Source organism: Bos indicus x Bos taurus, chromosome 24, assembly GCF_003369695.1.
Source record: "Bos indicus x Bos taurus breed Angus x Brahman F1 hybrid chromosome 24, Bos_hybrid_MaternalHap_v2.0, whole genome shotgun sequence".
Taxonomy (NCBI): Eukaryota; Metazoa; Chordata; class Mammalia; order Artiodactyla; family Bovidae; genus Bos; species Bos indicus x Bos taurus.
This window is the reverse complement of record NC_040099.1, coordinates 50,531,604-50,595,109: the sequence shown is the minus strand read 5'-3', so window position 1 is coordinate 50,595,109 and position 63,506 is coordinate 50,531,604. Positions and strand designations below refer to the sequence as shown.

General features: G+C 38.4%; 1 protein-coding gene across 2 annotated transcripts; it reads right to left on the bottom strand.

The window, feature by feature from the left end:
* Positions 1-3,979: 3,979 nt before the first annotated feature.
* On the bottom strand, positions 3,980-62,585 carry ME2 (malic enzyme 2). Of its 2 annotated transcripts, none has more exons than XM_027526123.1 (16): positions 62,334-62,585; positions 51,886-52,001; positions 44,948-45,081; positions 42,198-42,347; positions 39,735-39,810; positions 37,948-38,109; positions 37,546-37,649; positions 34,836-34,945; positions 34,641-34,738; positions 34,230-34,343; positions 31,747-31,861; positions 29,084-29,226; positions 20,391-20,493; positions 11,672-11,742; positions 11,027-11,125; positions 3,980-5,893 (listed from the first exon to the last, which is right to left on the bottom strand). In XM_027526123.1, the coding sequence occupies exons 2-16, from the start codon at positions 51,991-51,993 to the stop codon at positions 5,726-5,728; spliced, it is 1,755 nt and encodes a 584-aa protein (XP_027381924.1). In that variant the 5' UTR covers positions 51,994-52,001; positions 62,334-62,585; the 3' UTR covers positions 3,980-5,725. The 2 variants fall into 2 exon arrangements, with proteins under 2 accessions (XP_027381924.1, XP_027381923.1); XM_027526122.1 differs by having other exon boundaries at positions 5,465-5,893; positions 51,886-52,005; positions 62,336-62,585.
* Between the last annotated feature and the right edge of the window lie 921 nt (positions 62,586-63,506).

Below are 63,506 nucleotides of genomic sequence, written 5' to 3'. Positions count from 1 at the left end.
CAAAATTTTATTAAGAAAATACACACATCTCAGAGTTTTAGATTAACGTATACACACTGCTATATGTAAAATAGATAACCAAAAAGGCCCTACTGTATAGCACAGGGAACTATATTCAGTATCTTGTCATAACCTCTAAGGGAAAAGAATCTGAAAAAGAATATATATATGTAACTGAATCATTGTGCTGTACACCTGAAACTAACACAATGTTGTAATGAACTATATACTTCCATTAAAAAAAGAAAATACACACATTTCAGTAGAACTTATATATCACAAATGAGAAAAAATAGTTCATACCATTAGGAAGTTTTTAGACTGACTCTTGGAAGCATCTGGAATATGTCAATCTGGTATAATACACTCTACACAAGGCTTTCCCCTTAAACTGGTATTTCCATAGGCTATTTCCACAACACTGCTTATTCCAAATACAAAGGTGAGAAAGGGTAATGACTTTTGCTACATGCAACTCCCTTCAAGTCAATAATGAATGCTTCACATGTTACCAAAGGAAATACAATATCAATTGCAAAAAGTTTTAATTTCAGTTAATTTTAAAGGTGATTAGACAAAGTTTAATAAAACATTAGGCAGAAATGTTATTGTGTCAAATACTTAACTAAAATAGGCTTCAGAAATTCCTAAATTCCTTATTCTGCATACATTTGATGCTACTATCAATATTTTCCATTATGACATTTTAATGGAAGAAGTTATAGACATGCATATAATAGATATCATTAAAAATACATCTTACAATTCCCAATTCACGTTGACATTGGCAGATGTCAAGATACAAAATGTAATACAGCAGAAACCAACACAACATTGTTAAGCAACTATAATTTAAAAAAGAAAGTTAAAACAAAATACAAAGTGTTTAAGTGCTCCTGAAACAGTGATAGCGGTTGGTGGTTTTTTGAAGATTGGCAGCTGAAAATGTGAGTGAAAATGAGTCACTCAGTCCTGTCCGACTCTTTGCAACCCCATGAGCTATACAGTCCATGGAATTCTCCAGGCCAGAAAACTGGAGCCATTCCCTTCTCCAGGGGATCTTCCCAACCCAGGGATCAAACCCAGGTCTCCTGCATAGAGGGCAGATTTCTTTAACAGCTGAGCTTCAAAGGAAGCCCTTTTGTGGTAATTTTTGAAGATTACCAAATCAAAAGATATTAGTGATCTGGAAGTTTTAGTGTAATTTACTAAATTCAAAACCAGATCTATTGTTTACATTCAGTACTTAAAATGCTTAAGACTAATGGATTAAATAGGTTTATACTGTATTTGAATTATAAATGGGAACAAAGTAAAAAAAAAAAATCACATGAACCAGTAAACAACATGAAAAAGGACCTAAGACTAATCTTACGAGAACAAGTGAAAAATTTTCACTTGAAATAACAGTTCCTAAAAGTAAGGTATTTAAGATCTAGATAAAATCGCCTGTCACAGAGGCCCCTCTTCCCCACTAAGGGCTGAGGTGAGGCATAGCTCTGCCTCTTACCAGCAGAGAACTTGGGCAAATCTTTTAATCTCTCTGTGCATCTGTGTCCTTCTCTGAGAGAGGCTAGTGACAGAAGGTGGTCATGAGGATTAAGTATGCTGCCTCATGTAAGATGCTTAGAACAATGACCAGCAGACTAGGTGCTATCCATAAAATTTAGTTTATCATCATCTGCTAACTGAACATACCTGATGTGTTGGTGATAATTCAGTGACTATGTAGGAATCAACGATTTGCTAGAATGACACTTAAAATTAGGAAAGTCAAGGAGAACAGTTCTCCCAGAACATAAAAGGACATACTGAAAACTGGGGAATAAATACCCATTAATTTCCCCTTTGTCTTAAAACTTTTAAGTGTGCTGATTGTAGGGGTAATTTCCCATAAAGCAAAGTAGCAAATACATCTTTATTTGGGAAAAACAGGCTTGATTAAATAGCCACATCAAAGAAAGAGTCAGTTTACTGGCAAAAAGCTGTTACAGAAAGATGCAAAGCATCCAAGTCACGTGACTTAAATTTGTGTATTTTATGTCACTGAACTATGCACACATTTCCAGACCTTTTTCTCCTTGAGAGGCACTGTCTTCCGTATCCATGTAAGGAAAATAATTATTGTTTTAAAATCTAATCACTGGTTTATCTGAGTAACTCCTGGCAAGGATTAAGGGAATTATGCAATAAGAATCGTGTCCTAATTAGGCCCAGTTGAATTTATAAAATTCGGAACAAAGCATTGAGCTTTTTCTCCACTTCTAATCTTGATTTCAGATGAGGGGTAAGGTTTCTGTAGTAAAACTGTCTTGATCATTTTAAATATTATGTATGTTACTCTTATTTAGCTTGTCTGTGGAGGACTGATATTTTTAAAATCTGGATGAACATCGAAATGCCAGTCATACATCGGTTGAGAGCCGAAGTAGACAAGGAGTATCTCTGCCGTTTTCTATAAAGTCAGCAATACACGTGTACCTACCTTGGCTGGAAATATGATATTGGTGCTACTTCACTAGGACAGTCCCTTTAAGTGGAATCCCAGTAGAGAGCTTTGAGCTTTATATTAATGTTCTCCAGTATTGTGTATGCTCAGCAGAGCTGATTCTGATTCGGTCAATTTAACAGAACCCTGGAGCTGTTCTGGGCTTGAAGAGGTTATTTTTGAGGGATACTGAATGGGCTTGGGAAAAGCAACAGCAGCGTCCAGATGAAATGCTTTTCCTAAGGCAAGAGTTTTCCCACTACCCTGCCATCCCCCTTGGGCTTTTTCAGTAATCTGAGAGTAAATAATGCTCCATGCCCCTCAATAACTATTATGCTTTGGTCTTAATTCATTAGCAACTCCTTTGCAAAGGAAAATGTGGAATCTTATTTCTCCAGAGGCTGATAATTTAGAGAAAGAAAAGACAAAAGATAGGGTAAGTTATATCATAAAACAAATAATAATAGAACAAATATCTACTTGATAATCTTTTATAAGTGAAAAACTAGTTGCTAGGTTTTACTTAACAAAGTATATTAATCTAACTAAGAACTGAACAATGTTCTAATGACGTATTTTCAGAAGCAGCTGTTTAAAAGTTTTTTATTTTTGTTCTTATGAACATCCTATATAGGTTATACATAACAAAAGCAGATGAAACAAATTTGGTCTAAGAACAGAATTTCAGTTTTCTTTTCCAGAGACAGCATATACTATCTGAGCACTTAAACACACACTACACTCAGGACTCAGGAGCAGTGTCACACACATGTCCTCTGCACAGCAGCATGGGCACCCCTAGGAGATTATCTGAAGTGCAGAATCTCAGGCCCCATCTCAGGCCCGCTGCGTCAGCAGGAGGGTCGGTTAGCTCCCCGCGACCACCCAGCTCCTGGTGCTGGTGCTGTAGGGCCCTTAGAGGAGGGGCCAGAGGCATCTGCATTGTAAAACTTCACAGTAATTTGGTGGCCACTCCTGGTTAAGAATCCATCCCTTAAAATTTTTTTTAACTAAAATCTTTGACATTTTCCCATTATAGTCAATAAACCTTTACCCTCACTCGCTATCCAATTTGTTTCACAGTACAGGTGATAGGTCATTCCAGATTCGAAAAACATGCATTCTCACTTTTCCCTACTAAATAATTTGACAGCCTGATCTACAGAATTTCTTCAAAAGAACGAAAATAACTGTCCGTTCCTATTAGGTTCAAATGGTTCTTTTCCAATTTGTTGCCATGATGCCACCCCTCCCCCTACCACCATGATGATAGTTCCTGCCTGTATTCTTGGCTTAAATAATAGAACATTTTAATTTACATCCAAAAATTGTTATGTGTTGAAATTCTGGTTCGTAAATAACACATAATGAGAGTAGGCAGCTTTTATTCTGTCTTATTTGAATAAGCAGGCTATATGCCATTTAGCCTTGCTTTCTCCTTAAAATATTTCCATGTATACTGTATTAGACACATTTGAATAAGCAAACATCTGAGTAAAATTACTTTAATTTTGCATTTTCCTGTCTTCAAGAAGAATTGATTGAAAAAACAGGTCTGTAATTATTTTACTTGTAATGTTAAACTAAAATCAAGATTTCACAGAGAGTATTTTTGTGGATGATTTTGACAAAGGTAACATGATAACCATAAGCCTTTCATCTTTAATTGAGGAAAACAGTGATCTGTTTATTTTACCAAACAGATAAAACATACCTGATTTTACTCATCTGTTAAGTATATTTAACCAACTGCATTTTTCCATACTCAAAATGGCAATGCCGCATTCTTAAAACATTGAATTACATTCACAATTACTATGACTCAATTAATCTCTACCTATCAGGTAAAAGGAAACAGGAACATAAAAATGAAGCCCTTCTATCCCCCTCCAGAATATTACATCTAACGTATCAAGGACTGTGGAGGGAAACTTCAAACAATGTGCACATTGATATGCAGCCATGAATAATTTTTTATAGTTTATCTTGTAAAATGGGCATTTTAAAGTTTTGTTTGTTGCCCCAAAGCAACTATGTTAGGGTTATATATAGCAAGACTACTTCTCAAAATGTTTGGGATTTTCCTTTAGAACTCTCCAATGTATAAGCCACATAAGAAAATTGATTTGACTAGGTAGTTATTACCCATGTCACTGGGACTAAAAATGACATTTACTGGTCTAAACACCTATTCACTCCCACTTAGCTCTAAATTAATTTTGGTGACTTCAAAAAATTAAATCCATCTTCAATGGAGAAGGAGTTAGTTATTACTACTAATGATATTTAAAGGAACATATCATAGGAACATTCCAAAATTATCTCAATAAAGACCATCACTACTGGAATAAGGGTATAGATTCACATAGATGAGTCTAAATGTGACTCATTCAGATGGGAAACACATGGTCAGTTTGTTAAAAATCACTTGTCAAAAATCATAATTTATGAAGTCTACCTATACCCTGTTCTTTAGAATCAGGAGAAAATGAAAATGTGTTCTTCATAATAAGCAAACCTAAATTTCTAGTTATGCAATAAAAATATCATAATTAAAGCAATTAAATTTAAGATATTACCTTTATTTTACAAAATTACACTGTGATTTTCACACACTGTTGAAAACAATGACTATTTAATTTGTCGAAAGGCAGCAATAGTTCCTGTTTCACTTTATAATTAAGCTTCAGTTTAGTCCCAGAAAATAAATAATAGGGTAGATTTTTCTGTATCTGTCTACTGGAAAGGCATTTCAGAGGATGAAGGTCAAATAAAGCAGATATAAAAAGATATTTTTAGATGCTGACAACTTGTCCTTAGAATTTGGTTAAATTTGGCTTCTTCTCAAAATTCTGTACTCATATCCACAGAAGTAAATTTCTATTTTAGTAGCCCTACAAGAACTGGACAAGGGATTTTTAGCTGTAGTAGTAACTAGCAAATATTTTGCTAAGAGTGAACAAGAGCACAAGTGAAGACATTCACAAGAACATTTTTAATATCTCTGATATGACGTGAGCTACAAACGAGAGTAAAAGCATTATGGTCATTTGATTGCAGGGTGCAGGTGGGCAGAGTAGTCAACACATCCACCCTGGTACAGAAGTGTGGATTCATGGGCAAAAATAAAGTGGAGGGGGGAGTTAAACAGAAAAAAGCATGAATTTAAGAACATTCTCTCTTTCTGTCTGAAAAAAAGGAGCTCCCTGATGCATGGAAAGTATCAGTGGTGTGCTTCTATTCTGTTATGGGGGGAGGGTGCGCCGCAGCCTCTGGCCACTCATACACATCGGGCAGCAGGGAATCGTACTCGCTTCGCCATATTCTTTCTCTAATGTATTTGGCCTTGTCCTCAGGTTCTGGGTATCGGAAAGCCATTTTATTAGCATACAGGTATTCTGTAACCTGAAAAATAATAAGATTACTGTATGGCTCTGAGTATTAACCTATTTAAAAGAAAAGGTATTATTAAATCACAAAGTAATGAATTTGGAAGGATGGTGTTTTTTTCAAAAGAAAAAATAACATTACTTGGACTCACTTCAAAACATTCAGAAACTATTAGAAGATTAAAAATATCTGCACTCTTACCATAAGTTTGATATGCTTTAAAGTGACTTTAAAGTTCCCCTTGCCCTGAAATATCAACATTTCCTTGACACTGCAGTAACCTTCCGCTTATCGTGTACGGGTCCAGCAGACCTGCTTGGGTAGCCTGCCCTGCCTATGTCCTTTCCCACAGCCCTGCTGAGATGTGTGTGGGAGACTCGACTTCCTGGTCACAGCTGACGGGGCTAGGGTGAAAATCTAACCCAAGTGAGCCAGGTGTTTTTGCTCTACAATTTCGATGAAAGGACACAGAAATTATTACAAACCAGGTGTTGGACACTAGAACTATAAGGTCAAGTAAAGTAAGGACTGGAACCTGTACATGGTAATAACTCAGCACCACCATCACTGAGTGTCAGGCATGTTTTTATGTGCTTTCCATGGGTATCTCATTTAACCCTCCCAAGAACTCTATCAGTTCAGTTCAGTTCAGTCGCTCAGTCGTGTCCGACTCTTTGTGACCCCATGAATCACAGCACACCAGGCCTCCCTGTCCATCACCAACTCCCGGAGTTCACCCCAGACTCACGTCTATCGAGTCAGTGATGCCATCCAGCCATCTCCTCCTCTGTCGTCCCTTTCTCCTCCTGCCCCCAATCCCTCCCAGCATCAGAGTCTTTTCCAATGAGTCAACTCTTCGCATGAGGTGGCCAAAGTACTGGAGTTTCAGCTTTAGCATCATTCCTTGCAAAGAAATGCCAGGGCTGATCTCCTTCAGAATGGACTGGTTGGATCTCCTTGCAGTCCAAGGGACTCTCAAGAGTCTTCTCCAACACCACAGTTCAAAAGCATCAATTCTTCGGTGCTCAGCCTTCTTCGCAATACAACTCTCACATCCATACATGACCACAGGAAAAACCATAGCCTTGACTAGACGGACCTTTGTTGGCAAAGTAATGTCTCTGCTTTTGAATATGCTGTCTAGGTTGGTCATGACTTTCCTTCCAAGGAGTAAGCATCTTTTAATTTCATGGCTGCAATCACCATCTGCAGTGATTTTGGAGCCCAAAAAAATAAAGTCTGATACTGTTTCCACTGTTATTATTATTCTCATTTTATACATGAGAACAACAAAGTCTGAGGAGTTTAAGTAACTTGCCCAAGGTATTTAAAGTGAGAAATATGTTTCAAGCCCACAGCATTCTGAGACTAGACCGCAGACCACCCTAAAAAGTTAAGTTAGGTACTTCATACCTAAACTGGCTTGAATGAATTTCTGATCTTTGTAGCAAGCCACACACCATGACTGGTGGTAAAGATAAACCCTCTGAGTCTTAGTTATGTTGTAAAATGAGGCAGAATGAAAAAGCTTCCTCACAGGGTAGCACAGTGTCTATCATATAGATAAGTTCTGAAGTTATGGTCTAACTTTAAAAAGAACGTAGTGATACATGATAGAAAAAAATTTATTTTTTCAAACAATTATGTCTCCTCCTCTAATTTTCATTCTAAATGATGATTACTATTAGTTCTTTCAGTTTTCTAAAAGAAATATTTAAGGAAAAATGATGGTTATTAAAGGTAATCCTTGGTCTTAGGATGATGCTTAAGAATTGATGCTTTTGAACTGTGGTGTTAGAGAAGACTCTTGAGAGTCCCTTGGACTGCAAAGAGATCCAACCAGTCCATTCTGAAGGAGATCAGCCCTGGCATTTCTTTGGAAGGAATGATGCTGAAGCTGAAACTCCAGTACTTTGGCCACCTCATGTGAAGAGTTGACTCATTGGAAAAGACTCTGATGCTGGGAGGGATTGGGGGGATTGGGGGCAGGAGGAAAAGGGGACGACAGAGGAGGAGATGGCTGGATGGCATCACTGACTCGATGGACGTGAGTCTGGGTGAACTCTGGGAGTTGGTGATGGACAGGGAGGCCTGGCATGCTGCGATTCATGGGGTCGCAAAGAGTCGAACACAACTGAGCGACTGAACTGAACTGAACTGAACTTGGTCTTAGGAGCTCACTCTCATGATATTTTGTGATGGAAAATGTGTCAAATTCCGCTGACCCTCGAACAACAAGGGTTTGAACTGCACAGGTCCACTTATATGTGAATTTCTTTTACTAAATATATACCACGGGATTCCCAGTTGGTTGAATTTGTGGATGCAGAACCTCAGACCCTGAGGACCAACAGTAAGGTAATATGTAGATTTTCAGCTGCGCAGAGAGTCAGCAGCTAACTTTCACATTGTTCAAGGGTCACCTGTATTGTCTAGTCTTTTGTAGGAAACACGTCTGTATTCACAGGAAAGACTAGGGGCAGGGCCAAGGAGGTTGCACAGATATCCAGCAGGTGACCAGTGGCTATGTGGAGCTGCCCGGTGGCCTTGGGTAGCATTGGGGGATAGACACAAAGCACTGTCTACTCTCCTGATCCCCTGGCTCCATAAAAGGAAAACCTTAGGACACAGAAGGAGGAAGAGGGGGAAGAGACACAATCCTGGGGGCTCTGCTCCCATACCACCCCCAAGCACAGATCTTCTTCCTTATATATTACGTTTCATGTGCACATACTAGTAATCTAATTGACTGGTATCTTCCAAAATCTGTCCCACCTATAACACTCTAAAGTTGAACTCTATTCATCTAAATGCTGGGCTCTAAGTTCTTCAGTTGTTTTACAATAGTATTCAGAGTCCTAAACCTGGCGTTTGTGCATCTGTACAGCCAGTCTTAATTTCAAATCTTACCTAATGCCTTTTTCCCATCTATATTCTAGACTCCAGGTCAACTGAATTGATTATTTCCTAGGCATATCATTCTTTATCAATTTCCAATCTTTGCTTATTTTATGAGTATTAATATAATGCAACAATAACATTAATACTCAAAGGGGTAAAATCTTACGATCATCAGCATTTAAGTTGAAAGTGCAATTGATAAATTCTACATCTAATCCTGATATTTATGAAAATCTGGGAGCTTCCTGGTGGCCTAGTGGAACAGAGGCCTGGGTTCACTCCCTGGTTGGGTGCTGAGATCCCACAAGCCATGCAGAGCAGCCAAAAATAAAAAAGAAAATCTTAGTAAACAGTAGGAACATAAGCCTACTTCTTCAAAAAGATTTTAAAAGTACTTATTTCAATCCTTATTAAAATACTAGGATGTGTGCCCTTATCAACTCAATTATTTAAAACTGCTCTTACATAGCAAGTGACTTAGTAAAATAGGGAAAAAGTGAGTTATATACATTAAAAAACAGTCATTTTCAGATAATTCACAACTCAACAACTGCAAAAGAATTAACTTAGTTCAACAAAGAACCCTGTTATCAAATAAATACCTTCCCTATATATTAGACATGACCAGTGAGGAAATATATATGGAAAGGGAAAATGTTATTTTAAAGGATAACGAAAATTTTGAATATCTATGAAAATAAGTAATAGGAAACATGCCACATTTCAATGAAGAAAACAACAAAATTATACTGAAAAACTTAGAGAAAAACCTTAGTAAATGGAGAGAGAGATATCGAATAGGGAAGAGTCAATACAGACAGACTCAATTTCACCAATTTATAAATATGACATAGTCTCAGTTTGAAGGGTTTTGAATTAAAAAAACTGACTCAAAAATTCATCCAAAAGAATAAAAAGGTCAGAATAGAAAGAAAATCCTGAAAAAACCATAATGATGGTTTCATATGTATAATTGGGTAGTATCAAATAGCAAACATTATTAAACAAAAACAGTGCCTAATAATAGGCAAATATGGTCACAACAGACTCCTAGTAAAGGAACCAATGTTTGTTTTTATGTTAACAAGAGTAGCATTCCCAGTCAGTTGGTGCTGAGACAACTGGTTAACTTTTCAGGAAAGAATGTTTCTCTGTCTCATATCATACACTAAAATCTCAGAGGGATTAAAAAGTTTTATGTTAAAAAAAAAAAAAAAGTTTTATGTTATTAGAAAATACAGGTAGACGTTTATGACTTTGGAGAGGGAGAAAGCATCAACATCCACAGGAGGTAAGAAAACAATCCATAAATGGATCATTCCATTAAAAAAAGTGTGAAAAATGGCACTAAGTTAAAGTAAATGACAAAGGGGAAAATACCTACAGCACAGAAAACAGAAGGATCATTACCCTTACTGTTTAAAGAGCCTACTGTTAGAAAGTAGAAGACAAATACAGAAGGAATACTATTGTTCAATAAAAACAAAAATATTCAATTTAATAAAGTAAATGCTTTAAATGAAAGTAACATGTGCAATTAAAAAAGTAATTCTAAGTATTGGCAGAATACATTCCTATCTAACAGGGCAGTATAAATCAATACTTTTTTTCTGAAAAATCACGTGGCAATGTTTATCAGAAGCCTTAACATGTCAATCCTTTGTTCTTATGATGAGAAATTTACCTTAAGAAAAAATGATCACAAATGCATATAAAGACTTATTTAAGGATGTTCATTGTAATATTATTTAAGGATGTTCACTATAATATTACCTGAGGATGTTCACTGTAATATTATCTGAGAATGTTCACTATAATATCATCTAAGGATATTCACTATAATATTATTTCTAGTGAAACAGAAGATGCTTAAATGTCCCCCAAAACAGAGAAATGGTTAAACAAATTATGATCTAACAACAAAGAGAATTCCACAAATATTAGTGCTCCTAAGAATTATTATTGATTTACATACTATACTTACAATATATTAAGTGGAAACAAAGCAGTGAGGAAACAGTTTTAAAAACAGGCACAGGTGACTACACCTGTGTGCATTTTATATGTTTGTGGGAAGAAAAAAAAGACTAGAAGGCATCAAAGCAGACTTACATTCTGGTAGTAAGAATATGAGCAACCTAAAATTTCTTGTCTGCCCTCTAAATGTTCCCAATTTTTCTCGAACCTGTGTTAGTTGTGTAAAAACACCATTAAAATTTCTGTGAAGAGGTATAAATTATTACTTACTTTAATAGCAATGTTAATAGAAACTTCCTGAATATTAGAAAGTGGTGGGTAAAGTCTCCCCTGAGCCAGCTCTTTATCTGTCAACTGACTTGTCAGAGCCTGAAGAGAAAGAAAATAATTTCATTTTTGTTTGCATAAATAACAGAGTAATAAGGACAAATGAAATGGGAAAAGGGTTGGGGGAACAGAGAATAATTCTCTGTTATTCTTGTTTCTAGCAGGAATACACTTAATCCACTGCAGAAATTAAAACTGCTTTCCACTAAACAGTAAATATTTACATTTGGCTGCCGTCTATGGGGTCGCACAGAGTCGGACACGACTGAAGCGACTTAGCAGCAGCAGCAGCAAAGACTTTTAATCATATTTAGAGACATTTTATCTGTGCTATCACTTATGTAACCTTCAGATATGTATAATACAGGTAGAGTATATATGAAAGGATTCACAGCTTGCAATTAAACACTGGAAAAATCATGGTAAATTAATTTTATGTAGAAGAAGAAGGTATATCAAAAAAACAATGGATGAGTCATTTCCTTTTCATTCATAAGGCAGATTTAACTCATTCTCTGTTTTTAAGATAAATTCATTTTTATAATTCATCCTTTATAAAATAACCAAACAATATTTAAAACACTTAACCTTTGCAGCTTCCAGGAACACATGGTCACTAATATGCCGGGTGTTACAGAGAATAACAGCTAAAGCCACACCTGGAATACATTTAAAATAGTTTTTTTAGTAAGGTCACTTCAAATTATGAAAGGAGTGAAATAAAATTCCTAGATTTAAACCAAATTAATGGTAAGGCATCCCTCCCCCAAACAACCTATCTGAAAAAACAAAGCAGCCAAGAGAAAACAGAAATCTGAGTACTAAAATCAAATGATCTTTAACTATTACAATTCTCATTTACTAGAAAAAATAATTTTAGAAATATCAAATGGCTTTTCGCAATTTAGTTTTCACATTTATCAAATTTACAAATGTATATAATTCATCAACAGTTGTTACAAAAACATTAATTCCCAGTCCATCTCTAATCCTCTACTTCTTGCTCTACAGAGGTGACTGTTTTTAATTCTCTTAGCTGATTATTTTATTAGTTTGGTGCAAAAATAACTGCAGTTTTGCATTGTTGAATTTTGCCATTTGATATTGGAATACATTCTTAAGTAAATGTGATCATGTTATATATAGTTTTAATGTACATTTTTTGCTTTTTTTTTTGCTAATGACTTATTACTTGCTGTTTATTTTATATTTATTTCAAACTACAGAAATGATATTATACAAAAAGCAAATTCAAGTGATTTTTTATTCGAGTTCAAAATGGATTGTAAAGCAGTAGAGACAACTCACAACATCAACAATACATTTGGCCCAGGAACTGCTAACGAATGTACAGTGTAGTGGCAGTTCAAGAAATTTTGCAAAGGAGACAAGAGCCTTGAAGATGAGAAGCATAGTGGCCAGCCACCAGAAGTCGACAACAACCAACTGAGAGCAATCATCGAAGGTGATCCTCTCACAGCTACACAAGAAGTTGCCGAAGAACATCGACCATTCTACGGTCATTTAGCATTTGAAGCAAATTGGACAGGTGAACACAGCTCAGTAAGTGGGTTCCTCCTGAGCTGACTAAAAATGAAAAAACATAGTCATTTGGAAGTGTCACTTTCTCTTACTCTACGCAACAACAACAAACCATTTCTCGATTGGATTGTGACATGTCACAAAAAGTAGATTTTATGGCAGAAAGTGAAGAAGAACGAAAGAGCCTCTTGATGAAAGTGAAAAAGTTGGCTTAAAGCTCAACATTCAGAAAACAAAGATCATGGCATCCGGTCCCATCACTTCATGGCAAACAGATGGGGAAACAGTGGAAACAGTGACTGACTTTATTTTGGGGGGCTCCAAAATCACTGCAGATGGTGACTGCAGCTGTGAAATTAAAAGACGCTTACTCCTTGGAAGGAAAGTTATGACCAACCTAGACAACATATTAAAAAGCAGAGACAATACTTTGCCAATGAAGGTTCGTCTAGTCAAGGCTATGGTTTTTCCAGTGGTCATGTATGGACATGAGAGCTGGACTATAAAGAAAGCTGAGCGCCGAAGAATTGATGCTTTAGAACTGTGGTGTTGGAGAAGACTCTTGAGAGTCCCTTGGACTTCAAGGAGATCCAACCAGTCCATCCTAAAGGAGATCAGTCCTGGATGTTCATTGGAAAGACTGATGTTGAAGCTGAAAAACTCCAATATTTTGGCCACCTGATGTGAAGAGCTGACTCATTGGAAAAGACCCTGCTGTTGGGAAAGATTGAGGGCAGGAGGACAAGGGGACGACAGAGATGAGATGGTTGGATGGCCTCACCTACTCAATGGATGTGAGTTTGGGTAAACTCCGGGAGTTGGTGATGGACAGGGAGGCCTGGCGTGCTGCGGTTCATGGGGTTTCAAAGAGTAGGACATGACTGAGCAACTGAACTGAACTGATACAACAGGCGATGACCAGCTCTGTGCTTGGATAGAGAAGAAGCTCCAAAGCATTTCCCAAAGCCAAACTTGCACCAAAAAAAGGTTATGGTCAGTGTTTGGTGGTTTGCTGCCCCTATTATAGGGTTCTAAATCCTGGTGAAACCATTACATCTGAAAAGTATGCTCAGCAAATCAATGAGATGCACCGAAAACTGCAACGTCTGCAACCAGCCTTGGTCAACAGAAAGGGCCCAATGTTTCTCATAATGCCCAACTGCACGTCATACAGACAATGCTTCGAAAATTGAATGAATTGGGCTATAAAGTTTTGCCTCATCCACCATATTCTCCTGACCTCTTCTCAACTGACTACCACTTCTTCAAGCATCTCAACAACTTTTTGCAGAGAAAACCAGCTTCCATAATCAGCAGGAGGCAGAAAATGCTTTCTGAGAGTTCGTCAAATCTGAAAGCATGGATTTTTATGCTACAAGAATAAACAAACTTCTCATTGGCAAAAATGTGTTCATTGTAGTGGTTTCTATTTTGATTAATAAATATGTATTTGAACCTAGTTATGTGCATGTGCACTCAGTCATGTCCGGCTCTTTGTGACCCACCAGGCTCCTTTGTCCATGGGATTCTTCTCTAGGCGAGAACACTGGAGTGGGTTCATTTTCTTCTCCAGGGGATCTTCCTGACCCAGGGCTTGAACCTGTGTCTGCTGAACTGCAGGAGGATAATTTACTGCTGAGCCATCAGGGAAGTCATGATGAACCTAGTTACAATGACTTAAAATCCATGGTCCAAAACCGCAATTGCTTTCTCACTAACCTAATAACATTTCTCTCTCACAAAGCTTGCCTCTATTTCTTCTGATTGACTTTTAGTTTTGGAGATCACGGACTCATTCCTGTGGCAAACAAATATTTAGCTTTCTGGCACATTTCCATCCTTCTTCCCAATAGAGTTAGAGCATAATTTTGGTTGAATCAATATTCAGTGTTTATATTATTATGACTTCCTTCTTAAGTGCTATTAACAGTGTATTAACACTGTATCTTAACTTTTCCTCTTCTGCATAACTTTATTTCTCTCAAAGTTACTGTCTTTTTTGCTTTTCCTTTGATTTTTGAGTACTTAAAATTATTTCATGCTGAGACATTCATTTAGTTGTCTCAATCATCTAGCAATTTCAACAACCTCACATTTCTCTCGTTTCACCCCTAGAATAAATCTGCTGAAGCTCCAATCTGGCCTCGTTGCTCTCCATCCTGGATATGGAGCTATTCCTGGAAACTCTTCACCTTCATACAGATTCCCTTTGCTTCTAAGTTGAGTCCATTTCCTAAATCTCACTTCTTCCTAGTATTTTTGTTCCTCTCTCTCTTTTTTTTTTTTTGTAGGCTATACTCTCCAGTGTTTTCTAAAGAACAGTACATGGGAGATACATTTTTTTAAATCTTGCATTTTTGAAGAGCTCTCACTGGTCCTTCAACACACATGCACACGCACACTTTTACTACCTTCCACTTATTTGATAGTTTGTCTGGGTTTAGAATTCTAGTTTGGAAGTAATTTTCCTTCAGAATTGTGACACATTATTTCAATACTTTCCAGCTTCCAGCATTGTTGTTGATAAGTCTGGTGACAATGTGATTCCAGATACGTTTCCTGTGATTATCTTTTTTTTTTTTTTTGCATCTCTGGAATGACATAGGATCTTTTTTTTTTTTTTCTTTTGTATCTAATGTTCTGTAATTTCACAATGATGTGCCTTGAGGTATGTTACTCTCACCCACCATATCTGGCATGTGGTAGGTGGGCCCTTTCCATCTGGAAATCTGGATCTGGGGAAATGTTAACAGTCTTCGATAATTTCCTTCCCTCCTTTTTTCTTTTCTCTCCTTGAAATTTCTTGGGGGCAAGATCTGTTGTCTTCTTGTACTGTTTTGTCTGTTTCATGTTCCCTTTCCTCTTTCTTGCCTTTGGAATTAAAAAAAAAATCATTTTACTTTCTTCCCTCATATTCTCTTATCATAGCTTAGAAGTTTCTCCTAGCTTTCTAGTGGTTATCCTCAAATTTGTAACATACATCCTGATTAAAAGTTTCATGCTAATTTTTAATTTACCCTCCTGCCAGGCAATGGAAGTATCTCCTTAACAGTTTAACTCTGTGTAACCAATAAGCTCTTATTATTGTGTATTTTGTCTATGTATTTTTCAAAATCCCATATATCATTATTGCTTTCCCCTATATATATGACATTCCTTTTGTTTAACTCAAATAATCACAGCTTTTTTACTCTTCATTCTTTCCTACATCTCTGCACTTCTAGCTGGAATTATATTTCCTTTGTCTAAGGAATATTCTTTAGAATTTACTCTACATTTTTACATGTCTGCAGATAGACGGTGAAAACTTTTTTTTTCCCCTTCTAAAAAGTCTTCATTGTTTTCATTCTTGAAAGTTCTTTACACTGTGTAACGAGTTAAGCTTAACAAGTATTTTGTAAAAGCCACTTACACAGATCACTCCACTGCCTTCTGACATCTTGCTGCTGTTGAGGAGTCAGTTGTTGGTCTAACAATTGTTCCTTTGAAGGAAACCTTTTTGTTCTGGCTGCATGCATAGTCTTCTCTTTGTTGTCATTTTCTGAAGCCTCATGATGATGTCCCTAGATGTGGATTTCACCGAGCTTCCTGAATATTGTGTATTGATGTCCTTTGTCAGGTCTAAGAAATTCTCAGCCATGAAGCCTGTAAATATTGCCTCTTCTTCATTCTTACTCTCAGCTTCCTCTGGACCTCAATTAAATGTACCTCAATTAATATGTTAATATAATTATTAATATATCTTTTTTTTGTCTCTTGATTGTTTCTTCTGGTCTATCTTCCAGTTTATTAATTTTCTTTGGTCTAATCTCTATAAGCCTCATTAACTGAGTTAACATTGTATTTTTCAATTCTAGAATTTAGTGTTACTTGGCTGAATGCTTTTATCTCAAACATAAGTTATTTGTTTCAGAGCATTTGTCTGATATCTAGAGTTCCAGAGGGTTATTTGTTATTGTATCTGTTACTTTTGGCTTGTATCTGTTACTTTTGGCTTATGTTTGTCTTGTCTCTTCATGTGCCTCATTTCTTTTTTACTTCTTAACTGGGGTTGAATTTGAAGATTTATTTGTAAGAGTAACTTGAGGAGCAGGATACTGTTGTCTTGTACCAGAGAAGATCTCTCTTTGTTTCTGCTGAGCACTTCTGGGCACTGGCAGGCCAAAACAAACGCTTGAGGTTTTACAGGTAACTTCAAGGGTAAACTATCCCCACACTCCAAAGTACAGTCCTTCAGGGTTTCAGCCTAGAGGAGGAGATGGTTCACTAGCAGCCCACCCTCCACAGGCGCCAGACTCCAACTCTTGTCCTCGCTCGCTGAGAAGCACAGCTTTACCTCTCGGCCACTTTTTCCTCATTAGGAAACCTCAGTCCCTTTTCAGGTTCTATTTCTGTTGTTCATCCAATTATAACTATTACAGCACACAATTCAAACAGAGCCTGAAGTTTTTACTTGCTTCATGAACATTCTTTTGGCCAATCTTGTTTTTAAATCCATTTTAACCTCTGCTACCAAGTCATTTTTTATGTCTATATTTATAGTCCTAATAACTGTTATTGCTAAGTTTGGACAGGGAAGTGTTATATAAAAGTAATCAACTGTCAAGTGCTCTATTGGTCAAATGCAATATTAAAAATGGCTTTGGTAAGTCAACAGAAAAGTATTCATGTTTTTAAGGCTTTATGCTAGAGAAATAATGTCGGATGGGACAGACTGATTTTGAACATTATAAGTTCTAGAAAGAGATAGTCAATGATGGGAGAATTTCTGTTACAGATGCTATCTCTCAAGAGACAAGCAGAGTGGAACTCTAAGACAATCACAACTACATGGGTGAAGAGGAGGAAAGAGCACCAGGATATTCACAGGTCCCAAATCTTTATTTTAACAAGAGTTATAACAACATGTTGCCTTGATGCCAGCCTTTGCATGCTATAGCTCTACCTGTCATAAAATCTTACAGCTGGCTGCGGTTGCTCAGGGAGAGCCCACAAGGAAAAGACACAAGTACAAAGGAAACTTATGCCAAGCCACTATTTTACTATACATGATTCTTTCATTAAAACAAATAAATGAAGGATCACCAGAAACTGCTGGAAAATAAAACAACACAAAGGAAGAAATATTTAAAAGAGTCTTACTAACTCTAGGAAGAGAGCTGAAAGGACACTGCTAGCTTTAAAAAGAAAAGTGGCCATTAAAGAGTTATTCTATGAATAGAAGGTTACTGGGAATAAAAAAAAATAATATTTGACCCTACTGAGTTGATATGATATTAAGCAATTATCATTTATTTTCTTTGATGTGATTCCAGTACTATGGTTATGTTTAAGTAAAAAAATGTTTTCACTTTTTTAGTGACACATACAGAAGTACTTATTAATGAAATTATATGATGTCTCTGATTTGCTTTAAAATAACCCAGTGAAGGTGGAATGGGTGGGAATATAGATTAAATATATCAGCTGCTGCTGCTAAGTCGCTTCAGTCGTTCTGACTCTCTGTGACCCCAGAGACAGCAGCCCACCAGGCTTCCCCGTCCCTGGGATTCTCCAGGCAAGAACACCGGAGTGGGTTGCCATTTCCTTCTCCAATACATGAAAGTGAAAAGTGAAAGTGAAGTCGCTCAGTTGTGTCCGACTCTTAGCGACCCCATGGACTGCAGCCTACCAGGCTCCTCCATCCATGGGATTTTCCAGGCAAGAGTACTGGAGTGGGGTGCCATTGCCTTCTCCAATATATCAGCTACCAGTTGATAACTGCCAAAAGGTGGGAGAAGGCAACACGGGACTTCATTCTTCCCTCTACTTTTGTATATGCTTGAAATTTTCCATAATAAAAAGAAAGAAGACTGTTGAAACAAAACATATACTAGAAGTGCTAAAAACCAAAACAGATACAGATGAATGAATGAACACCACAGAAATCCCCAATATTACAGAACAAAAAAGATAAGAGGCAAAAACATGAATAAAATTTACAAGTCAAGGACAACAGAGGGATTTGACCATGGTTGTCTAACCCAAGTTCCATAAGGAAAAAACAGAAATAATGGATGGAAATTAATGGGGGAAAATAAAAACAGGGAAAAAAATCCTTTGGAAAAGAAGATACAGTAAATTGGCCCACTTGCAGACATGCATGATAAATGGAAATAAAGCCCAAACCTGAATGCATTTTACCAATCTTTCAGAAATCCTAAAGAGAAACAGAACACTGAAACATTTTCAGGGACACAAAACTAGTATGTACAATGGAATGAGAATCTCATCAACACCAGATTTTCTGTCAGCAACACTGGCCACTAAAAGTGAATGGAGAAATGTTTTCAAAGGTCTGACAAAATGACTTTGAGGGAATTTCCTGGTAGTCCAGTGGTTAGTAGTCAGTGCTCTCACTGCTGGGGCCCTGGGTTCGATCCCTGGTCAGGGAAGTGAAATAAGACCCAGCTAGCCACACAGCACAACTAAAAAGAAGAAGACTTTGAATCTGCAAATCTTCACCCAACCAACAGAGAAAAAAATGAAGACATTTCATATACATAAAAACTCAGTTTTCATCCACGCTTTATTAAAAACAAAAACTTATTCAAAGATGTATTCCATAGGGAAGGAAATGGCAATCCACTCCAGTATTCTCGTCTGGGAAACTCCATGGACAGAGGAGCCTGGTAGGCTACAGTCCATGGGATCACAAAAGAGTAGGACACAACTTAGCAACTGAACAACAACAAAGGAATTTAAAAGAAAACCAAGTGGAATTTAAATAGCTCAGGCTAACATCAGCAAAGGAATAGTGTACATGGGCAAGAGAACCACCACAGAAATGATTTACTGTGGGGTAGGATTAGATGAAATGAAGAAAGCAAGCAAGAAATTAAAGGAGGATTCATTACACCTGACACTTAAAAGACTTTGAATGTCAAAAATTTTGTGATATAGAATTGCATGTTCTACTGTATTTATCAAACCACACTCTTGTTTAGACATGAATAACATATCATCAGTTAATTTCAGAATCAATCCAAAGACAAAACATGGAAAACAACAAAATACAGTGTAAATTTCAAGAATTTCTCTACAACAGAAATATTAACTAACTATAGCTGAGAGATGAAATAAGAGATAAGGAAGCTAAATACCAGATTTTTTTTTCATTTTTCACTGTGGCAAGCTAATAAAACTATCTTAAATTGCTTACAAAAGCTCTTTTAAGTTCATTATGTAGAGATAAAGCTGACTACTAGGAAAACTAAAAGTAGTAACAGAAATTGAGAGTAGAGACAAAGGAAGGTAATAGGAGGTATGTGTGGACTGTTACTTAGATGTCATAGTTGGAAGTTCACATGTATCAGTCTAGAGTTAGAAGAATCAAGGTAAGGGGAGATACGTGTGCCAGTCATGACGGTAACCATCACAAAGACTCAAAGGAAACCACAGTGGTTATAGCTTGTAAGTATGATAAGGAGGTATCAAGGGGAGATAAACACGGTTAATTAATTTTTTAACATTCTGTTCCTTTTGCATTTTTATGAACCATGTACTATTTTATTTCTGTAATAAAAACAAATTTAATGAACAGTATGATTAAATAAATTTTCAGGGGAAATAGAGCACAACGGATTTGCTTAATTCCTTGACTTTTCCTGTACATTTGTAGCAAAATCCTGTAAATACTATTGTTTTTCAAATATTAATTTCTAAAGAATTTCAAGAAGAATTTTACTGTAACTAATGAGTACTCTAACATAATGATGGCACTTACCTGGAAAAATATATACATTGTTTCCTTGGCCTGGTGTAAAGACTTGCCCATCACTGAGTTTCACTGGCTCAAACGGACTGCCACTGGCAAACAAACACCTTCCCTGTTGAGAAATGAAATAATCTCAATTTTGTCACTTTATGTAGACTAGACAATTAAGGTGAATGAAAACAAAATTAAAATCTGTAGTAGATCAACATATTACCTGCAAAAGGCACAATTTACTTTATTTTAATTTTTTTTAAATTTTATTTTATTTTTAAACTTTAAAATATTGTATTAGTTTTGCCATATATCGAAATGAATCTGCCACAGGTATACATGTGTTCCCCATCCTTTTATTAAAATCTTTATTCGAATGAGGTTTGTTATATGCACAGCATACATTCAAATAAAGTTGAAAAATGTCCATTAATAAATTCAAAACCTGACACTCCTCTTTCCTTTAAAACTTTAAAAATGTAGATGGTAAGAAAATATCATCCCTAATAATAAATGAGGACTACTATAAACATCTGTGAATGAGGGGGGAACATCAAAAATTATATCACTACCATTTACTGCACATCTGCTGTTTTTGGCTCTGTACCAGGTGCTTTATATGTGTTGCTGCTGCTGCTGCTGCTGCTGCTAAGTCGATTCAGTCGTGTCCGATTCTGTGCAACCCCATAGACGGCAGCCCACCAGGCTCCCCCGTCCCTGGGATTCTCCAAGCAAGAACACTGGAGTGGGTTGCTATTTCCTTCTCCAGTGCATGGAAGTGAGAAGTGAAAGTGAAGTCGCTCAGTCATGTCCGACTCCTAGCGACCCAGTGGACTGCAGCCTACCAGGCTCCTCCATCCATAGGATTTTCCAGGCAAGAGTACTGGAGTGGGTTGCCATTGCCTTCTCCGTTATATGTGTTAACTCAGTTAATTTAACCCACACAAAAGGCTTGTAAGATTATCATCTCATTTCACTAATATGTATTTTTTAAAAAATCTCAGAAAGCTAAGGCTTAAATATTTCCAAATACTTTGTAAAAAGTCACGTATCACAACTGTAGCCATTAACCTTGAACCTAGGTTTTCATAACTCTAAAATGCATGGTTTTTCTATTATGCTACAATGCCCCCAGTTTATAAAAAAGGCATATGGTGTAACCAGTCACTCCAAAAATATATGGCATGTTGTCTTCTAAAGAAAAGGAAGTCTCCAAAATTGTTGTATCCATCAATTTTAGTACTGTGCTCTGAAATGTCATGTAATACATTAAAAGTGAAAGTGAAGTTGTTCAGTCATGTCCAACTCTTTGTGACCTCATGGACTATAGCCTACCAGGCTCCTCTGTCCATGGGATTTTCCAGGCAAGAATACTGGAGTGGGTTGCCATTTCCTTCTCCAAGGAATCTTCCCGATCCAGGGATCGAACCCGGGTCTCCCATATTGTACGCAGATGCTTTACCGACTGAGCCACCAGGGAAGTCCATAATATGTTAAGTGTTTAGATAATGCTTTGTCTGCTTCTCCCTACATCAAAAGATGTGCACTGGGCTTCCCAGGTGGCACAGTGGTAAAGAATCCACCTGCCAATGCAAGAGGTGCAAGAGACGTGGGGTGAACCCCTGGGTTGGGACGATTTCCCTGGAGGAGGGAATGGCAACCCATTCCACTATTCTTGCCTGGGAAATTCCATGGACAGAGGGGCCTAGTGGGCTACAGTCCACGGGGTTGCAAAGAGTCGGACATGACTGAGCACGAGCACATGCAAACATGTGTATTATACCAAGAGTGAGTGTCCTTTGAAAGACAGTAGACCCTAGTGGATTTAGTACTCAAGAATTTGACCCTTTGGACACTCTGAAGATCTACTATGTATAGTAATTATTACTTTTACAAGACATACTTGCAGTTTCAAAATGATCTTAGGTTTAGGTACAGAAACAAGTCAACTGCGCCAGTGGTGGGCCCAGGTGACTGTCTTGGACTTACAAATCCAGACAGCTGTAGCCAGTCCCATTCTCTACCTGTTCTAAGTACAGCTTTATTTGTGACAAAAAATTTTTTCTTTGAAGATTTAGGTTGTGAAAGTGAAAGTCGCTCAGTCGTGTCTGACTCTTTGTGACCCCATGGACTATATAGTCCATGGAATTCTCCAGGCCAGAATACTGGAGTGGGTAGCTTTTCCCTTCTCCAGGGCATCTTCCTAACCCAGTGATGGAACCCAGGTCTCCCACATTGCAGGTGGATCCTTTACCAGCTGAGCCACAGGGAAGCCAGATTAAGGGTTAGTTCATGGCTAATGCCATGTGTGTTACCACAATGTGTGTAATATAGGTTATCTTTGTGCCACCATTAATTTTAATAGATTTATTAAGTGGGCTATACAATATAGCTCTTCATGGGGAAAATGTTATGTCCTCATGGCATCAGTAAATTTGGAGATTTAGAAAGATCTTGGGCATCTTCTCTAGAATGGCAAGATTCAACTGTAGTTCATCTTCTCCAGGCCATCCTTTTAAAATTCTTCTTTCATAATCAACCTATAGTGGCAAGAACTTATTAACAGAAGTCTCATTCTGAAGTCCATGTTCAGTAGAAGTTCTTTGTTCTAGGAGCAACTAACTGACCAATAAAATATGAAAAAAAATTTTTTAAGAATTTTTCTCACTCAGCAGCAGAGGGAGTGAGAGTAACACCAAAACATCCCTCCACCAAAAACAAAAAAAAACATCTTTACAGCCAAAGATGGAGAAGCTCTATACAGTCAGCAAAAACAAGACCAGGAGCTGACTGTGGCTCACATTATGAACTCCTTATTGCCAAATTCAGACTTAAATTGAAGAAAGTAGGGAAAACCACTAGACCATTCAGGTATGACCTAAATCAAATCCCTTATGATTATACAGTGGAAGTGAGAAATAGATTTAAGGGCCTAGATCTGATAGATAGAGTGCCTGATGAACTATGGAACGAGGTTTGTGACACTGTACAGGAGACAGGGATCAAGACCATCCCCATGGAAAAGAAATGCAAAAAAGCAAAATGGCTGTCTAGGGAGGCCTTACAAATAGCTGTGAAAAGAAGAGAAGCAAAAAGCAAAGGAGAAAAGGAAAGATATACGCATCTGAATGCAGAGTTCCAAAGAACAGCAAGAAGAGATAAGAAAGCCTTCTTGAGCAATCAATGCAAAGAAATAGAGGAAAACAACAGAATGGGAAAGACTAGAGATCTCTTCAAGAAAATTAGAGATACCAAGAGAACATTTCATGCAAAGATGGGCTCAATAAAGGACAGAAATGGTATGGACCTAACAGAAGCAGAAGATATTAAGAAGAGGTGGCAAGAATACACAGAAGAACTATACAAAAAAGATCTTCATGACCCAGATAATCACGATGGTGTGATCACTGACCTACAGCCAGACACCCTGGAATGTGAAGTCAAGTGGGCCTTAGAAAGCATCACTATGAACAAAGCTAGTGGAGGTGATGGAATTCCAGTTGACCTATTCCAAATCCTGAAAGATGATGCTGTGAAAGTGCTGCACTCAATATGCCAGCAAATTTGGAAAACTCAGCAGTGGCCACAGGACTGGAAAAGGTCAGTTTTCATTCCAATCCCAAAGAAAGGCAATGCCAAAGAATGCTCAAACGACTGCACAATTGCACTCATGTCACACGCTAGTAAAGTAATGCTCAAAATTCTCCAAGCCAGGCTTCAGCAATATGTGAACCGTGAACTTCCTGATGTTCAAGCTGGTTTTAGAAAGGGCAGAGGAATCAGAGATCAAATTGCCAACATCCGCTGGATCATCGAAAAAGCAAGAGAGTTCCAGAAAAACATCTATTTCTGCTTTATTGACTATGCCAAAGCCTTTGACTGTGTGGATCACAATAAACTGTAGAAAATTCTGAAAGAGATGGGAATACCAGAACACCTGATCTGCCTCTTGAGAAATTTGTATGCAGGTCAGGAAGCAACAGTTAGAACTGGACATGGAACAACAGACTGGTTCCAAATAGGAAAAAGAGTACGTCAAGGCTGTATATTGTCATCCTGTTATTTAACTTATATGCAGAGTACATCATGAGAAACGCTGGACTGGAATAAACACAAGCTGGAATCAATAACCTCAGATATGCAGATGACACCACCCTTATGGCAGAAAGTGAAGAGGAACTAAAAAGCCTCTTAATGAAAGTGAAAGTGGAGAGTGAAAAAGCTGGCTTAAAGCTCAACATTCAGAAAACGAAAATCATGGCATCTGGTCCCATCACTTCATGGGAAATAGATGGGGAAACAGTGGAAACAGTGTCAGACTTTATTTTTCTGGGCTCCAAAATCACTGCAGATGGTGACTGCAGCCATGAAATTAAAAGACGCTTACTCCTTGGAAGGAAAGTTATTACCAACTTAGACAGCATATTAAAAAGCAGAGACATTACTTTGCCAACAAAGGTCCATCTAGTCAAGGCTATGGTTTTTCCTGTGGTCATGTATGGATGTGAGAGCTGGACTGTGAAGAAGGCTGAGCGCTGAATAATTGATGCTTTTGAACTGTGGTGTTGGAGAAGACTCTTGAGAGTCCCTTGGACTGCAAGGAGATCCAACCAGTCCATTCTGAAGGAGATCAGCCCTGGGGTTTCTTTAGAAGGAATGATGCTAAAGCTGAAACTCCAGTACTTTGGCCACCTCATGTGAAGAGTTGACTGACTGGAAAAGACTCTGGTGCTGGGAGGGATTGGGGGCAGGAGGAGAAGGGGACGACAGAGGATGAGATGGCTGGATGGCATCACTGACTCGATGGACATTGAGTCTGGGTGAACTCCGGGAGTTGGTGATGGACAGGGAGGCCTGGCGTGCTGCGATTCATGGCGTCGCAAAGAGTCGGACATGACTGAGTGACTGAACTGAATTGACAAATATATATATCATTATTTTATGTAACACTAAGGCAAAATTTATATAAAAATTTGCAACTGAGAACTAACGGAATAGAGTATACCAAACCAGTCTCTTTGGGGAGTTGTCACTCATTCAGTGTACATCTTAAAAAATAAAATTCTTAAATGTTTGAACAGTCTTCTACTGATACGCCCAAAACATTTAAGTTTTTTATATTTTGGAAATGCCAAGGTCCATAATACATGTAGTATACGTACCAAACAGGCATTGTATAAGACTAATTGATAATTTGGGGGATGATAACCTTTAGTTTTGATTAAAGTGAAACAGGAGAGTAAAAAGCTGGCTTAAAACTCAACATTCAAAAAACTAAGATCATGGCACCTGGTCCCATCACTTCATGGCAAATAGATGAGGGAACAATGGAAACAGTGACAGGCTTCATTTTTGGGGGCTCCAAAATCACTGCAGATGGTGAATGGAGCCATGAAATTAAAAGACGCTTGCTCCTTGGAAGAAAAGTTACGACCAATCTAGAAAAAGCAGAGACATTACTTTGCCAACAAACGTCCGTCTAGTCAAGGCTATGGTTTTTCCAGTAGTCATGTATAGATGTGAGAGTTGGACTATAAAGAAAGCTGAACGCCAAAAAATTGATGCTTTTGAATTGTGGTGTTGGAGAAGACTCTTGAGAGTCCCTTGGACTACAAGGAGATCCAACCAGTCCATCCTAAAGGAGATCAGTCCTGGGTGTTCATTCGAAGGACTGATGCTGAAGCTGAAACTCCAATACTTTGGCCACCTGATGCAAAGAGCTGACTCATTGGAAAAGACCCTGATACTGGGAAAGATTGAAGGCAGGAGGAGAAGGAGACGACAGAGGATAAGACGGTTGAATGTCCATCACTTGATGGACGTGAGTTTGGGTAAACTCCGGGAGTTGGTGATGGACAGGGAAGCCTGGCATACTGCAGTCCATGGGGTCACAAAGAGTTGGGCATGACTGAGCAAACCAGTGGTCATGTATGGATGTGAGAGTTGGACTGTGAAGAAAGCCGAGTGCCAAAGAATTGATGCTTTTGAACTGTGGTGTTGAAGACTCTTGAGAGTCCCTTGGACTGCAAGGAGATCCAACCAGTCCATTCTGAAGGAGATCAGCCCTGGCATTTCTTTGGAAGGAACGATGCTAAAGCTGAAACTCCAGTACTTTGGCCACCTCACGCGAAGAGTTGACTCATTGGAAAAGACTCTGATGCTGGGAGGGATTGGGGGGATTGGGGGCAGGAGGAGAAGGGAACAACAGAGAAGGAGATTGGCTGGATGGCATCACTGACTCGATGGACGTGAGTCTGGGTGAACTCCGGGAGTTGGTGATGGACAGGGAGGCCTGGTGTGCTGCGATTCATGGGGTTGCAAAGAGTCGGACATGACTGAGCGACTGAAGTGAACTGAACTGAGGAAATGAACTGAACTGAACCAAAATGGCAATATAGACTCAGAAGGAATTTTGAGAGAATATATGTGTCAAAATAAAATTTATAACAACGAGAAATATAATGCTAAATATATCAAAAGCATGAATATGAAGTTCGGAAAGTTCTGAGACAGAGTTCTACTTTGCGAATAGTCTTCTAGGTTACTTCACACCAATTCTCCCTTTGGTAACAGTGAGAAAAACTCTATAAAATATATTAAACATATGTTTCAAGGAAATAGGAGTGCAACCTAGATAGGGAGGGCTTGGAGGTAGAGATGGTCAAGATTCAAAAAATGAGGAGAACAAGACATTCGAACTCAGCATTTGAAGCTCTCCTTCAGGTGAGTGATTTCAAAAGGAAAATCTGTGGCTGACAGCCTGAACAGCAAAAGTGTCACGAGTCCCATGATGATGGAAAAAAGGTAAAGTTTATAGACCACTAGGGGTAGGGGTGAGCTGCCAATAAATACTCCAGGGTTTTTGACTTACACTCCAGAGAAAAGGTTAACCGTGAACACAGATGAGGCCTCTCATGGACTACATCCTGATGAACTTACGGGGGATTACCCCAGAAAAGAGGGCTTCCCAGGTGACTTGGTGGTAAAGAATCTGCCTGCCAAGCAGGAGACACAGGAGAAACATGTTCACTTCCTGGTTCAGGAAGATCTCCTGGAGAAGGAAATGGCTACCCACTCCACTACTCTTGCCTGGAGAATCCCCTGGACAGAGGAGCCTGGTAGGCCACAGCCCAGGGGGTCACAAAGAACCGGACATGACTTAGTGACTAAACCACCAACCACCACCACCCCAGTCTCCAGAAGGATAGGTAAAGTCGCCGTGGAGGAAGCTAACTTCATCTTGAGCCTCAAATTATTGCTACAGTTCTTTATCTGCACTACCTAGCAGTCAACAAAGAAGTGAAAAGCAAAAGTCGGCTTACAAAGACAAGAACTGGATAACCAAGAAGAAAACAAAACACATAATGAAATGGATTGATAGCAAGATATTTGTTACTATCAGATACTTACTTTAATTATAATTCATGTATTCAATAAATTAAATGCCAAGACAAAATTTTAGTAGAGAACCAAGAGCTATACAAAAGCATCAAATAAACATTCAAAAATTGTTAAAACTGTGAAGTGTGATAGGCCATGCACCTAGAGCCTGTGCTCCACGAGAGAGGCCACAGCAATGAGAAGCCCGCACACCGCAAGTAGCTCCCAATTGCCGCAACCAGAGAAAGCCCATGAGCTGCAATGAAGACCCAACACAACCAAAAATAAAGAAATAATCACAATTAAAAATAAATAAATAAAAAAACCTGTGAGGTGTGATGATGATACTGTGATTATATTTTTAAAAGAATTCTTAACTTTTGAGAGATATACTGTAATATTAATAATAAAATGATACACCTGAGGCTGGCTTCCTAATCTAAGGTGAGTAGGATGTCAAAGAAACAAGACTGGCAATAAGCTGACCACTTCTGAAGCAGAATATTGGTACATGATGGGATTCCCCAGTGGTTCACTGGTAAAGAATCCACCTACAATGCAGGAGACCTGGGTTCAATCCCTGGGTCGGGAAGATCCCCTGGAGAAGGGAACCCACTCCAGTATTCTTGCCTGGAAAATCCCATGGACAGAGGAGCCTGGCTGTCTACAGTTCATGGGGTCACAAAGGATTTAGATATGACTTAGCAACTAAGTAACAAAAACATTGGTACATGGGAGTTAAATTATATCATTCTTTCTACTTTTGTATATACCTCAAATTTTCCATAATAAAACAACTTTTAATAGAGATAGAACACTAAAAATTAAGACATATGAATTATTCTTAAGGCCATGTCTCAATAATTACTGCTATATATCACTGTTAAACAAGGTTTTAAAAATCACTTCCTGAACAGTAAGGATTTACTGTATAGCAAAGGGAACTACATTTGATATCTTGTAAAAACCTAAAATGGAAAAGAATACAAAAAACTGAAAAAAGAAAAAAAAAACAAACCCAAATCACTTTGCTGTATACTTGAAACTAACACAATATTGTACCCAAATTAAAAAGAAAAAACCTACTTCCTAGAGCCTCTTAAAGGTCACTTGCAAGAACAATACAGAAAGGGATTACATTGTGGAGATTACAACTATATCCCTGTGGAATAGGAGGGGAAAATCCAACTGTTCCAATGGTATATAAGCAGATATTTATAACTGGAATATAAACCAGTGGCAGTGGCAAAGAATTCAAAAGAACTAAAATTTAAACTCTCCTTAATAGAGGGAAAATAATAGACATAACCATTTCATATTGTTATTAATACCTCTGTAAGCGTGTATGCTTCTTCAGCTGTGCACTCAGCCTGTGCCGTAGGATTACTTAATGCAAATATTATAGGCCTTTCATTGATTTCAGCCATTGCTTTGATTACACCAGGAGTGAAAAGTCGGCCAGCTCCTGCAACTCCTATCATAAATAAAGGGGGGGAAAAAAAGCAACTTCATTACAAGTAAAATACAGCATTCCCATCAACAGCATTTCTACAATAGGTTTAACATAACAAAAGCACAGGTAAACTCCCATTACAAAGATACAATTTTGCATTGCTAAGATAATTCCAATCTTACATCTGAAAAGAGAAACAATAAAAACACTAAAATTTCTACTTAAATATTTATTATCTACCCCAGACATAGTAAATTGTGAGCAAAAAAAAAAAAAAGAGTATAAGAAAAAGAGTATAAGACAACCTCCAGGGAATTCCCTGACAGTCCAGTGGTTAGGATTCTATGCTCCCAAATGCAGAGGGCACAGGTTTGATCCCTGGTCAGGGAACTAAGATTCTGCATGCTACATGGTGCAACAGGGAAAAGAAAAAAAAGACTACTTCCATCATGTAATTGTTGTCTAATAAGCACAGAGCTTCAGTTTTAAAAGGTGAAGAGTTCCGCAAACTGGCTGTACAATGTGAATGCATTTAACACTACCTCATTGTATACTTTTAAATGGGTATGATGGCAAATTTTAAGTTATATATATTTTACCACAATTAAAATTCTTTTTTAAATGAAAAAGTTGCATCTCTAAATGTTAACTTGTTATACTCTGTGGTACTCATTATAAAATAATAGGAGTTTAGAAGGGAAAAAAAGATCTTCTTGACTATAGTCATCCACTTTCTTGATAGAGATCAGTTTAATGAACTTTTAGTAAGCTCTGACAATGTCTCAGACACTGTATGTAGGTCACTGGGATATAAAAGTGAGTATAATGCAGGCAGCTTAGGAGTTGAGAGAGAAAACAACAGAGTAAAGAGAAAACCAGAAGACCAGTCCCGGGCGCTCAGTGTGCAGCGCACAGAGGCATGGCTGAAAGAAGAACTCAGCCCAGAGTGGGAACTGGGATGACAAGGAACGCCTCAGCTGAACGCTTACGTAGTTCATCCAATGAAAAGACTTACATTCAACAGTCAAAGAAAGTTTAAATTCCATTTTATAAACTGACATGTAATAAAGAGAAATACTGATCTGGAGACCAGAATTTTAGTGCTTCCTCTGTCACTCCTGGCTATATGAGATACTCACAACATCTCAGGCAAGTTGTTTAATAACTCTGCGCTTGTTTTCCTCATGTGAAAAAGGAATGTATACTCAGTGTTTTCCCATGTGGTCACATGGGGTATGTGGACATATTCTTAGGAATCCATGAGTTCTAAAAGAATGAAACATTTTTTTTCTCATTTCCTTCATCCTCCAGGGCCGGAGTCAATGGACAGATTCTTAGGTTTCCATCTTGAGTCAACCCACCCCAGTATTCTTGCCTGGGAAATCCTATAGACAGAGGAGCCTGGTGAGCTATAGTCTTGTGGGGGTCACAAAAGAATCGGACATGACTTAGCAACTAAACAACAAAAAATTGAGTTCTGAGAGAAATGCACTCACAATCTTAAAGATTACTTCCCACTCTAAAAAATTGTGAGTTTCAATTAGTAAAGAACCTAATACAGATATCCTTTTCCTAACCATAAAAACTGTTGGTGACTTAAAACAGTTTACTATTTAAAATTCCATAGGGCTCCTCCAAGAAATTGGTAAAATATAAGAAAAATGATACATATATATATATGTGTGTGTGTGTGTATATATATGATATATATATGTGTGTGTATATATATATATGATGTATATATATATATGATACATATATAAAATGATATATATATACAAATCTTATTATAGCTGTATAGGAAATGAAATAGTCCCTCTTTTAAATACTCTTTACATTTTCTGTTAATGCTATGTTACACAGTCTGATGACAGCTATTAAATGCCTGACTCTTAAAACATACCAAAAGCTTTCAGCTTTGTTGTCAATGAAAATCTTTGACTCTGCAAGGGATTTTCTTGGTACAGTCTGTCAAATAACCTTGGTCTTTTTCAGGTTTTGAGCCCACCAGTCATACCAACTCTAAAAGCAAAGCATGAGCAATCACACAGCTTCTAGAAGTTAAAAGTACAAGCAACATCTGTTAATAGAACTGTATACACTGTACCTAAAAGCTATCACATACAACACAGGGAACACAGCCAACATTTTTAATAACTATGAATGGAGTACAACCTTTAAAATTTGTGAATCACTACACTGTACAGCTGTCACTTATATGATACTCCACATCAAGTATACTTCAGTTAAAAAAAAAAAGCTATCACATCTATAGTGACCTAAATGGGAAGGAAATCCAAAAAGAGGGGGAATATAGGCATACATATAGCTGATTCACTTTGCTGTACAGCAGAAGCCAATGCATCATTGTAAAGCGACTATACTCCAATAAAGATCAATTTAAAAACAAAGCTATCACAGAAACATATATGCTCAAAGCTAGGTAAAATATGTCATTTCACTTTTAGTAATCCTGCATGCAAGTTAGGCCTGGCATTATACAGGTAAGTAACAGAATGACTTGGCAACAACTTTACTCACCAATTATAGCTGAAGGCTTAAGTATATTTACTGCCTCTTCAAAAGTATCAGGTAGGCTCTCTGGAGCTGAGTGAGCAAATGCTTCCTGATGACTTTCTATTTTAGCTTTCCGCCCCTGAATTTTTAGATAAAATACAATTTTTTAGTAAATGTTTATTGAGGATTAGTTGAGAAGACATCATTATAAGTCACATATTGTTACTACAGTAAGAATGTTTCTTTTTCATTTACATTTCTCTTCAACTCATTATCTTCCAATTCTTTCTTCATACTGCCCATAAACCCAAATATAAAACATGCATCAAATTCCATTATAACCAAAAATTTATAATCCCTTTCAAAAACTCATTTACTCTGTGAAGTCTTCCTAAATCCAACAGGGCACAAAGGCATACAATTCCTTATGTGAGCTAGCTGCATTTTAGAGCTTAGAATTTCATATTTCAGAAATGTCTTATGATAATATATTATAAGTGCTAGTTGCTCAGTCGTGTCTGACTCTGCGATCCCATGGACTATAGCCCACCAAGCTCCTCTGTCCATGGGATTCTCCAGGCAAGAATACTAGGGTGTGTAATTTATCACAAACACTCTCTCAGTGGGCACTCCACAACTGAACGGAAGTTATGAATAGTCACATCAAGTACAAAAGGTGAAAATTAGAAATATCATCTTTGGTCTTGCTACTAAAGTTAGCATATAATTTCAGGTCTGTCAGATTTATTACCAAATGAATTTCAGGAAAAACTCAGGGATTTCAGAATTTTAGATAGACATTATGGACTTATACTACCAAGAGTTCAGGAAAGGGGAATTCTGGTTTAAAAGAGCTGAATGAAGTAATATGCTTTCCTCACCAAATCCCAGGTCAAAACCCATTAAAAATAAACTCCTTAGTAGTGTCACAAGTGTGGGAGATATACCACTGACATGTTAGAACAGTGATGAATTTCTCAATAGTTTAAAGCAAACAAAAACATGTTGAATGCAAAAACCAACCAGGATGACAAATTCATATCCTTATTTCGGCAAAAGAAAAGACCTCCCTCGGCAAAGGTGATTTTTTACATCAGAGTTCCAGACAAGCCCCAGCTTGTCTGTGATGACAAGCAGGGGCCTGGAAAAGCAAAACTCCATCATCACTTGGCTGGGGAATTAACTAAAAGACTGAAATACAGCCTCAGTAGATCCAAGTTCTCAGAACAGTGGCTTCACATGCTTGCTCCCAAGAAGACCACATCTCTTCCATGAGGACTTCAATCGGAAACTCTCAAAGTCTCAAAAAAGAGGACAGTGTTTTGAGTCCCAAGAAGAGATACAAAGCCTAAAACTCATGCTAAAGGAAAAACATACCCTGAACTTGCAGATGCACATACATCATCCTAGACTTGATTACTGCAAACATGATAAAGAACCAAAACATTTATGAAAACAAACATCACAAACAGAAGCACCAAACTCATTGTGTACTAGCAAAACTATATACACTCTCCAATGGTCTTCCAGGTACAAGGTCTCAATAATCCTTGCATCTGACATACAAGTAAATATGGCAGTTATAGCTTTGGGAGGAGGCACAGTTGAATGACTAACAGCATAGGATTCATAGTCAGGCTACTTGGGTGGAATTCCACCTCCATGACTTACAAGCTTGGAAAAATGACCTGACCTTTTTAAACCTCTTCCCTCATTTGTAAAATTTCAAAAAATGTTTGATAAGATCAAATGAGATTGGGAAAAAAAAGGTTAAATAAGTTAATCACAATGTGTGATACACTTTTTAAATACTTAAGAAATTATTTAAAATTTAAACATTCAAGATTTTTCATTCATATACTTCAGTTTTTTATTTCATTTTTTGTACTAATAGAATACTGTTACTAATTAAGAAAAGATTTCAGGAACTAGAGCAAAGTAAATGATATAAGCTTGCTCCAAAGATGTAAATGACAAGTAGTTTATAAATATCAATAAACACCACAGAAATATAACAGCATTGTGTACTGCATAAGCTCAACTATGAAACAGTTTACCTATTCTTTGATGTGTTACACAGTATAGGATACAAGGCATTTCTTGAGCTATTAGAAATGGCGATCAATGATAGGAAGGTGGGCAAGAATAAAGGATACCAAGTTGACCTGGGATAAACCTATCATCCATCATTTCACCTTAGGAATACATGCCTTTTTCTGGGGAAAAGGTCCATAAATTTCTATTAGGTTGCTACAAGAGATTGTGATCTCCAAAGAGTTAAAGGATTTCTGTTCAAATGATCAGATGTCCTGCTAACAATTTAATTAGGAACTTCTGACTTCCCATTAAAAGCCACTAGGTTTAAAAGAGTCAGGAGTCAGAAAACAAAGCAAGAAAGAATACATCTGGTGCCAACATAGACATTATGATCTGAATATGAAAAGAAAACTCTAAAAATATCATTATAACAACATACTTTTGCTTCTCCAAGGTTTAGAATACCTTACCTTAAATAATAAACCAAACTTGTCAACCATCCAAATTTTCTTTCGTGCCTCTTCTTCTGAGAGGCCATTTTCAACCATAGCCATAACTATCAGATTTGCAATTCCAAGAGCAGCCTGTCCAACAAAACAGAAATTTCAAAAACAAAGATTAGAGTGTGATGCGATATTATAAGTTACTTTATATATGAGAATTATAATGGTATGAGAAATACTGGATCTATTCTTCCCTTATGAAGCACACAAAACTTGATTCTTTGTGATATTTTTCCGAAGATTTTAAATTACCTATTTCACAACAGAGATCCTGAATTTATGCCCTCTATCTCAACAAAATTAGACGTTCATTATGCCCCATTTTCCAGTCTAAAGCACAGTGTTGGTTTTCAAACTTAAAAGCTCACAGAAACTTACCTCTCCTGCTCCAAGAAATAAGATTCTATGATCTGAGATCGGTTTCCCAATGACTTTTTGCGCGGCAAGCAGACCGGCCAGAGCCACCGCAGCCGTCCCTGTAAGACAGGCAAAACATGGTACAGTGAAAAATGGGCACACTACAAAAAAGGTTTAAGCAGGAATAAAAAACCTAAGTTTTTGTTTTTGCTTTACCTTGAATATCATCGTTGAAGGTACAGTATTTTTCTCGGTATTTTCTCAAGAACCTGAATGCATTATGATTTCCAAAGTCTTCAAACTGAATAAGTGTGTTCTGTCCATATCTAAAAAACAGCAAAGCCCGTTATGGTTGTGATGAAATACCACTTTTAAACATTTTTAAAATAATATACTAAGTTAGTTCACTTAAGGCCACACTAACAATTTTTAGAGTCTGTGAAAGACTAGACTCAACATATAGAAAAATCTATTATTCAGAAAAATTTATGGGATGGTTAAAATGAATGTAGCACCATGATGGACCAAAGGGATACTAATCTGTACAAACTATTTTCAAGTGCCAAAGACTGTATAGTCCATGCAGTTGCAAAGAGTTGGACACGACTGAGTTACTTTCACTTTTCACTTTCAGGGGGGTGCCCAGCACATATATACACAAATAACTTCCTAAAAAGGAAGAGATTTCTGTCTCTGAGTCTCAAAAAGTATGTGTTTGATATGTGAATTTTCATTACGTTCACAGTTAACAGCAACACAGTAAAGTATATATTAAATAAGCAGTTAAAAAAAAAACTGCTGTATGAGTTCACTGGCTTTCAAAAAAAGATATCAGTCATCTTGGTGAGGTAAAGTATGGGGAGGCATGAAAGGAGGTGGAACTTTATTTGGGTTCCAAAAGAACAGAAAGTAAAGTGGTAGGAAGAAATACAAGGTCTATTTTGCTGTTCCTGAATTTTCAAATCTGGCTACATATTTCAGAGTTTATATAAAAGTATAAGGGAGAAGTTGGTTAAGGGAGGTTCGAGCCAGATAAGGGAGAATTCTGAAAGCAAAACTGGGGAAGGGGACTTTTTTCTGTGTCTGATATAGAATCACTGAAGGCTTGAGAAGGGAAAAATTCATCTAAGACTCCCTGGAGGAAGGATAAAGCTGCCAGTGAGGCGTAGCACATATCAAATGCACAGAGAGATGAGAAAGAAGGGAAAATAATCAGGAAGGTACTGAGGCACGAAAACAAGAAGACGTGAAGCAGAAGCCACAGGAAGTGAAAGGGATAATTATGAGACATCAGAATGAACAAACAGAACTTGATGATGAGGACCACACCTGGGAAGAGGGAAAAGCAACTGAAATGCCAAGGCAGCCTGGATGACTAAAAAGGGGAAGGGGAAGAGGTGGCAATGTCTGGGATGATAAAAAGTTTAGTTTTAGATATGGCAACAACTTTGACTCTGAAAAGGAGTTAATTTTTAGGATCGTCCATGTACCAGTAATCTAAAAGGTAGGGCAGGAAAGCTTCCTGGGCAGTCCAGTGTTTAAGATTTCATGCTTCCACTGCAAGGGGCACAGGTCTGAGCCCTGGCTGGGGCACTAAGATCCTGTATGCCACCAGGGGCAGCCAGGGGAAAAAAAAAAAAAAGGTAGCGCAGGGCTAGATCATAAAATGTTTGGACTTTACCCTTCAGCAATAGGAAATTAAGCCAAAGAATGACATAACAAACAGTATGTCAGTAGTTTAAAAACAGTTTTTAAAAGTCTAATCTGGTGGTAAGGTGGAGAGGAAACAGTGAGGAGAAAAGCTAGAGGAAGATTCTGAAGAATCCAAAAGAGACATGAGGATCTGCAAAGAGGCTGTGGCAATGGAAAAGAAAAGATGCATTTCTGAGGCTTGTACGGGGTAGTACCAACTGGATGTGAGGACTGAATGACACTATATGGGTTTGACAGAAGAGAAGGAAGAGTCAAAGATTAGACAAGATCAAAGGTTTGGTGATGAGGGTACATGCTACTGCTATTAACAGAGGCTAGATTTATTAAAGATAGGCAACAGGTAAAGCGTCTGTCTGCAGTGCGGGAGACCTGGGTTCGATCCCTGAGTAGGGAAGATCCCCTGGAGAAGGAAATGGCAACCTAGTCCAGTAGTCTTGCCTGGAAAATCCCATGGACAGAGGAGCCCGGTAGGCTATAGTCCATGGGGTTGCAAAGAGTCGACATGACTGAACAACTTCACTTTCACTTTCAGACAATTTAGAAAGGGAAGGAGATAGCAACAAAACCTCTAGAGGGAGGATTCCAGCTATTGGAAATGCAAGCCTCAGAGGAAGGTGGGACTACAGAGATAGGTTTTCATGGGCTGAGAGTCACAAGCATAAAAGTCACAGGCTACATGACTCAAAAGAGGAAAGAACTATATACTCACCCACATTTACCAGAAGAGAACAAGAAAAAAATCAGTGGAGATGACAAAGGAAACAAAAACGGCTGGAGAAAGATTAAGTCAGGAAAGTCTTTTAGTTCAAGAGAAGAGAAAATTTCAAGGATGTAGCAGTGGAAAACCTGGTCAGATGCTGCAGACAGGAGGAGAGAAAAGACCAAAATTTAAAATATGAAAGCTGCACAAGAATTTCACTGAAATGGTGAAGTGAGCCTGGATGCTGAGGGTTGAAAGAACTGCACAGTGAAGGTATTACTTAGGAGCAGTGAGTACAGACTTCAAGATTTCAGTGTGCTCAGGATGTCAGATAACTGAGGAAAGCAAAGCAGAAAGCATTACTACCACATATCAGTACATCACACTGGGTAGGAAAGAACCAAAGTTCTCAAACGTTTAATCTCCTCTATCTTCACAAAAGATAAAGGAAAACAAAACAGTGGTTCTATTTTTTTAAGACGCTTTCATATACTCAAACTTTAGAAAAAATACCTGTCAGTAATGGCCTTCATAAACTCATCAATTAGGTCATCGTAACGCTGTGATCGATCTCTTTTCTGATATAAACCCATATAAAATGGATCCTTTAAGAGGGCCTATAAAACAGAACAAACATAAATGTGAAGTTTTTTATTACATAACCAATGTAAACATATTCTGTAAAACAGAAACTGTAAAGTATAAAAAAATTAATAATTATTATAACAATATAACTATATTGCTCTTCTTAAAAAACTTTTAATAGTATTAATCTATTGTTATTCATATAGATATTAAAAGAGGTTTAAGAAAAAGGCTAACATCTAATCACAGAATTTTCTCTTCTTATCTTTAAAAGAGGGATGCAATAAAGCTGTGGGAGAAGGATCAGAGAGGGAAAGTAATTTTACTCACCGGATTATCAGTTCCTACGTCAATACACACAGGCAGACATCTATCAGGCCGTATTCCCGCACAAGCTGTATACAAACAAAGTTTTCCTACTGGAATTCCCATTCCATAGACACCCAGATCTCCAAGACCTAGAATTCTCTCTCCATCAGTCACCACGACAGCCTTAATCACAAAAAAAATACCAATTAAAAGTTTTCCAAAATGGAGCACTAAACAAAAGCATTTTTAAAAAAGACTCTCTTCATCACAAAATAGCACGTATTCTATTATTCCATTCACATGAATACGTAAATCTACAGAGAAAGAAAGTACATTAGTGGTTGTCTAGGGCTGGGGAGAAGGGAATGACCACTAATGGGTACAGGGCTTTTCTGGCGGGTGGGGATGAGGGAGCTGTGATGAAAGTCTTCTAAATTATAATGGCTGTACAATTCCAAATATACTACAAATTACTGAATTTACATTTTAAGCTGGTGAATTGCATTGTCTGTGCATCATATCTCAGAAAAGCTATTAAATAAAAAAGAAATTAAAAAAATATTTTCTTCACATATTTTCACTCTCACTTTAAAAAATAAAATTGTTTCTTAACTAACTTTTAAAATAAACCACCCAAGAATATTTAAAATTCGAGGATTTCTAGACTCTAGATGTAAAAAGGAGAATTAACTAGATTTGATTTCTTTGTCTCTGGTTTAGGAGTAGAATGCTTCTGACTAGAAAGTGTTAAATGTTAGTCGCTCAGTCGTGTCCATGTGATCCCATGGACTATAGCCCACCAGGCTCCTCTGTCCTTGGAATTCTCCAGGCAAGAATCTGGAGTGGTTTGCCATTTCCTTCTCCAGGAAATAACCTGGACATCCTGCATTGCAAGCAGATTCTTTATTGTCTGAATTACCAGGGAAGCCCCCTGACTAGAGGATCAACTTAAATATGTTCAAATGACTAAACAGGGTAGGGAGGAACAAACTGCTGATAAGGATTAATCCTAAGAGAAAAATAAGTGAAGTCCTCAGTCGTGTCCGACTCTTTGCGACTCTATGGACTGTAGCCCAATAGGCTTCTCTGTCCATGGGATTCTCCAGGCAAAAATACTGGAGTGTGTTGCCATCTGGAGTTTAGAAATCACATGCTACTCCAAACAACAACCGAAGCCAAACAAGAAAAATCTCAGCAATGGTGAAAAAAATGTAAAATAAAAAATATACCTACAAAGTTTTAAGATGATACTATGAACTTAATGATCTGACTGAATTTTTTCTAGGCTCTTTGAACAAATGATAATTCAAAGATTATTTTGGTGAGGAAGACACGCAACAAAGGCAATCAAGATTACTGCCTATAATAAACACAAAAGCCTACAAAAAGATCTTAAATAAGTCCTTAGTTTTTGTTTTGTGAAAGACAGCCAGATTGATTAAGAATCTAAATCTACCTTGGATTTATAAGAAAAAAGACATAATGAATCCTCCTCATCACCCACCAGAATAGAAGTTTTTAGGGCATTTTAATGTATTTTCTTTACCTAGAACAATATTAATTGAAGGCAGGAGGTACCAGTGGTACTGAAGTGAGCAGGCTCACCTTACTGCAATTGCTTTCCCACGGCAAACTCTATACCATCCCCTTTTGTAAAGACAATCATGTTTTTCTCAGAGCACTAAATCTGCATGTATGTAAGTATAAAGTAAAACAGAGCAACAATGAAAAAAACTGTTCTTGGAAATTGAGAGGTAACTTACATAGGAAGAAAAAACATTGTGAAAGGAAGGTTGTGCTATTAGTACCTTAACATGATTTTCTGGCCAGTTATCCACAATTGATCTAACATGACCTCTGTCTGAGATTGAAATAAATAATCCCCTGCAACAGAACAAAAACACCTTTGCATTTCATGACAGTTTTTGGTTTTTTTCTAAGTTTTTGTTCATAATTGGAATATTTAGATATTTTAATAAAAACATCAAGACACAGTGTAGTTTCTAAGCAGATCTAAGTAACACTGGTTTATTTTCAAATATTTTCAGCTACTTGAAGCTGTAATTGCATTGTTCACACAGTAGCTGCAACAAAGATTCTTATTAAATGATGCAATCATTTTACCCAAGAAGAAATGTATCCATATCTCCTGCTCAAATAAACTCAATATACCTCCATAAAATACCTCCAAAAATCAATATAAAGACATCCCATCAATGCAACAGAACATGAAACCACTAAGTAAACTACTGTTAAAAGTCACTGGAGTTTGAAATCTGAAGAAGCAGGAAGGGAGAGAAGAAAACTACAGTAATCTCAAATAAAAAATACATCCTTGCAGCATTAGGAAAAAGGAAAAAGTTATTCTAAATACAGTATATTGTTATCCAATTGAGATAATCAATCCAGGTTTCAAAAAAAGAAGAGAGAAGGGAAAGAGAGAGAAAGAAACATAGGTTCTGGACAACAGGGAAAGTAGAAATGAGGGCCAATAGGTTCTTATATTTAACTTTCTCATTGATATCTTTAAAAAAATTTTTTTTATTGAAGTATAGCTGATTCACAATGTTGTGTTAATTTCTGCTGTACATCAGTGATTCAGTTTTATATATATATATATATACACACATATATATACATACACACACATTCTTTTTGATATTCTTTTCCATTATGGCTTATCACAGAACACTAAATATAGTTCCCTTGGCCATACAGTAGGATCTTGTTTATCCATTCTTCTCATTGACATCTTAACTCTGGCATTACTATCCTAGCTCAAAGCAGTTTAAACAGTTTCTCAACCATAACTACCTAGTACAGTAGAATCATCTGATGAGCTTTTTAAAAATTCCAGGGTTCTACCCCAGAGATTCCGATTTAACTGGCCTGGAGTTAACCAACCAAGACTCACTGACCATCTCCTATGTAAAAAAAAAAAACCCACTGTCACTGCATAAATGATACATACTATCTGCCCTCATCCAAAAGCTCTTTATGTTTCATGTGAGTTCTTAATTCTGGTGCACAACAAAATCACACCAGGAGCTTTAATGAAACAGTAGTACCTGGGCCCAACTCTACACTAAAGGAATCAGAACCTCTGTGTGTATGGTGGAGGGGAGCAGGGCATCAGGATCCTTTTGTTTTCCCTTTATCTTCCCTTTATCTGAACTGAGAAATACTACTACTCTAAGAGAAAATGAAACGATAAAAGAGCTGAAGAGCTGGGCCATATCACAGAAATGTTTAGACACATTAACTGATAGCACAGAACAGACAGTGTTTTCAAAAGTGTCTTCCGGGGAATACCTGTAACACCATCACCGACGGTGTTCATTACAATCCGGACCTCCAGACCTTTCTCTGTTTCATCAGAATCTTGGGAATAGGAAGGAGAGGAAAAGTTGGCAAGGATCAACACTAAGTAAGTCCCACAGATGTTTCCATATGCATGTTAAAGTTTGAGAGCCACCAGACTAGAGGAGAGGAGACTGAGGACAAATGCTGTCACACGGTGTTTGAATTTCTACATTTGTATCAGTATGTAAGCAGGACATTGGAAAGATATAAGGATGGTGGGAAATGACTACAGGTTAGAGGAACAAGACAAGAAAACTCAAATTAAGTAAAAATAGCACTTACACAACACTTAAAAGTTTATAAAGAACTGTCATATCAGTTTCCCCATCTGACCTTCTCAGCAGCTCTTTTAAAGGTACTGAAATCCCTATTTTATGATAAATGGATTCAGAGGGATAAAGTAACTTACTTACTCAAAGGCTTGAGCCAACACTCACCCCAGCATCCTTTCCACTTAAAATATTTGGAAGTGCTTGAACTATGTGAAATTAAAATTTGTGTAAGATCATAAAAATCAACAAGCAATAGAAATAAAACTGATAAAAAATGAGATTTACTCTCTTAGTCAGCCAGATTGTCAAAAAGTTTTATGATTATTCTGCAGAATATGCTACCAAAATGGAGAATACTTATTTTTTCGGTACAAAAATGCACAATTTCTCTAACAATCAAAACTTAAAGAAGGTTAGGAATGAATGATGCTATTTCCACAAAATGAAGAATATGACATATTAGATTTTTATGAATCCCTTTCTGTCCAAATTAAGTTTTTGTGGAAGGGAAAAGTTTTTAAGGAAGGGAACTGTGGTTGGATAAGACTGCAACACAAAAAATAGAAATGTAATCGGTGCTGGTTTTTTTCCTATATAATAGTTAATTTGCAAAAATATTTTAAAAATAAGCCTTACTTAGGTCTTCTAAAGATGTGTCCATACTGGGAGCAGGCAAGGCCAACTGTTGGTGTATACACAATTGGCATTAGGGTTTCAATATCATCTTGCAGTATTCTGTAAAACAATTTCTCATTTCTTTCTTGTATTCCCATTATATAGATGTATCTGAAATTGAGCACAGTAAATAATGTCTACATCAGACAGCATTAAAGATTTTAGCCTTTGAAATGAAATTTAAACATGTACAATTGAGGATCCCCTCCCCCTGGAAAACAAAACCCTATATATCCTTATGTAATACCCAGGATTAAAAAATAAAAATGCACTTAAATGGTAGATGATGATGATGAAAAGAATCAGAAGCAACAGCTAACCTTTACTGAGCCCTGTGAGTCAGGCTCTGAACCAGGCACTGGAAATGCAAAAATTACCATGAGGCCCCCACCCTTAGGGGCTTCCCTAGTAATTTAGCCGGTAAAGAATCTGACTGCAATGCAGGAGACCTGGGTTCAATCCCTGGGTTGGGAAGATTCCCCTTGAGAAGGATATGGCAACCCACTCCAGTATTCCTGCCTGGAGAATCCCAGGGACAGAGGAGCCTGGTGGGCTACAGTCTAAGGGATCGCAGAGTCGGCCACGACTGAGCAACTAAACCACCACCTCACCCTTAAGGAGCTAATCTTCAAGGTGATTGACATGTAAACAAGAAAACAAAATAAAGTGCATTCATTCAAATATTCACTAAATACTAAATATGTGCCAGGCACTATCGTAAACTCCAGAGATGTAAGAAGTGCCACTGTTCTCGTGGAGTTTATAATCCAGGAAACTTAGAAGCATTTTAAGTCTATTATAGTGCACAGAAGCAGCATGAAGGACGCAATGGTTAATTCATATAAAACTATAAATAACAGCTTTTAAAGAATAAAGTTTAGAAAATAGGGAGATGTTGGGCTGAAAAATCAATTATCACCTTGAATTAAATATAAAATAGACTCGTTTTTTCCTCTCTTTTGTTCCTCCTCCTGCTACCATCTGATCAAATGGGAATCCATCTGGAGTCCATTCCTGAATTCTTCCTCTCCCACCCTCCCCAATCCCAACCTAATAAATCCACAGGTCCTACAGAGACTATCTGCTAAATACCTTTCACACAGTTGTTTCCTCCCTTTCTAACAAGTCTCTATACAAACAACTTCCCCTGCTCCAATCTATTCTCTTAAAAACATACCTCTGATCAGTTCTCTTCTCCTTGAATGGCTTTCAAACACCAGTTTTATTAGCCGTAAGCTCTTAAAATAGTTAAGTAGATTTCCCTGACTACTTTCCAGCCTCGTCTTTGTACTGAACTTGCTTCAGTTTCTCAAACGCACCAGAACTCTCACCTTGGCACTGCAGCACACGACGACGCACCTGCTGCCTGGAACACCCTCTACTCAGGCAGAGTCCTCTCTACTCATGCTCTCCAAACGCAGCGGAGGTGGCGCACTCTCTGCTGTCTTTTTCGGTCATTCCCATCCCCCACCACACATACATACATTTTAGATTTTCCGATTTTCAGGTCCCATAACACCCTACTCCTTCTGTGACCCTCACACCACTTTTTGACTTTCTTTCCCCTCTGTGATGAGTGAGAGACTATACACACACACGTACATATGTACGTACGTACATATATGCGCTTTCCCGGTGGCTTGGACGGTAACGATTCCAGCAATGTAGGAGACTGGGGTTGGGAAGGTTCCTCTGGAGAAGGAATGCTACCCACTCCAGGATTCCTGCCTAGATAATCCTATGAACAGAGGAGCCTGGTGGGATACAGTCCATGGGGTCACACAAAGAATTGGACATGACTGAGTGACTAAGCACAGCACACACGTGTGTACGTATGTATATGTGTGTAGTCTCTCACTCATTACTCTCACTCACTCACTCATTTGACATTATGCCCCATAATGTCAAAGAAACCAGTCTCACTTGTCACCAATATCCAATAATCCCCTATGCTTTACAAACCAAATGAATATTTTAGTCCTATAGTCAGACTGATCCCTTTACCCAAAATACCCTGCCCTTCTTTCTCATTTTGCCTGCTCCCTGTAACATACTGTTTCAAATTCAACTAAAGCATCACTTCCTCCAGGAAGTGCTTTCCCAGGCTGCAGAAGGCATCCGTCTTCATGCTTTCAGAATGTACTCTGCACGTCCCTCTTCCTCGCTGTCCTGCACACTGCAGTACAGCTACAATGATGGTCATAGCATAACTCCGTATGGATGAGCTCCTAGAAGGCAGGCTGTGAGTTACCAGGGTGGCCATACATTCCAGTTTGCCTGGGACAGTTTCATTTACCTCTTTTTCACTCCCCAAAGTGTCTTGGATTGGATGATATATTATATGGCCACCCTGTCTATTACTCATTTTATATCCTCAGTGGCTAGCAACAGCACACAAAGTAGGTGATCAATAAAAGCTGAACAGAACGGGTGTCTCTGCTTCTACCATTCAATTCAAACCTTAAAGCTCTGTGATTTTAACTATAAAAAACTGATTCCTGCTGAATTTTACTACAGTGAAAATAAGGGAATTATTCACTGAAGTGAAGGAAATATAATCATTATAAAATAAATCAACTAAAATACAAGTTTCATTATGAGACTTATTTCTCATGCATACATAATACATACATAATACATAATAGTACTCCCAATTTTTTTGATCAAAACATCAATTAAAAAAAAAAACTAAACGTCTAATCAACTCTCACTTTTCCAAAGGGCCATTCAACTTTTTCAAGTTTCTATGGAACCGTAAGGCTTGAATATCTTGTGTCTCTATTTTGGGAGGTAGAAGTCCTTGAAGACCAAGCATTTGTCTTTCCTGTAATGTGAACGCCATCCCCTAAAAAGGAAAAAAATAAAAGAATTAAAAATTATTAATTACAGGGGTAACAAACGTAATGTAACCTACCAAATGTAATTTAAACATAAAAAGATCAGCCAGATAACATTTTGGCCCCGACTTTCAAAAATTTGTAAGATTGATCATATCTAGTACTGGTAAGAATATAGTAAAAGAATTAACTCTCATACCACTGCTGGGAATATAAATTGCTCTAGGCTTTTTGAAAGCCAATTTTAAAGTATTCTTAGATTTTTATTTTAATGCACATATTTTATTTTTTTAACTGAAGTATAATTGACTTACAATATGTTAGTTTCCAGTATACAACATAGTGATTCAATTTCTTTAAACTCCATTTAAAATTATTATAAAACAATGACTATATTTCCCTGAGCTGTACAATATATCCTTGTAGCTTATTTATTGTATACAAAGTAGTTGTATCTCTTAATTCTCTATCCCTACCTTGTCCCTCTCCCTTTGCCTCTCCTTACTGGTAACCACTAATTTGTCCTCAATATCTGTGAGTCTGTTTTGTTACATCCATTTACTTGTTTTATTGTTTAGATTCCACACATAAGTGATATCATACAGCATTTGTCTTTGACTTACTTCACTAAGCATAATACTCTAGGTCAATCCATACTGTTGCAAATGGCAGAATTTCATTCTTTTCTGACAGCTGTGTGCTATCCCATTGTTAGTGTGTGTGTGTGTGTGTGTATCTTCTTCATCCATTTATCTGTTGATGGACACTGAGATTGCTTCCCTATCTTGAATGCACATATAGCAATTCTACTTCTACCTAGTTATTCTAGAGAAATATTCATAAACAAAGAGGTACATACGAAGAGATTAGTTGTAGCACTGTTTCTAGTTCTCCAGTCTATTTCAAACTAAAAGTCCATCAATTATGGAAGAATTACGAACCTATGACACTTCCATACAGATAAACATATCTGTATATGTTGTTAAGTGTATAGTGGAAAGACCTGCCAGATACACAGTTAGGAAAAAAAGTTAACTTGAAAATCAAAACAAACTCCCTATTTTATGTTTAGAAAATCCCCATAAACTACATGTTATATACAGATGCACACACATATTAAAAATGAAAGCAACAGACAGTTTGAAAGAATACAAACCAAACTAAGAGGTTACCATGACTAGACAGGAATGAGGTTGAACAGAGGGAAGAGGGAAGAAGAAATGACACTTAAGACAAATTAACCTATGTAATAAACTTTTTCAATTTCTGGTATTCAGCTATGGATTAAATTTTTTGTTATCAAAGAGATGTCAGTGACTTCTAAAAAAATATTTTCCTTCATAAAAGCAACAAGAACCCTAGCCAAAAGTTCAGAATTCCGGAAACTAACCAAAGGTTTCAGCAATTGGAGATCATTTATTCAAGAAAAACTGCTGAATTTCAGTAAGAACAGAAAGCTTCATGGCATTTTAACTTTCCTTCTTCCTATTCTCCCCTCCCCAGCTCCACAGTAACCTTGAAAAAGCAAACACTGTGAAGCAGTCACTTTGAAAATTAGAGCTTGGCTGTCATTGGAGAAAGGCAGGAAGGGTCGGAGATTCTTCTAAAGCCCAGTATCCAGGTAACTGTCATTGTTAGACCTGAAGACCCTATCTACAAGGCTGTCTTTATTTGACCTGACTTGCAGCTCGGGCAGTGTGAATAGCCTTCTCCCCCAGCCCCCAGAACAGTTTGTTGTAAACAATCAGAGGTAATTATTTAACGCAGCATCTCCCCAAGGCAGTAGATAACATATGGGGCAAACAGGTTAACCAAAAAACAGAAAAGGAAAACTGAAAAGTTCAGGGGGATCTTTGAAAAGCTGAGACATATTCTTAAGAACCTAGAGGGTCATATGCATAGCTGTAAGCATGTCCAGGAAAGACTTGAGCCACCTCTGGCTAGCCTTGAGGCTCTGTGTAAACAGGAAGTGAAGGCTGACACATAGTTGTAAACTGCTTCTGTGCTGTGCTAAGTCACCTCAGTTCAGGTCGGTTCAGTTCAGTCACTCAGTCGTGTCAGACTCTTTGTGACCCCATGAATTGCAGCACGCCAGGCCTCCCTGTCTGTCACCATCTCCCGGAGTTCACTCAAACTCATGTCCATCAAGTCAGTGATGCCATCCAGCCATCTCATCCTCTGTTGTCCCCTTTTCCTCCTGCCCCCAATCCCTCCCAGCATCAGAGTCTTTTCCAATGAGTCAACTCTTTGCATGAAGTGGCCAAACTACTGGAGTTTCAGCTTTAACATCATTTCTTCCAAAGAACACCCAGGGCTCATCTCCTTTAGAATGGACTGTTTGGATCTCCTTGCAGTCCAAGGGACTCTCAAGAGTCTTCTCCAACACCACAGTTCAGAGAAGTCATCTCAGTGGTATCCAACTTTTTGTGACCCCATGGACTGTAGCCCACCAGGCTCCTCTGTCCATAGGATTCTCCAGGCAAGAATACTGGAGTGGGTTGCCATGCCCTCCTCCAGGGGATCCTCCCAATCCAGGGATCGAACCTGGTTGTTTCCTGCATTGGCAGGTGAGTTCTTTACCACCAGCGCCACCTGGGAAGCCCTGTAAACTGCTTAGCTGAGTACTAAAGGCACGCCCCAGGCTTCCCAGGTCGCTCAAGTGGTAAAGAATCTGTCTGCCAATGCAGGAGATGCAAGAGACACTGGTTTCATCCCTGGGTCGGGAAAATCCCCTGGAAGAGTCTCCTTGGGGTACCCTCCCCTTGCCTTAATAAAGTCCTACAGACAGAGAAGCCTGGAAGGCTACAGTCCATGCGGTCGCAGAGGGTCGGACACAACTGAGAATGCAAGAAAGAAAATTAAAGGCACACCCCCACAGATACACAGAGCTCCTTGGCAAAGAATGGTTCCAGGTATTTAAGTTTCTGCTTAATCATTCGCTGATTACTAAGTTAACAAAGCAGAGATTGCAGTAGGCAAATATAACCAGAAGAAAGAATTCAGAAATGATACTAAATAGACAACAGCAACACTACAAACCCTGGGAGGAATGACTATTCAACAAAAAGTCATAAAGGCAAACAAACAAAAAACACACGAAGTCTGACTCGTATATAAGAAAAAAGGGCAGTTAATTGAAATTGCCCCCAAGGAAGTCCAAATATTGTACTTACTAGACAAAGATTTTTAATTAGTTGTTCTAGTTTTTATCTAGTTGTTTCCCAGATAAATAAGTTGGAATTAACACACTACTATATATAAAGTAGATAAACAACAAGGACATACTGTATAGCACAGGGAACTATAAGGAAAAAGAGTTTGGAAAAGTATATATATGTGTGCATAACATGAATTACTTTGCTATACACCTGAAACACTGTAAATCAATTATACTTCAGTAAAAAAAGAAAAAAGTTAGTTACTCTAAATACATCAAAAAAACTAAAAAACACCATTGTCTAACAAACTATGGGAAGGATGAGAATAACCTCCCACTAACCAGAAAATATTGATAAGCAGAGAAGCTATAAAAAGGGACCAAACAAATTCTCAAATTGGTATACAACTGAAATAAAAATTTCATTAAAGAGGTTCAATAAGCAGATTTGAGTGGTAGAAGAAAAAAAATCATTAAACATGGGTCAACTGAGATAATCCAGTCTGAGAAAGGAAAAATATGGAATAAATATGAACAGACCTGAAAGATACCATCAAGAGCGCCAACATATACATAACAGGAGTACCAGAGGTGAGGAGAGAAAAGGATAAAAAATAATTGAAAAAATAATGGGCAAAAACTTCCCAAATTTTATGAAAAGCATTAATCCACACATTCAAGAAGCCCAATAGCTCCAATCAAGAAAAACACAAAGAGCTCTACCCCAGACACATCCTATTCAAACTGTCAAAAGCCAGAGACAAAAGGAGAAATCTGAAAGCAAAGAGAAGTGACTCATCACATACAGGGGATTCTGAAAAAGAGTAACAGCTAAGTTATCAGAAACCACGGAAGCCATAGGCGGTGCTGAAGGAAAAATCAACTGTCAACCAAGAACTTCCTAATTCTACAAACTATCTTTCAAAAATGAAGAAATTAAGACATTCCCAGATAAATAAAAACAGAGAATCCATTGTTAACAGACCTGTCTCACAAGAAATACTGAAGGGGATCCTTCAGGCCTAAATGGAAGACACAAGACAGTAACTCAAATCCATGCAAAGAAATAAAGAACATGGGTGAGATGACTGCATAATATAAAAAACAGTGCAAATATATTTTTTGTAGGTTTCTGCCTCTTACTCAATTTTAAAGACAATTATGTAAGATAATAACTATACATCTGTGTTGATGGTTATGCAATGTATAAAATATAATTTGTACAAAAAAGCAGCACAAAAGGAGATAGACCTCTACAGGAGCAAAGTTCTGGTGAACTATTTAATTCAACTAGTATCAAACTGAACTAGACTGTGATAAAGACAGTAACTGTAGTCCCCAGGGCAAACCACTGAGAAAAGAACTCAGAAATAGGCAGTAAAAGACAAGGGAATTTAAATAGTATAATGGAAAACATTTAACACAAGGAACAGAAACCACATAAGACTTTTAAAACAAATAGCAAAATAGCAGACATAAATCATACCCTACTAGACATTATATTAATGTAGATGGATGAAATTCTAAAATTAAAAGGGCTGGCAGAACTGATAAAATAACATGATCCAATTACATGCTGACTACAAGAGACACATGTTGATTCAAAGATACAAATAGGTGTAAAGTAAAAGAATGGAAAAAGATTCAGGATGCCAACAGTAACCAAAACAGAGCTGGAAGAGGTACGTTAGTAACAGAGAAGACAGACTTTGAAACAAACATTACTAGAGGAGGACCTTTTGCTGAAAGGGTCACTCCAGTTAAGAAGATACACTCCATTAAGTATATAAACATACTTGTAAGATAACAAAAGAGGGCCAAATACATGAAGCAAAACTGACAGAATTAGGGAGAAAGATAATTCAACAAGCTGAAAATGTCAGTATCTCAGTTTCAATAATGGAGAAGACAACTAGACAGAAAATCAACAAGGAAAAAGAAGACCTGAAGAGCACCATAAACCAACTAGACCCAGCAGATGCTCCTTCATCAGAAGCAGGATATACATTCTTTTCATCTGCACAAGGAATGTTCTCCTTGTACAGATAGACAGACCCTTTGTCAGGCCATACAACAAGTCTCAATAAATTTAAAAGGTTTTAAGTCTTCCGAAGTATGATCTCCAACCACAGTGTAACAAGATTAGAAATTAAAAATAAAGGGAAAAAAATAAATAAAAATAAACAGATATTTGGGGAATCTTAATACAGTCCTATAAAAAGCAAGTGGGCAGAGAAGAAAGCACAGGCAAATTAGAATATACCTTAAGATGAATTAAAACACACACACCAAACCTTATAGGATACAGTGAAAATAATTTTAAGAGGGAAATTTGTAGCTGTAGATGTAGCGGAAAGAAGCAGAATGATCTCAAATCAATTACTTAATCTTTTACTTTAAGAAACTGGGTGGCGGGGGAGGAGAACAAACTAAACCTGAAGCGAAAAGGAAGGAAATAATAAACATTAGAGTGAAAATAAATAGAAAACAGAAAAAAAAAACTGAAAAATTAAAAATTAAACCAAAAGTTAGTTCTCTGGAAAAGACCTTATAAAACTGTTGAACCTTTAGAATGAAAAAAAAAAAAAAAAGTCAAATCACTAAATTCTTTGTGTGTCATGTTCCTCTTTATAAGATTTTATCTAAGACTGGGAAATGTAAAGGGGTTAAAACCCTGAGTTTTTATGTAGTTTTAAATGAACTGTGTAGTTCATTTAATAAGCTACACAGTTCATTTAAAAATGCTTATCCTATTGCTAAAGATAAATGAGTTGGCCACACAAGGTTTTACTGCCTATCTCCTACCTTAAATCTGTCCCTAGATTTAAGGGACACTCAAAACCATTATTTATAATGCGCAGGAGAAATCAAAATGGTTATTAAAGAAATAATTTTACGTATTGAGCATTTATAATAAAAGTTGATAAAATTCTTAAATTGCTGGCCCGGAGTTAGTAAGTGAACGTGACATAGTCTAAAACGGATGCCCTGAAAGCAGAAACAACCTTCCTCTCACCTGCCCTTCTACTCTTTTCTGTCTTCCATCACCACTTGTTTCACAAACCTGTCTTCTGCTCGTGGACACAACAATGCCCTCCTGATGTACACAGAAGTGCACCCACTTTAGCTGATCCTGAGTTATCTTCCTTCAGACACAATATTGATAAAAATCCCTTAACTAGACTCTTCATTGTGCAGGTAAGCATACTAGGGGGAAAAGAAAAGGCCTCTTCTATTTCTTTCCGTCCAAGTACAGTGAGAATGAATGATCCATCAGGGATTAGGAAATTATAGAACATTTATTCATTTATTTATAAAAGCAATAAAATGACTAAATGAAGTCAATCTAAATATACTGCATCTGGCCAAAACTCTTGACCTATCTGCTATTCTTGGATTTTTTTTTTTTTTTAAGCTAGAACTAGGAAATAAAGTCAACTCTTTCTGGATGGTAGAAATTGAGATGGTGAAATTTAGAAGGTATAAAGCAACGCTGAAAAGAGAAAAGTTCATGCAAGAAAAAAAAAACAACCCACTTTCAAATAGTTTTAGTATAAAGCCACACAATACAAATCTTTCATACTATATCTATCTAAAATATATCAAACCTTTACCAGGAAGAGAGAAAATGTATGATAGTGTTAATGTTACTAACCTTGTTTGTTCTTGGGTTCAGCATAAGTGGCTTGCCTTTCTCTTTTGTGTGCAAATGGCGGCATGCCAGAGTACAAGGAGTGGCGACTATTTTAAACCTGGACAGCATCTTTTTTCTCACCTGGGAAAAACAAAGCAAATAAAGATAATGAGAAACCTATTATAGAACTGTAGGTATATCAGGGACAAGTTTTCAAAAGCAGATTTAGAAAGCTTCACTTTCCACAAATGAAAAGGTTTTCAAAGTACATTTGTGTTTCTATAGATAGAAGGGATTATAAAAGAGTAAGCAACAGTGTGAAGGCAAAGATTTATTTTTTCTGACAACAGTTCAAGTCCTTCGATGACAATAATCATTGCTACTGTTTACACATTACCTACTACAGTTAGCCAAATATTTACCCTTTCTGTAATTCACACAAGTGTGGCAGGGTATGAAACATCTAAACAGCGAATGTTAAGTTCAGGGATCAAGACCATCCCCATGGAAAAGAAATGCAAAAAAGCAAAATAGCTATCTGGGGAGGCCTTACAAATAGCTGTGAAGAGAAGCAAAAAGCAAAGGAGAAAAGGAAAGATGTAAGCATTTGAATGCAGAGTTCCAAAGAATAGCAAGGAGAGATAAGAAAGCCTTCCTCAGCAATCAATGCAAAGAAATAGAGGAAAACAATAGAATGGGAAAGACTAGAGATCTCTTCAAGAAAATTAGAGATACCAAGGGAACATTTCATGCAAAGATGGGCACAATGCAGCACAGAAATAGTAAGGACCTAATAGAAGCATAGAGACTAAGAAGAGGTGGCAAGAATACACAGAAGAACTGTACAAAAAAGATCTTCATGACCCAGCTAATCACGATGATGTGATCACTCACCTAGAGCCAGATATCTTGGAATGTGAAGTCAAGTGGGCCTTAGAAATCATCACTATAAACAAAGCTAGTGGAGGTGATGGCATTCCAGTTGAGCTATTTCAAATCCTGAAAGATGATGCTGTGAAAGTGCTGCACTCAATATGCCAGCAAATTTGGAAAACTCAGCAGTGGCCACAGGACTGGAAAAGGTCAGTTTTCATTCCAATCCCAAAGAAAGGCAATGCCAAAGAATGCTCAAACTACCGCACAATTGCACTCATCTCACATGCTAATAAAGTAATGCTCAAAATTCTCCAAGCCAGGCTTCAGCAATATGTGAACCATGAACTTCCAGATGTTCAAGCTGGTTTTAGAAAAGGCAGAGGAACCAGAGATCAAATTGCCAACATCTGCTGGATCATGGAAAAAGCAAGAGAGTTCCAGAAAAACATCTATTTCTGCTTTATTGACTATGCCAAAGCCTTTGACTGTGTGGATCACAATAAACTGTGGAAAATTCTGAAAGAGATGGGAATACCAGACCATTGACCTGCCTCTTGAGAAACCTATATGTAGGTCAGGAAGCAACAGCTAGAACTGGACATGGAACAACAGACTGGTTCCAAATTGGGAAAGGAGTATGTCAAGGCTGTACATTGTCACTCTGCTTATTTAACTTATATGCAGAGCACATCATGAGAAACACTGGGCTGGAAGAAGCACAAGCTGGAATCAAGATTGCCAGGAGAAATAACCTCAGATATGCAGATGACACCACCCTTATGGCAGAAAGTGAAGAGGAACTAAAAAGCCTCTTGATGAAAGTGAAAGAGGAGAGTGAAGAAGTTGGCTTAAAGCTCAACATTCAGAAAATTAAGATCATGGCATCTGGCCCCATCACTTCATGGGAAATAGATGGGGAAACAGTGGAAACAGTGTCAGACTTTATTTTTCTGGGCTCCAAAATCACTGCAGATTGTGACTGCAGCCGTGAAATTAAAAGACACTTACTCCTTGGAAGGAAAGTTATGACCAACCTAGACAGCGTATTAAAACGCAGAGACATTACTTTGCCAACAAAGGTTCGTCTAGTCAAGGCTATGGTTTTTCCAGTGGTCATGTATGGATGTGAGAGCTGGACTGTGAAGAAAGCTGAGCGCTGAAGAATTGATGCTTTTGAACTGTGGTGTTGGAGAAGACTCTTGAGAGTCCCTTGGACTGCAAGGAGATCTAACCAGTCCATCCTAAAGGAGATCAGTCCTGGGTGATCATTGGAAGGACTGATGCTGAAGCTGAAACTCCAGTACTTTGGCCACCTCATGCGAAGAGTTGACTCATTGGAAAAAACCCTGATGCTGAGAAAGATTGAGGGCAGGAGGAGAAGGGGACAACGGAGGATGAGATGCTGGATGGCATTACCGACTCGACGGACATGAGTTTGGGTGAGCTCGGGGAGTTGGTGGACAGGGAGGCCTGGCGTGCTGCGATTCATGGGGTCGCAAAGAGTTGGACATGACTCAGCAATTGAACTGAGGTTCAATGTAAACATTGTGTGGAGACTTATAACAGAAAAAAGCCTGGAATACATACATTCAGAGGAAGAGAAACTATCCGATTCTTAATCTAGACTTCAAGTTTTAAGGTACTAATAAAGTCAATATTTACATTCAATGTACTAAAACGTTGTTTGTAGAAAACCTATTACTATTTTAAAATCATGCAAATTGGCTAGAAAACATGTTTTTGTCCTTTCACATTCATCACAAACATTATGGGAATTTTTCAAAATGGAAAACTACATATTAAATCTTAAATATTTACTGATGAGAATATATAATGGATTCTTCTGTGTATCAATTCTTCCACTAAAAATCAATTTACAATGCTCATGTCTTTAATCATCACAAACCATCGTAATTATCATACAACAGCTTTTTAACATGATTTTATTTATTTGGCTGTGCTGGTTTTCATTGCTGCGCAGACTTTTCTCTGGTTACGGTGGGCAGGGGCTACCTTCCTGTTGCAATGCACAGGCTTCCTTCTCTCTGCGGCGGTTTCTCCTGTTGCAAAGCACAGGCTCTAGAGGGTTCGAGCTTCAGCACTTTCGGCTCCTGGGCTCTATAGCACAGGCTCAATAGTTGTGGCACATGGGCTGAGCTGCCCTGCGGCATGTGGGATCTTCCAAGACCAGGGATCAGACCTGTGTCTCTTGCATTGGCAGGCAGATTCTCACTGAGCCAGCCACCAGGGAAACCTCCACGCAACAGCTTTTAATGGAATTTCTACTTGAGGAGAAATCCAGGCTGTATATGGGGGTGCAGCAAAATCATCTACATTAGGATTTTAAGTTAATTTTTATGGAACAGAAATTCACATAACATAAAATGAACAATTCAGAGGGATTTAGAAAATCCATAATGTTGCACAACCACCTCTATCTAGTTCCTAAACATTTTTATCATCCCAGAAGGAAACACCACACCCATTAAGCGGTGTACCCCACTACCCCAGTGCCTGCAACCACCAATCTGCCTTCTGTGTTGAGTTTGCCTATTCTGGATATTTTATATAAATGTGGTATCTAAATATGGCTGCAGAATCAAGCAATCTAAATGATCAAGAATCATGAGAGATGGGAATAAGGGTAAGGGACAGGACAGATGTTGTTTAAAGGTACAAACATCAGACTCTTCCAACAAGAGTCGTAAGAGAGAAGTCCAAGAGATCTAATGCCTGGTGAACACAGGCGACAATACTGTATTACAATCAAACTCGCAAGGAGTCTAGAGCTTAATTATTCCAATAACTGAAGATAAATTATAATTATATAACATGCAGAGGTGCTAATTATCAGTACAATGGCAATAATTACAATATATAAATGTATCAGATTAATATGTTGTACCTCTTAAACTTTCACAGTGTTTTATGTTAAATATATTTCAATAACAGTAATTTAAAAAATCACGAGAGACATACCATAAAATAACAGACGAGTTTTCTTCAAAAATGTTCATGTCATGAAAAACACTAAGTAACAACTGCAATTCAAAGAAGACTAAAAAGACAAGACACCTAAATGCAAAATCTGATCCCAAAAAATGCTATCAAAGACATGATTGGGGATAACTGGCATAACTGGAAAATCTACTATAAGTATTGTATACTTTAAAACTTTCTGAGTTCGATAACCATATTTACAGGTATCCCTGTTCTAAAAATACACAGTGAAGAATTAATGAAGTATAATGAAATATAATGTATACAACCAAGTCTTTCAAAGTATTTCAAAATAAATTTTGAAAAGACAGAAATTGAAACTGTAGTGCTGATCATGTTTCAATGGGTCTTCCAGGAGAGAAAGCATTATTTATCACAATTAAAACTTTGGTACCAAAAGACTGGATTAGTATTGTAGTCTAGTGGTGACGTAGGCAAATCTAAAAAGAGTTTGAAAAACTTTTTAATTTAAAATCAAAGACTATCTGAAAAAAAAAAAGCAACATTTTGTCATACCACAAGTATAATAAAATATATTTGGTCTTGGTCCCCAGTTCTTGGCACAGAGCTCCTAAAAGCCACTGAAATTTTGAGTGACAGAAGTATCTTTTGCTATTCATAGGGAGACCCTTTTGACCATACCTGAGTTTATGCTACTGAACTCACTGAACTCACTTAGGATGAGCCCACTGCATAACCTCACAACAGAGCTGATCATCAGAAAGATCAAGTAATTATTAGAGTGGAAACTTTGCAGTACCACTCCAGGTCCCTAGGGAAAAGGGGTGGGACCAATACAGATGAAGATCCATAAAGACTTTTGAACAAGGAGAGGTGATGAGCTTTCAGGTTGGTGAACTCATCTAGGTGTCCGGGGTTGACAAGCCCAGAGGATAAAGAAGTGCCATGCCCTCCTGCATCCAGCCCCAATACCCAGACCTATGTATCTTTTCCATCCATTTGTTCCTGTGATGTATCCCTTTATAATACACCAGTAATTGCAAATAAGTGTCTCTCTGAGTTCTGTGAGCCAGAAGAGCAAACTATCTAACCTGAGGAGGGCGGTGTGGGAAGCCCTGATCTACAACCAGTTGGTCAGAAGCATGGGTCAAAACCTGGGACTTTTGATTGGCATCTGAAGTGAGGGCAGTCTTTCTGAAGTGAGTCCTTAACTTGTGGGCTTGGAAGCTATCTCCAGGTAGAGAGTGTTAGAATTCAGCTGAAGCACACCCAGGCAGTGTCTGCCTAGAAGGGGAGAACTAGGTGTGGGGAAAAAACACACTTGGTGGCCAAAAGAACTGAGCCTGCGAGTAGGAAGAAACAAGTTTTTCCTTTCAGTACTTAAGATCAACATTCTGACATAAAATCTTCTATCTTCAGTTCCTGGCTATAAATTTGCTTCCGTCAAATACTGAATTTATTCTGTAAAATAAAGACTACCTGTCAAATCTACCTCATAGATAATTGTAATGATCAAACGAGAGAACAGATGCAGAAAAATATTAAAGACTTATAGAAGTGGTGTCATAGCACTCAAATTATTACTTTATTACTAAGTGATAGAGTAAAATAAAAAAATAAAAGTAACTTTAATAATGTCTTTAAAACAAGTAGGCATCAGTCAAAAAACAATTTAAGGAGAAAATCCCATTTCTGCCAAAAATAGAACCAAGGACTAAGGAGACAGAGAGACAGACAGTAGGCTTAATACCAGCTGGAGGCAACAAGATAAAAGGGGGAAAACGCACACCTGAACTCCTCATATTATAAGACAGGATGAAAGAACTGTAAAAATGAGTTAAGTAAAAACAGGAAACAAAAGAAGGTGGGGCTTCCCATTTTGAATAAATATGGAAAATGAAGCTGCTTACTACTCGAGTTTCCTGGATGTTGAGGTATGCCTGTGGTTTCTTCCTCTGGTGTGTCATTCACCTTGCCTTGCAGGGAGGGGCGGGTGGGCAGTGAGTTCACACTCTGGGTGGTATTTCTAAACCCAACTGGGACTGAAACTGCTAGGTCACTGACTGCTGAAGATTCCTCTCCCCAGCTGCCTAGCTAGGGGTAGAAAGCAGAAGTTCAATGAAATGGAGACGTCAATTGGAGAGAAGTCATGGTGCAGTGGTCAAAAATTCACTTGACAAGGCTGGAGACCCCGGGTCAGGAAGATCCCCTTAAGTAGGAAATGGCAACCTGCTCCAGTATTCTTGCCGGGAAAATTTCATGGACAGAGGAGACTGGGCGGGTACAGCCCACACGGTCGCAAAGAGGTGGACACAATTGAGCATACCCTCTCTCCTGTTTATGACCAGGTGCAATGAGCATAAGCTCGGCATTCAGTCTGAATCTGGACTCAGCTAATTACCAGTCTGGAATCATTGTGTCACCCAAGCATTCCCAAATGGTCTCTGAATTGGCATCAGTCTGGAACACATTTTTCACTGACCTATAACCAAATGAGAAAAACTAGGACAATATAGTTTTTCATGACACTAAATTTATTGTCTGTTTCCACGTCATAATTATCATCTTCCTCCCTTTTTGGTGGTTAAAAATAAAAAACAAACTTTTTTTTAAAGGATGGGGATGGTAGATTGTAGTAGTTCTAAAAAAGGTCCATAACGTCGATGGAACTAAAAGTTGGGGACCTTACATCTGATCCCAATTGCCCACCTACACACACACTTTATTTTTTTTAAACTTGCTGATGAAGTCCAAAAGTCTGGGAACCCCTAACTTGAAGGTCTCACTTTTCTCATCAACAAAATAGGGAAGGGAAGGGAACCTATTAAGCAGCTGTGTGCAGTTATGATGATATTTAAATATAGTATCAAGTCCTCAAGGCTTCCCAGGTGGCTCAGACTGTAAAGAATCTGACTGCAGTGCAGGAGACCCAAGTTCAATCCCTGGGTCAGAAGATCCCCTGGAGAAGGGAATGGCAACCCACTCCAGTATTCTTGCCTGGAGAACTCCATGGACAGAGGAGCCTGGCAGGCTACAGTCCGTGGGGTTGCAAAGAGTCAGCTACAACTGAGCGACTAAACAGCAGCGGTAGCATCAACCCCTTAAAGCTTTATCATCATCACAAAGAGCTTGACTACTTCACTTGGTTCATTCAATAAGATCCACATCCAGGCAATCCGGCAGAGTGGTCGAAAGTAAGCTCTATGATCAAATCACGGGACTTAAATTCTAGCTTTGCCCCTAAGACACTACTAGCTCCATGATCCTGACTAGGTCACAGTTAAGTCTCAATCTCCTCGAGTAGCAGTCAAACAGGGATGATAAACAACAGGAACTATTAAATAGGGCCATTTTAAGATTAAAATCACATAATCCATGTAAGATGCTTATCACAGTGCCCTCTAAGTGCTCTATGTTATTTATTTAAGTATTATTGTTATCAGTAGTAATAAACTAAGGAGGTCAGAAGGTGCCTTCTAAAAGGCTGTTTCTGAATCATCTTCCAAAGTGAAATCATTTTAAGAGCCTACAAAGTTTGTATATTAACGATATTTCAATAAAAATTTGTCTAAAAAAAGAACCCCTATATAACTTTAAAAACATGAGGCTATGAGGATAATCATGGCTAACATTTATTTAAATGATTTGAAATCATTAGGTCAAGAATGAGAATTTGGATGGCATACAGATCCAGGCAAATATCAAATGTTATCCTAAACAATATAATCAATATATTCTTCATAACTTTAAAAATTTGTATATATTGATCAGGGCAGGTGTAATAGGCAGGTATAATAATTAAAATGGTTACTTTCAATTAGTTAGCTTTTAATAAAATGATTACCATTTCATTAAATCATATGTGGAGTAACTTTGATATTTAGTATGAATTTTCTCCAATATTGATCCTTAGTAAACAACTACACATTTTAGTGTTATTTATGTTTTAAAATATGGTTGTTGAGTTGGCCTGAAATTCACCAAAACAGATTATAATTTTACTTTAATATAAAATGTAATGCAGTTTAAAATAGCTTACTTTTTATATGAAATTAAATACAATTTATGCACAAACAGCTTCATAGTAAGAGTTAATTTACAAAAGATACTCTCAAGTGGTAAATGGGTATTTCTTTTATGAATTTTAAAGTGTTTTCATAACAAATATATTGAAAGACAAAAACATTATACATAAACACCTTATAAAAGTAAAACCTGTAAGCAATTCTCTTTTAGGAGTACTATTGAGCAAGAATCGGAGAAGGCAATGGCAACCCACTCTAGTACTCTTGCCTGGAAAATCCCATGGGCGGAGGAGCCTGGTAGGCTGCAGAGTAGGCAGAGTCGGACACAACTGAAGCGACTTAGCAGCAGCGGTAGCAGCAGCGGCATTGAGCAAGAATAACTATTGGGCTTCCTTGGTGGCTCAGGTGGCAGAGAATACACCTGCAATGTAGGAGACCAGTGTTCAATCCCTGGGTTGGGAAGATCTCCTGGAGAAGGAAACGGCAACCCACTCCAGTATTCTTGCTTGGGAAATCCCAAGGACCAAGGAGCCTGGCAGGCTACAATCCATAGGGTTGCAAGAGTCAAATACGACTTATCAACTAAACTACTACCATTGAGGAAGTTTTAGTTCTCAAGAAAATGCAAAACTTCTACAAAAGCATAGCCCAACATTTTCTCTAACATATGGTAAAGCTATATCAGCATTTCTTCCCTCTATGCTTAACTTTCAAGTCTTTATTGCTACCATAAAAGAATCAGATACAGGTTACAAAGCAGTGCTCAAAGTTGACTATTTAAAGGTCCACCACTAGAAGAAAATTGCTAAACTATTTTCCCTTTACTTCTGCAAACCACGTAATGTAACATGTAACTTAACTGTTACCGGAGTTACACAATATATATTTACCTAGCATTTGTGTAACTACTACAGTATGTGTGTATATGGGAGGGGTAAGGAAACGGCTGTTTCTTCTTTAATATCCAGAAAGCTTGGCAACTAAAGATCAAAACTTAGGAGCACAACACTGCAATTAGCTTTACAACATGAACAATGTTTAAGGAGCATACAAGGTTAAGAGGAGGTTGAAGCTATTAAGTTAGACTACCTGAATCTGAATCCAGGCTTTGCCACTTAAAACCTGGGATCTTGGGCAAGTTACTTAACCTTCCTAATCCTCCTTTGTAATGCATGCATGTTCAGTCGCGTCAGACTCTTTGTGACCCCATGGACAGGAGTCCACCAGACTCCTCTGTCCATGGGATTCTCCAAGAAGGAATGGTAACTGGACTGGGTTACCATTTCCTACTCCAGGGAATCTTCTGGACCCAGAGATGGCACCTGTGTCTCCTGCGGTCCTGCATCGGCATGTAGCTTCTTTACCACTAGGCCACCAGCTTCCCTTCTCTTTCTAAACCGGAGATAATAAAGAATAACAATCTCAGGGCATTATTTTGAGATAATTCTTGCAGGAAACAGCGCTCCGGCCTCTGCTGCTGGGGCTGCTAAGTCGCTCCAGTCGTGTCCGACTCTGTGTGACCCCATAGACGGCAGCCCACCAGGCTCCTCCGTCCATGGGATTCTCCAGGCAAGAACACTGGAGTGGGTTGCCGTTTCCTTCTCCAATGCAGGAAAGTGAAAAGTGAAAGTGAAGTCGCTCAGTCGTGTCCGACTCTTAGCGACCCCATGGACTGCAGCCCACCAGGCTCCTCCGTCCATGGGATTTTCCAGGCAAGAGTACTGGAGTGGAGTGCCACATTAATCCGTGCTTCCATTGTTATCGATTGCAACACTAAAACAAATTACAGTGCTATCAACTGCTTTGTTTTGAAGTGATTGCCATAAACATTAAGAAGATAAACAGATACGAGAGAAAGTGTTCTGTAAGGAAGCACTTCTGTTGAGATTCGTTGTTTGGATTAAGCTTCTTCCCACCAAATGGCAAAGTAAATTTTCTAGAATTATCTCCGGACCAAGAAAGTCAAATCCAGGACCTCACTGTGTAACATCACACAGGCAAAAATGGATATCACCTGCGTCAAAGAAACACCTGCCAATGCTAGTCCACAGATGTCGTTTCACATGGTCAGAATTGTTCCAATCTTGGAACTTTCTAGCCTGCGACAAACTTCCTTTAAAGCGAGGAAACGATCCAAACACACACACACACACACAGTGTCTAACTCCTGCCATTAATCCATCCCTGCAGAAAATGAGAACTATTTGACAAAGGGATACAGAGCCACAAAATCGGTCTTTAAGGGGAGCAGGAATATAAGGTAGAAAAGATGCTCGCGCTACGGAGGCCACCGGGCCTTTCTCCGGGTCGGGAAGGGGGGCGCCCTGGACCAGCGAATCTCGCTCGGTTAAGTCGCGTTCCTAAACCGTGCGCAAGGGAAGAGGTGTCCACGGTCAGAGAGGGTGTAGCCGCTCCCCGACCGCTCCCCGAGCTCTCAGCCCGGGCTCGGCGAGCTCCTTTCCCTCCACCCGGGTCTCCCATCCGCCCAGCGGGTCCTCGCGGGCCGAACGCGCGGCTCCGCCCACCGGGGTGAGAAGGCCGGCGCCCGCTCGCATCCCGGAACTCCCGGCCCCGGGGGCCCGCGGCCGCGCGCCGCGCGAAACCCTTACCCCGCTTCTTGCCCCGCGACAGGTGGTGCTGCCGGCGGAGAGGCCGCGGCCCCGCAGGCCACCCGGACGATGCTCAGCTCGGGCCGAGTGCGGCCCTCCCCTTCCCGAGGTTTCCCGGAGGGGGCCGGCGCCAGCTCAGGCTCCGACCAGCCGGCTCTGCTGGACTCGAGCCGAGGCAGCCAGTACACCCGCGCAGCGAGGAGACTGACCGGGGAGAACCGCCGCGGCGGCCCCACGAAGGGGGTGAGACTGACGGGCGCGCGGGCCAATACGGAGGCAGGAAGCCAGCCCTAAGGGGAGGGGCTTCGCCGCCGGCGCCCGGGTCCCAGCCTCCAAGGACCTTCCTCTGCCCGGTAGCCTGAGGTAACTGTTTGGGGGCCTGGCAGGTGCCCTTATGGGCCCGATCGCCAGGAGTGAGCCCGCAGGCGTGTAGGGTGGGAGGAGTCCGGACACGCAGAGGACAGCTGCCGCCCCACGGAAAGAGCTGGGGCTGGCTAACCGCAGACCTCCCATCCTGGCGACGGGCGCTGGGGTAGGTCGGGGGAGATGGCCGCGCGTTCGCGCGAGAAGAGGCTCTGCGCAGGCGCGGGCGAGGCCGGGGATGGGGCGGGGTGGGACCTGTCGGCGGGTACCAGGACCCGAACGCGGGAAGCGACGAAGGCTGGGCGTGTGGGCCGCTCCTGGACTGCCTGTGGAGGCAGGGAGAGGAAAGCAGAGATTCGAAGACCAGGATGCCAACCAGGAGAATGGAGACGCAGAAGAAAGCGGGCCTGGGAAATGTGAAGCCTCTGCCCTTGAGGAACAACTTGATGTTTTTGAGCAATTTTTGTCTGCCTTCGAGTTGCTCTTCTGCCAAATTCTTTGCTGCTCTCCATGGTTACTGACACAGCTTTTTTTTTTCTTGTAAATTAATTAATTTATTTTAATTGGAGGCTAATTACTTTACAATATTGTAATGGGTTTTGCCATACATTCACATGAATCAACCATGGGCTGACACAACTTTTGACCCGCAGGGAATTTACTGTCATCACCATCCCCATAAGTAGATATTCGAATATTCTCTCTCAGAAAAAAGCACTGGCACCCTAAATGGACATGGTGAAAGTAGTGCGACCCTACCTTAATATATGTATAATTCACCCATGGTTATGATATTGGAGGATAGTTC

What these genes read in the sequence shown, in the direction of transcription:
- ME2 (XM_027526123.1), bottom strand. Translation starts at nt 51,993, where the DNA reads ATGCTGTCCAGGTTTAAAATAGTCGCCACTCCTTGTACTCTGGCATGC. An exon ending in TAAGCCTTCAGCTATAATTG is followed by an intron (nt 29,227 to 31,746) that starts GTGAGTAAAGTT and finishes TATTTATGATAG; the next exon opens with GAGTTGCAGGAGCTGGCCGA. An exon ending in TGTTCCTGGAAGCTGCAAAG is followed by an intron (nt 11,126 to 11,671) that starts GTTAAGTGTTTT and finishes CTTTCTCTTCAG; the next exon opens with GCTCTGACAAGTCAGTTGAC.